Source organism: Asparagus officinalis, chromosome 6, assembly GCF_001876935.1.
Source record: "Asparagus officinalis chromosome 6, Aspof.V1, whole genome shotgun sequence".
In the NCBI taxonomy this organism is placed as follows: domain Eukaryota; kingdom Viridiplantae; phylum Streptophyta; class Magnoliopsida; order Asparagales; family Asparagaceae; genus Asparagus; species Asparagus officinalis.
In genome coordinates, this window is record NC_033799.1 from 75,436,464 (window position 1) to 75,499,580 (window position 63,117).

At 36.3% G+C, this 63,117-nt stretch overlaps 2 protein-coding genes across 6 annotated transcripts; one reads left to right on the forward strand and one right to left on the reverse strand.

Annotated features, from left to right (window-relative positions):
- Positions 20,493 to 28,298, forward strand: LOC109845157 (accelerated cell death 11). Its single transcript, XM_020414373.1, is given in 4 exon segments — positions 20,493 to 20,647; positions 20,649 to 20,822; positions 25,283 to 25,428; positions 27,867 to 28,298. Coding segments are annotated over 4 exon segments (540 nt in total). The 5' UTR covers positions 20,493 to 20,534; the 3' UTR covers positions 27,974 to 28,298.
- Positions 35,550 to 59,869, reverse strand: LOC109844207 (serine/threonine-protein phosphatase 6 regulatory subunit 3-like). 5 transcript variants are annotated; one of them, XM_020413170.1, is made up of 18 exons: positions 59,606 to 59,869; positions 59,422 to 59,525; positions 52,086 to 52,160; positions 51,899 to 51,952; positions 47,874 to 47,933; positions 47,402 to 47,512; positions 46,461 to 46,555; positions 46,117 to 46,319; positions 43,759 to 43,856; positions 43,166 to 43,269; positions 42,921 to 43,086; positions 42,580 to 42,702; positions 41,245 to 41,327; positions 37,841 to 37,967; positions 37,009 to 37,076; positions 36,877 to 36,929; positions 36,438 to 36,773; positions 35,550 to 36,306 (listed from the first exon to the last, which is right to left on the reverse strand). In XM_020413170.1, exons 3-18 carry the CDS (start codon positions 52,155 to 52,157, stop codon positions 35,942 to 35,944), a joined length of 2,118 nt encoding a protein of 705 aa, XP_020268759.1. In that variant the 5' UTR covers positions 52,158 to 52,160; positions 59,422 to 59,525; positions 59,606 to 59,869; the 3' UTR covers positions 35,550 to 35,941. The 5 variants fall into 5 exon arrangements, with proteins under 5 accessions (XP_020268759.1, XP_020268757.1, XP_020268760.1 ...); XM_020413168.1 differs by having other exon boundaries at positions 35,550 to 36,324; XM_020413171.1 differs by having other exon boundaries at positions 35,550 to 36,338.

The following is a 63,117-nucleotide window of genomic DNA, read 5'->3' on the forward strand; positions in this document are numbered from 1 at the left end:
CTAAATATTAATGCTAACTCTAGTGTAATTTTATATGATAAAAACATCAATATAAGCATATAAAAGTATTAAAAAAAGTTCATGAAACTCCATTCTAAAGATTCCTAGTTTCACTCAAAACAATTAAACTATTCTATAAAATATTCTAAAAATATTGTTTTTTTCCTTCTATTTTATTTTTTTATTGAGCTAAGATCAATCATTCTTCACATTTATCTTTTTACTAGACAATTCTAGAATAGTGTCTTCGTCATCTACATCGATTGTGACATCAGGCTGGAGTTGTATTTTTTGTATTGTTATCTTTCCTAGGCTTGTTATTCTTTTGATCTTCTCGTTTAACTTCACAAAGAAGTTGAATGTAATTCTGATGTTCAACACAAACTTCTTGAAATACAGACTTTGATTTTTTTTCCTATTTCAATGAGAGTAATTCTAATTTCATATATATAAACTTATTTGTGTTCCAAATTTATTACTTAAATAAGATTAAGAGCTACCTCTTTTTTATCTACAATAAATTCTTCTGATATGCATCCAATAAGAGTTTCTATTATGTCACTAATTTTACTTTTGTTCTATCCCTATCATTTTTCACAAAGATCTTAACTAAATACATGCATTTTTCATTATCAATTTGCGTTAGATTATAGTATTAATATTTAATTTCTTTAGTATTTGAAGAACAAAGAATAAAATTTATTAATACTTACTAATTTTTTTTATATCTTCCACGGAGAATTCTTTTTTGATTGAGATAAAGTTGTTAAATTATTCTTTAATGAAACTCAGTCAGTGCTTTTTTAATTTATTTTTGTCGCTTTATCATTTGCAATGGAAATGAATTGATTCTTTTGAATGATATCTTTGAACATTCTAATAGTTTTTCCATATGTAATTCATTGTATTATTTTACCTTATAAATATTACTAACATCAGAGGTTAATGTTTCTAAATTATAATAAATCGATGCTAAACTATTATATTATAGTATTTTATTATTTTTATGGATTTAAACATCTATTAATTAAATGTTACTAATGTATTTTTACTGCTCCAACTTATTAGTAAAATTACATGCAATTACTTTGATTTATATGATGACAATAATTTTAAAGCTATCATATATTTTTAAAAAAATTATTCCTTATCTGAATATTTTTAATCAATTCTTACTTTTGTTTACCAGCATCAACTTAGACTACTTTCAGATGCTGAAAATAGATAATGAACTCTACATTGAAAACTATATATGGAAATTTAAATCTAATTAAATCTAATTATGTGCACATATGATTAATCAATGTGTATTGCTATCTTTAAGGATAACCCACTTAAAGTGATTAATCAATTTGAGTTAATGAGTATTTAAATAAATTATGGGGTTATATGTGCAGATACCAGGTTATAATTGTAATTTGATAAGGGGTCAAATTAAAAATGTACAACATCTATATATATGGGGTTATAATTACTAATCTAGGGTTAGCCACTCTCATTCTCTTATCCTCATCTAAAGAGATCCATAAGGGAGAAACCCTAATGTTAGAAGATCATCAAAACCCTAATCAGGTTTTCCTCAATGGATTCAGGTATATGCTTCCGCGCCTTTTGATTCTTATTAATCTCTTTAAATTAATCATGGCTTTAAGGTTTAGATCTCAAATATTAGATCTAACAAGTGGTATCAGAACCACCGTGATTTGTTCTAAGAGATTAAAATTAAAATTAGGGTTCTTTGATCTTAATTTGTGTTTTTAAGAACTATTCACGGATGAACAGTAACGGTTTTGATTTGTTACTGTTTGTATGAACAGTAAATTTTTTTGGTTTGGTTTTTCTTTCAATTTTGGATCTGTAGCACTTATGAACTCTAAAGTTCATTTCTTTTGTGTTTGATTCAATCTTTTGAGGTTTGGATCTGAATGATTGAGTTCGAGGGGGAAAAAATTGTTTTGATCTGTCGTCGTTCACCAAAACTCCTCGCCGTAGTTGTTTCAACGACGGTGGGTTTTTTTCAGATCGAACCCTAAGGGGTGCTCGTTGGCTGCAGCCCAAGTGGCGGCGACGTTTCAGATCTGAACCCTAACGGGTGAAAGAAAAATTAGGGCTTGAGGACTTACCTGTTCTCAGGCGAGCCTCATGCTCGATTCAAATGAGCCTCGTGCTCGATTCAAACGAACCTCACGTTCGTTCTCAAGTTGAACCATGTGTTCATTCTCAAGTTGAACCCTGCGTTCATTCTAAAGTTGAACCTCGCGTTCGTTCTCAGGTGATCACTTTAAGTGGATTATCCTCAGAGCGCTACATAACGCGTTCAATTCATCTTTTTCTAACAAGTTTGTTCATTTTGATAGTGCTTACACCTTATGGAAATTTATTGAAACACATCAAGGGGACTTGGAGGAGATCTGATAAGCTTTGGAGGATCCCACTTCAAGTTCATATGGAGCATCATGCACACGAGCACTAGGCGATAGCCCTAGTGAGGTTTGCGAGTTCGAATCCATTAATGACTTACCTAATGATGAACTTGCTTGTGCTTTCGAAAAATTATTGCATGTCTATAACGAATTGCATAAAGATTTTATCGATTTACAAAGCAAGCATGAAGTTTTAGAATCCGATCATGAGAAGTTAGCTTCCAAATTTGATGTCATTACAAAAGAAAATATTATGCTTAAGGAAAACAATGACATGTTAAGTTTGGAAAATAAAAAATTAACCACATCTACAACTAGCTTATCTCATGAAAAAGATAATGCCACATTAGAAGTAGAGAACATAAAAATTAATAATGCTTCCTTTATAAATGACTATATATGTTATACTTCTAATAAAAATGCATATGTGCCTAATAATGAAGATTTGAATCTCGTGAATAAACGCATTTTATCTTTAGATTCAACTTTAAAAATATGCATTAATAATCATAAGAAGCTTATGGATATGTGTGCCAAGTCTAAGTCAAAATCATCTACTCATTATGCACACATATATAGCAAAGTTTACAAGTGCTCTATTTGTGGCCGTAAAGGCCATTTAGCTAAATTTTGCTATGATGCACACAAATATAAGAATGCTAATATCCTTGTGCATCTCATGTAGCTTCATCATCTTGTACACTTACACATTCAAATGCTCATTCTCACATTGTTCATCATAAAGCATGCTCATGTGTATAGATGTGATCATTGTGATCGTTTTGATCATTTGGCCAAGTTTTGCTTTGATTTGAAAAAGAACTCAAATTTGCCAAATGTTTCTAGTAGACCACATGCTTTTAAATGTGATGTTTGTGGTAGGTTTGGACATCTAGCAAAATTTTATTATGATATGCAAAAAACTTCTAAGTTGCAATATGTTCCAAATAGACCATTATTTAGGAATGTTTCTCATGTGACAAATGGATCTCTTTCATTGCACAAATTACAATCGGAAGGATCATTTGAATGATTATTGATTTGACCGTGTTAGTGCACCAAATATACTCAAACAGGTTCATAACCCTAGGGCTTTGAGCTTAAATGATAGGGGTCATGTCCCTAAACCATTTGGTACCAAGAATACTTGGGTACCAAAACAAATTTGATTTTAAACCAAGAATTTTAATGTTTTTATTTTTATTTTTCTTGGTTTTAAAAATTATGCTTTGAAATTTTTGAATATGAAAACAGTTTTTTCTTTGATTAATTCTTTTGTATTCATGATTTTTGGTTTTGTTTTGATGAGAGGTTTGTGTTTATATAACCCCTCGGGTTTATTAGGTATTTATTCCTAAATCTTGGTTACCGGGTACTAAAAGTCCTTATATGGGTTAGAATAAGCTTAAGAGCTTGATATATTGTAGTCTCTCTTGCATTTTGTCAAAAATTTTGCTTTGATTTGTTCTTTTGAATTCATTATATAAGCACAAATAGATGATTCGAATTTTAAATATGCTTTATAATGTATTCTTTATGTGGTTTGATCAAGTTTTACAAAGAAAATTTTCTTTATTGATTAAACATCATTTTTTGGTCTTAAAATTTGATTTATGATTTCATTTGGTTGATTTGTTTTCATTTGAAAACATTTTGCATGTTTTCATGCTCATTTTCTTTTGATTTCATAAATCTACTCTTATATATGGTTTTTTATGTTCTTTGATATGAGATACTATGTTCATTTTGATATATTTATATGTGTTCTCATTATCTTATTGTATATGAGTTAAATTTAGCATATTTTTTCATTTATGCTTGCTCACATGTTTTTGCCTTAACATTCTATTCATGTATCCTATGAGGAATTTTGATAGGGGGAGCAATCCCTATATATATATATATATATATATATATATATTTGTTATACTCACCTATGCTCATATGTAGGGGGAGCTTTCGCTCTCTTCATTCTTGGTGTTTTCCTCTTTTTGATATTGTCAAAGGGGGAGAAATATTATGAGTATAGCCTTTCTTGTTTATATGCATGATAATTATAATTTACAATATTAATTTCCTTTCATGCATATATTTTTTTGTAAATTGTTTGTCATCATCAAAAAGGGGGAGATTGTTAGTCTTCTTGTTTTGATGATGATTTACAAATAATTTACTTCTAATATTGTTTGTCCAGTGTTTGTGTATTTCTATTTATTGTAGACAAACAACATGTTGGAGGTTGGATGGATTGCGCTTCAACGATCAAATCCAATAAAGGTTGGCGGAATTATGGAGTGAAGCCTATGCAATTTAAATTGAAGATTCAAGTTCTAGCTCCATCCGCAAGTATATCAAGTTGAGCTACATCGAAGATCAATCAAGCTTGAGTATATTTAGTTTAGGTTTTATATTATGTGTGTTAGTACTTTAAGCTCAATCATATATACACACACATATTTGGTTTTTATATATATAGTTATATATATACACAAGTTTTGGTTTATGGACTTAACAATCATTGTATACATATTTTATTAAGTCTATAAAATTATTTCATAGGGTTTCAAAATATTGTTTATATCAAAACATCAAATTTTTTGTATACCATATTTTCATGTTTTGGACACACTTGCAAAATACATGAGTTTTCACAAATGGGAAATTTAATTTGAGAAATTATTTTTCTAACATTTTCAATTTCATGTTTGTAAATGTTTTCCAAAGTTTTATCAATTTTAGAATTAATTTGTTATGATTATTTGAATTTACAAAATCAAGTTTTTAATAAGCTCATGTTCGTGCACATGTTCATGCATGTTTTTGCAAAACAGATACGTTTTCACAATTGAGAAATAATATTTGAAAAATTTCTTTGTTTACATGTTTATCTTCATATATACAAACATTTTCCCAAGTTTTACTAATTTTTGAGTTGTTTTGTTATTTTCAATTGAATTTACAAAACCAAGTTTTTAGCAGTTTTTTTAGAAACTGTATATCTATGTTAAAACATTTATTTCTCTCAATTGGGAAGCGATATTTCATAAATTCTTTCTCTAACATATTCTTATTCATGTCTAGAACATTATCTCAAAATTTTATATTTTTTGGAGTTGGTTTACTATTTTAATTGATTTTACAAAGTCAGATACGTAAAATTCCAGCATTTGTCAAAATCTGGAAAAGTGCGGTCGACCACCACGGTCGACCGTGCTACAGTGTGGTCGACCACCACGGTCGACCGTCAACAGTCAAGAGACCAGTTTTGTAGTTTTTCTTCTCGTGGTCGACCGCCACGATCGATCGCCGATGTTACCGTTGCACAGTAACGGTAACTTGCTGATTTTTGTTTTTAGTGGGTTTTTAGGGTTTTTTGGGTTGTTTTCTTCTACCCTATATATACCTCTTTGTCATAACTATTTTCTACTACTAGAGAGAGTTTTAAACAAGTTTTAAAAGAGATTAAAAGTTTGTTTAGTTTATTTTAAGTTTGGGGTTTTTGTTTACAAAGGAGGAAACTTACGTTGCAAATTGAGGGATTCATCCTCAATCTTCTTCATCCTTTCCTTTGTGTTTATAGAGAAGTTTTTCTAACTCTTTTCTCTAGCAATTTTATTATTAATTTTTATATTCTTATTATTGCTAGTTTGCTAATTGAGTTAGATTTTATTTATACTCTTTGTTTACATACACAACCATTGAGCTTATTGTATTTTCATACTTAGTATAATTTGGGTTGTGGGGAGTTGTAACAATTAAGAGTGAGCTTACATTGTGTTCTCATCTATTGTAGAGAATAAATTTATTGTATTTTTTACATTGTGAATGTTGTAAGGTTTTCGTTGAGCTAGAAAACCGAGTGTGTCGTTGTAAACATTATTCGGGTGAGCGTAGAAAACCCGGTTGTGATAGGAGGTGTAAACGTTATTCGGGTGAGCGTAGAAAACCCGGTTGTGATAGTGGATTTCTCCTCGGGAGTGAGGAGCGGAGATGTAGGACGGAAGGTCCGAACTCCGTGATCATATTATGTGTTTGCATTGTTTATATTGCATATCATAGTTATATCTTTAGTTTAGATTGTTTACCCTTGTGTTAGTTTATATATCCTTGCATATTTCACCATATATCTCATTGCTAGGATATATCCTAATAATCATATTTTATTATAATTTTATACCATCATTATCTATTTTTAATAAATAAATATACCACTAATGATTGTTTTTATTTTTAATTGCAGGTTAATGAAGAATAAATTCCAAAAAATCTCATCTCTCATCAAAAACCCTTGATTTAATGAAGAAATGAAGCAAAAGAGAAATTAAGAAGCCCATTGAAAAATCAAATTGCTAATTTGTCCAAAAGCTCAAAACAAAAGAATCAAGCCATGAATTAATGAAGCTCAAAACGCCAAAGCCCATGAAGCAAAGCCTTATCTCTTGTATGCATTATGAACAATCCAAAATCAAGCCAGAAGCCCATGAAGCAAAAACCCAGAACCAAAACAATGAAACATGAATCATGAAGAAATGAAACAAAGCTCAAAGGAAAATCAAGAAGCCCAATGGAAAATCAATAAGCAAAAGGCCCTAGAATCCAAGCCCAAAAACTTAAAGGCTAAAAACAATTCCTTAGGGCTTAAGTCTTCATCCAAGAGCTCTAATTCATTGTTGTTTACTATAAATAGGGGTAGAGAGTGAGGGGTTAAAGGTGTGAAAATTTTTGTATCTCCTTTTGAAAAGGAGGGCTACTCTTAATTGAGAAGACCTTCCAAATTTATAACTTTTTATTACAATTAATAAAAGAATTTTTTTCACCATTTTAAAATTTTCTTTTCTTCTCTTTGTTGAATGATGAAGATGAAGATGGAGATTAATTTGAATGTTTGTTTTTCTAATTTTTCTTTTATTGCTTATTAGTTTAGATTTATTTTCATGCTTGTAATTAGATTTTATTTTCTTGTTTAATTTATTTTCATGCTTGTAATTAGATTTTATTTTCTTGTTTAAATAGCCAAGATGCTAGAACCCTCTTGTCTTAGATTTATTTCTTGTAATTAGATTTTATTTTCTTGTTTAAATAGCCAAGATGCTAGAACCCTCTTGTCTTAGATTTATTTTATGCTTATAGGTTAGATTTATTTTATGCTTATAGAGTAGATTTATTTTATTATCCTTAATTCTTATAATTTATTTTATAGTTTTTATAATTTATTTTGTAGTTAGATTTTAATTTCTTATACTATTCACCTTGAGGCTAGAACCCTCTTGGGTTTAGTTTTTCTTTTTATTTATTTTTATTTTCTTTGATTCGCCTTTAGGCTAGAACCTTCTAGGAAATCACCATTTTTCTAAGAATTGGATTCAATTCTAGATTGCCCATATCTTTAATTGAATCCGCTATCTTTACTTTCTTGAATTTTATTTTCATTCTTGATTTTTATTTGTTTCTCGATTTTATTCATTCTTCTTTCTTGCCTCATTGATCACATTTATTTTTACTCACATCCACTCTCAAACACATTGATTTACACACTATCACTTTCACTCTCATTATCTCTCCACAATCACACTTATTCTTCACTCCTATTTGTCACGCACACAACATAAGAACCGATTTATATTTTCTCCTACAAAACACCTTTCTCGTGGGATCAATAACTTTTTATACTATAACTTAACACGGTTGTGCACTTGCAATATTTTTGGTACATATTTATGCCGCATCATACCCCTTTGTTCATATTTCATATTCTTGCACATAACTCTTTGTATATCTGTCTTGCAAGAATGGTTCTTTAATAAGTTTTAATTGGCATAAAATCGGATTAGATTAGCATAAGACCCTAATCACCCCCCTCTAGGGTCTAACGGCGTGAAACTCCCCTATAGTTTCCAAGACACATTCCCTATCGCGGAAACTATGAGCAATCTTGTAGTTTCCTAGACACTTTCTTGACCTCGAAAATTACACGCTTCCCCGTCGTTTTGTATTTTTGTGCATTCCTTGTATCGGGTGATCCTCTTTGACTTAGATGATGACGTTTATCATCTTCTCTTTATTTTGAGCTATGTGCAGTAATCTATAGGTAATTTTTGACGCATACAGATACCCTCTCCAAAGTATTTCAGCCTCATTCTTTTATAGAGGAGGCTGAAATACTTTGGATATGATACACCTAGCCTTCAATTCGTTGACTTCTTTGGCTTTCGGTCTATTCTGTATTTTGTCAAATAGCCAAAATTCTTCTGGTGCTGCATTTATCGTTTGATCGTTGTCGAAATCTTGAACTGAGACTGGCGTGTTGATATCTGAATTAGCTCATATCATTGGATCGGCGTTGAACTGATCATCTTTGTCAGGAGTTTTGTATCTGAATTATGATTGAACTCCCCAGAATTATCCTTTGACTTGGAATTTTTTCTGAGCCTTATTTCGGTGAAATTATCGATGCATTGACCGACGTCAGCTTTCATTACAATGCGTTGACTAGCGTTGGTCTTCGTCGTGATGTGAACACAGTTTATGCTCGTACATAACTGAAGTCTACACAGTTTAAGCTCTTAAGGTATTGGAGTGGGGAGGATCAGTTTATACTCGTATACTCATTGGAGTTTTTGGGAATTAGTTTAACTTCATATACTCATTGGAGGTTCAAGGAGAAGTAGTTTATACTCGTATACTCATTGGAGTATGGGAAAAGCCAGCTGAGAATACATCAGAGGCTCTCCACGTTGAGCTCTTTGTGCGAGATTTAATTGTAGGATCAGTTGTAAATGCTGATACGACTACAATTTCAAAGGCTACCCCAGGTGCTCGAGTCACGAGACCAACTGATAAAGCTGGTGCATCAATGACTATTAAAGCTGATTGAAGATGAAGCTTGTACAAACTTTATGAAGAGAAGCTCTCCGAGTTAGAAGAGCGAATCTGTCATCGCAAACTGTTCATTATAGGATTTTTAGCAAACCATTAATCATCAATAGATTTGATAAGCCTTTACCGACTACCGTTTAAGTCGGGCTAGCATGTAGATTATCTAAGTCTGTTCTACATGTAACATTGTGCTAAAAGAATGAACTCTTTTAGACTTAGTGCTATGATGTGAAATACATAGACTTTGTCATTTTTTAAGAGAAAGACTAACCGGCGACGCATGTTAGACATAGACTGATCTCTAATTAGGGATCGATATAAAGTCTCCCATGCATGTGAGGCATGAATTTTGGTGTTGTTAATAACAATCTGGTACGATATCGAATACGTAGACTTTTGTCATTTTCACCGGAAAAGACTACCAGGCAGCATGTGTTAGATGCAGACTTATCTCTAATTAGGGATTAAGATAAAGTCCTCCATGCATGAAGGGTATGGATTTTGGTATTGTTGTGTCTTCTCTTAGGGTAAAGACGAACCCGGTACTGAAGAGGATGAATTGTATATTTGTTTGGTGGAAAATTTGTAGTAAAAAAATTAAAATAAATATATTTGATTTGTATTCTCTCAATCTTGATTATAATTTAAATTCCTGATTACAAAAGAGAAGAGAATTGATCTGAATTCTCCCCTTTGTTTAAGTCTGGGTTCTTCACGGTGGCGATGGAGTACCTCTCTCGAATGCTTGCATCGAGTTTGCTCTCCGTTGACGATCCGAACGTCTTGATTCACTAAAACGATATCCTTTCCTCACAATTTGATGCTGTGGAGAACTTATAAAGCAAGTTTGAAACTCTGAACGAGTTGATAACTCAGAGCGAGTTTAAACTCTTGAAAAAAAGTTGATTTGAACCGAAATATCAGTTAATAAGCCAAGTGAATGCTCCAAGAACTTTGTTGTTGCAGGAAGCTCGAAGATGATCTGCTATAGGAAGCTCGAAGATGATCCAAAGAAGCTGATCTCTAGATCTTCAAGATACCCCAAGATCAAAAGATCCAAAGATCCGAACTCAGTTGAGTTTACTCCTATTTATAGGGGATTAAGGAGTATAACTGCCCCCTTAATTCTCTCCATAATGTGGTGTAATGTAACCGCTGTAGGCGTCTAAAAATACCTATAGGTGTCTGCACACAGCTCGAGACAAAGAGAATGCGATGAATACCATTATCCAAGTCGAAGGGGGTCATCCGAGTCAAAGAAGTTTATCTGACAATGATGAAACGCATGAAGCGAATTGATAAAAGCGCACAAGTCAACAAATTGACGAAACACGCGTAAAGAGGAAAGCAAGTGAACTGAAGGAAATACAAATAACCAAAAGAGTCAAAAAGACATAACAACTGACCAGAAGACTCGCATCGCACCCATGCGAGTCACCAAATGGTGACTCGCACCCACGCGAGTCACCAAATGGTGACTCGCACAGCTCCGAGTCACCAAATGGTGACTCGCATACCTCCGAGTCACCACGACTATATGGGCCTCCCAAACCTCCCAAATGCGGATTTTGATGTTTTTTAAGGATTCCTTCTTTCCAGGACCTCCCTAACTATTTTGAAGTTATCCCTATGTGCGGTTGAGCGGTTATTTACTACAGATGACGTTAAAATACTTAATCTTATCAGAAAATACGACGACAAAAGCCTATAAATAGAAGCCCAAGGTCTTCATTGGAGAGGATCTGAAATCTGAGGGCGAGGTGCTATCCAATTGAACAGTAAACCACGAATTTCAGAGGAGAATTGGCAAATCTTGATGAACTTTTTCATAAAGAAAAAGCCTTCGAAAGATTTGAGATTCTCTCTTGTTCTTTCCTCCGGATCAAATCTTGTTTTGATCTTGAGAAGAGCCACAATCTCGCTTGGTCGTGATTGTCGCTACTGCAATTGTTTCCTTCATAAAATAAGAGCATAATTACACTTGTCAACCGTATCTGATCCGCGGCGGTCCACGTACTAACGCGTCCCCGGCACAGGCAAAGATCCCACACAAAGCAACATGAGATAAACTACTGTTGTGTTTTGTTTTATAAAGTTGTAATCTTTTCTTTTCTTATTGTAAGAAGATCTTATAAAAAGATCAACTCGGACTTGTAATCGATAAACGATGTAACAGGTTTGACGATAATAGAAAATTTAACTTTTAACGAAAACAAACTGGCAATCACAGTGGGAGCCAACAGCTTCACTGTCGAGCTGTCATGTTACAACCAAGGATCCGGATCCCGGTTGATGAAGAAGTCAAGTACGAATTCGACCAACTAAAATTCGAGGAGTATCTGTCGTCCTCCTCCTTCAGGTCCTCCACCCCTCACAAGCGCAAGAAGATCAACGCCCCCGTTGTTGTTGCAATCACTCCTTGTAACGCCCTTCTGGCCTCCAACGAGGCCGGATCTGTAGATCTAGGCTCCTCCTCAATCAAGGAGATAACCGCTGTAGCCGCGCTAATTTTATCAAAGTTGAGTTTACTCCTATTTATAGGGGATTAAGGAGTATAACTGCCCCCTTAATTCTCTCCATAATGTGGTGTAATGTAACCGCTGTAGGCGTCTAAAAATACCTATAGGTGTCTGCACACAGCTCGAGACAAAGAGAATGCGATGAATACCATTATCCAAGTCGAAGGGGGTCATCCGAGTCAAAGAAGTTTATCTGACAATGATGAAACGCATGAAGCGAATTGATAAAAGCGCACAAGTCAACAAATTGACGAAACACGCGTAAAGAGGAAAGCAAGTGAACTGAAGGAAATACAAATAACCAAAAGAGTCAAAAAGACATAACAACTGACCAGAAGACTCGCATCGCACCCATGCGAGTCACCAAATGGTGACTCGCACCCACGCGAGTCACCAAATGGTGACTCGCACAGCTCCGAGTCACCAAATGGTGACTCGCATACCTCCGAGTCACCACGACTATATGGGCCTCCCAAACCTCCCAAATGCGGATTTTGATGTTTTTTAAGGATTCCTTCTTTCCAGGACCTCCCTAACTATTTTGAAGTTATCCCTATGTGCGGTTGAGCGGTTATTTACTACAGATGACGTTAAAATACTTAATCTTATCAGAAAATACGACGACAAAAGCCTATAAATAGAAGCCCAAGGTCTTCATTGGAGAGGATCTGAAATCTGAGGGCGAGGTGCTATCCAATTGAACAGTAAACCACGAATTTCAGAGGAGAATTGGCAAATCTTGATGAACTTTTTCATAAAGAAAAAGCCTTCGAAAGATTTGAGATTCTCTCTTGTTCTTTCCTCCGGATCAAATCTTGTTTTGATCTTGAGAAGAGCCACAATCTCGCTTGGTCGTGATTGTCGCTACTGCAATTGTTTCCTTCATAAAATAAGAGCATAATTACACTTGTCAACCGTATCTGATCCGCGGCGGTCCACGTACTAACGCGTCCCCGGCACAGGCAAAGATCCCACACAAAGCAACATGAGATAAACTACTGTTGTGTTTTGTTTTATAAAGTTGTAATCTTTTCTTTTCTTATTGTAAGAAGATCTTATAAAAAGATCAACTCGGACTTGTAATCGATAAACGATGTAACAGGTTTGACGATAATAGAAAATTTAACTTTTAACGAAAACAAACTGGCAATCACAGTGGGAGCCAACAGCTTCACTGTCGAGCTGTCATGTTACAACCAAGGATCCGGATCCCGGTTGATGAAGAAGTCAAGTACGAATTCGACCAACTAAAATTCGAGGAGTATCTGTCGTCCTCCTCCTTCAGGTCCTCCACCCCTCACAAGCGCAAGAAGATCAACGCCCCCGTTGTTGTTGCAATCACTCCTTGTAACGCCCTTCTGGCCTCCAACGAGGCCGGATCTGTAGATCTAGGCTCCTCCTCAATCAAGGAGATAACCGCTGTAGCCGCGCTAATTTTATCAAAAAGAGCTCGCTAAAGGAAGCGCTAACGCCTCGCGCGCCAATTCGCCAAGGCTTTGAAGCCTGTTGACAGGATCTACTATGAGGCAGATCTGAAACTCATAAGGCACCGAGTGCCCCATCAGCAAACAGATTCCTCTCCTCCAAACCAACAGCGAATGAATGGATCCAAGTCAAACGGACCCGCGCAACCCTCAAGGAGCGCATTCAGAAGCGCCACGCCTTGATTATGCATGCACGGATTCTCGTGCAAAAAGTGCAGAAGTTGAAGCAAGAAGAGGTGATTAAGAAGCCGCCGAAATCATGCCATGTCTGGAAACCAAAGTCCGAAACGACATCGACAAAAAGTCAAATAGCGCCCGGAACTGTCGGAATGCGCGAACCACCATTTGGTGGCTCGGCCAGAACTGACACCAATTGGTGTCTCGGCCCAGGCCGAGCCACCAAGTGGTGGTTCGCGCCTGAACCAAACAGGTTCGGTTCGGTTTGTACCCGGTCCGCCTCCCCTAGTCCCGTTTAAGCTTCCGACAGCCCCTGTTTCTATCCTGATGAATCACACACCTCCAGCAGAGCCCCACAGCAACATGGACTTATCCTGATTCAAGATAAGGATGGTGGATTGCTTGGGTCATTTGCATGAGGATCAAGGCAAAGTTCCGATTAAAGAACGCATGGGCCCATTGACTGAACCCCGAGCAACTCATCAAACTGGGGGTCGCACACGCTCTCGCAACAAGTCAGAGCCTTTCTATAATAGGAAAACTCTTGTAACTAATCGTCTTAGACTACGAGTCAGTGTCCAAGAGCCCATTAAGGTCCCACGCTCATGAATGCGTAGCTCAAAACGTACGACTCTTGAGAGCGCTAACAAGATGTTGAACCCCCAGAAGGAAACATTTTCATCTAACAGTGACGATGTTATACTTGGGAAGTCGTGCCAATACACGATAGGTTGCTGCGGTAATTATGCCGATGAGTTATACTATCGCGCTGGGGGTACGAACAGATCTCGAAAGAGGAGTACCCGAGAGATGGACTTTCATTGTCCGTGTGCAAAACTAATCAGGGCAGTATTATTAGCGTGTAGCTGCCCCAAGACCACTCCACAGAGGGTGTTCGATTTATTTTCGACGCCATTTCGGACTTTGGTTTCCATACTTAGCGTAGCTTTGATGGCTTCTTGATCACCTCTTTTTGCTTCAGCTTCTGTGCTTCTCGCACGAGAATTCGTGCGTGTGCAATAAAGGCGCGACGCTTCTGAATGCGCTCGTTGAGGGTTGAGCGGGTCCGTTTGACTTGGATCCATTCATCCGTCGTTGGTTTGGAGAAGAGGCCGTTTGCTTGCTGTTGAGGGGGTTGGCGTCTTCTGGACTTCAGATCCGCTTTATAGTGAATCCCGTCAACTAGCTCCAAAGCCTTAGCAATTCGACGTGCAAGTCGTTGGCGCTGCCTTTGGCGTGCCCTCTTTGATAGGGTCAACGTACCTTTTGTAATTGACCCCTTGATGGAGGAAGGGTCTAGATCTGTAGATCCAGGATTGTTGGTGGCCGGAGGGACGTTGCAAGGCGAGATTGCAATAGCAACAGGGGCCTTAATTTTCCTGCGATTGCGAGGGGCAGAGGATCTGGACGAGGAGGACGACAAATACTCCTCGAACTTCAGTTGGTCAAATTCGTACGCCATTCGACGGGAATGGTTCGCCCACTCAGCATCTGATCTACTTCAAGTCTCACTTGGGCATGATCTCTGGTAATGATGCATTAATGGTCCGGTCATTCATCGGCACCCTTCACGGGCCCACCTTCGATTGGTACCACCGTCTTAAGCCTGGAAGCATCAACGGCTGGGATGATCTGGAGAACCTGTTCCTCACTCACTTCTTTGATGATGATGCCGAGGTGTCAATCAGAACACTCTTTGATAAGAAATAGGAAGACGACGAGAATATCGACGACTTCGTCAAGCGCTTCTGGAATAAGGCGATGAACTGCCAAACCGACTGGCACGTGCACTCACCGGCCACCTCCAAGTGACCCGTGCACTCGACAACGCGTGTTAGGTGTTGACTTATCCCTAATTAGGCTTCGGGATAAAAGTCTCCAAACTCGGATTCTGGTGTCTTCTTCACTCGGTGAAAGACTAAACCGACAACGCGTGTTAGACGTTGACTTATCCCTACTTAGACTTCGGGATAAAGCTCACCGTGCGTATAAGGCACGGATTATGGTGTTATTAATAATAACCTGCCATAATATTGAATATGTGGGCTTTTATCCTTTTTACGGTCAAGGACTAACCAGCAACGCATGTTAGACGTTGACTTATCCCTACTTAAATTTTGGGATAAAATTCCCTAGATTTGGATTCTGGTATCTTCTTCACTCGGTGAAAGACTAAACCGGTAATGCGTGTTAGGCATTGACTTATCCCTACTTAGAATTCGGGATAAAATTTTCTATGCGTGTGAAGCATGGATTTTAGAGTTGAAAGATGGTGTCTTCTATTGGGGCAAAGACGAACCTAATGCTGGAGAGGAAGAATTTTATATTCTATCTTTAGGTCTTCTTTTGGGGTAAAGACAAACCCAATACGGGAGAGGAAGAATTTTATATTCTATCTCCTAAAGCTAAAGAGAAAGAATTTTATATTCTATCTACAGTTGCCAAAGAAAACTCAAAGTGGGATCTCCACTTTCAGAATCCGAGAAGGTAAAACTAAGAGTATGATCTCCACTCCGAGCATCGAAAAGATTCGGATGATCCTAACTGTCAGAAGGTTTGAACCTAAAGGTGGGTTTCTCGTTTATCGATAGTGAATTATGATTTTAGCTCTAACTGTAGGAAGGTTTAATCAAGTGGGAGGTTTGAGACGACCCTAACTGTAGGAAGGTTTGATCGCTCGATTTGAAAGTGAACCTCTCATTCATGGAAAGAATCGAGAGAAGATTTTGGTTGTGGTCCTAACTGTAGGAAGGTTTGACCAGGTGGGAGGTTTGAAATGATCCTAACTGTAGGAAGGTTTGATCACTCGATTTGAAAATAGATAACTCGGATAACGACGTTCATCGTCTTCTCTCTGTCTCGAGCCGTGTGTGGACACCTATGAGCATTTTAGATGCCTACATATTCAAATCTCATCATGGTAAAAATTTTACTTCTTCGTTTGGGTCACTCTAGAGTCCTCTTGATTGTATTTGCTTCGTCGTTTCACACATTTTGACGTTTCACGTGTGTTCATTCACTTCTTTTTATAGCATCGGATAATCCTCTTTGACTTGGATAATCCTTTCTGACTCGGATAATAGAGTTCATCACCTTCTCTCCGTTTCGAACTACGTGCGAGAACCTATAAGCAAATTTTGACGCCTACAACTACAGATTGACGGTCTCTTCAAAACAAAGAGCAGAAGTCATCCCTACGTTTTAAGATCAAAATACAGATGTCATCTTTGCATTGTCAGCTGCAAACGCAGCTCAAATCTAGCTGCAAACACAGCTCAAACTTGGCCGCAAACGCATCTCATATTTAGCTCCAAATGCTTCAAATGCAGCTCAGATCCAGCTGTCAACACAGCTTATGTTGGGCCACAAACACAGACTCCGAATGCTGTAAACGCAGCTCAGATTTAGTTGCCAATGCAGCTTCCAAACTATTACCAACGCACTTTCTAAAAGCCACCAACGCAGCTTCCAAACCGCTGCAAACGCAGCTTCTAGACGCTGCGTTCGAGCTTCCAGACACTGCATTTGAGCTTTCAAACCACTGCAAATACAGCTTCTAGACACTACGTTCGAGCTTCCAGACGCTGCGTTCGAGCTTTCAAATGTTGTGTTTGAACACAGAATTCATGCCATAACATAATTCTTGCGTTTGACTAGTTCAAACACGAGCTGGATGGTTTCAAAACTATTTCTCACGATCCGAGGGGATCACAACTCCACTCAGGAGTGATTTAAGGGGAAATTACATCTCATAAGCCCCACAAAGGAGTGATTTTAGGGGCGGTTACACCCCTAATCACCTATAAATAGCTGAAAGATCAGCTTAGTTTGGATCTGGGGATCTTTGAGCATTTTCAGATCTAGAGATCAGCAAAGGGCTTCTTCAATCATCCGATCTTGGAGCATTTGGCTGACAAATTTGGAGCATCCTTCGGAGCTGCACTATCAACTCTTCCACAAAGTTATAACTCGCTCAGAGTTTCTTAACTCGTTAAGAGTTTTAAACTTATCACGCAAGTTATCCGCGACATCAATCAAGAGGATTCAACCGTGTTCCACGAGTTTAAACATCAGATCATCAATGAAAAGCAAACTCGACACGAGTATCGAGGGAGGCATCTCATCGACACCAAGAAGAACCTAGTTTTAAACAAAGGGAAGAATCTTCGTCGATCCCTTCTCTCTTTTATAATTCGGGTATCCGATATAAGAAGTGTAATTTCTTTTTCTAAGTTTGTTAGAGAGAAATTGTATTAAGAGAATTATAATTAATTCTTTTCCTAAGCCTATCAGAGAGAATAATACAAATCTAAGTCTTAATTGTCTTTTTTGAATTTTCCCACCAAACATTAACATTATTAAATTCTTGACCAACACTTCTAATAACATTACCATGAAATAGGAATATGAGTACTGGATCTCCCAACTTCAAGTAATGCATTTTGTGAATTGGATGGATTATGTGACGAGGAAGCATGTTTTTCGATAGAGATATGATAGAATTCTTGCATGAGATTAACTTTACGGCATATTAGAACATTAACCCGTTACCTTATTAGACTAGCAACTAGAAATATTACTGAAAATTCTTGTGTAATATTATAGCTCATTATGTCATATTATATAGTCATAATTATTCTTTCATCTTCAAATTAAATAAACATAGATTAATTTTGTGAATATAGAATTTACATTATATAACAAGTTATTACCTTATGTTAATGGTGTTTGCCTCTATACCAAATAATATATCTCGATCTACGTCAACGTGCATCTTAACTATCTTTTTCTTACAATTTAGATGTACATTGAACATTATTAAAACATCGACATCCTCATGGACACATACAAACAATCCTTCTGTATATTGCATCTGTGCCAATATCAAAACTGATGAATGGGTAAGTTCTCTAGTTCCTTTTATGATTGCTGCTTCTGTATATCTTGCTTCTGTGTGTTAATACTTGCCAGTAATCAGATTAACTGGAAAAATATCATGAGTTTCAACTAGTCGTCCAGTCTCAGCCAGGTAAATATATTGAAATCAAAATAAAACTACACAAGATTCTGCTTGAATTTAACTGGTTACTAATTGGTGGCTCTTTATGTATGTTTTTCCTCAGGGAACTCTTCAGAAATAAGGTTTTCGAATCCATATGATAAGTGTATCATTAGCAACATCAAAGACTTCATAAACCCTATGGATTATAGCCTTCATGTAGTCAATGTGCTGTCTTGAAGCTGAGATCCTTGAGCATGTTTTAATGATCGGATGTACATTATTCTCATCATTATTTTTAAGTGATCATTGCTAAACATTCATTATGAGTTCACACGGTTGTTTTATTTAGAGTTATGCGACAGAATGGAAAGAGAGAAATGTTATCCTGATATTGTAATGTTTAATGTTTTGATTTCGGGTCTTTGCAAGCAAAGGAGAGTTAGAGAGGGGATCGAGCTCTTAAAGGTAATGAAGCTTAAAGGATGTTATCCGAACTCTGGAAGTTATCAAGCGCTTGTTTATGGTTTGGTTGAATCGAAAATCTTTGTAGAGGCTAAAGATTTCATGTTTATGATGGTCTCTGAAGGCTTTTGCCCTAGTTTTTTGTCGTATAAATTGGTAATTGAGGGTTTTTACAGTGAGAAGTTTACCAAAAACCCCCTGCAAGTTTACAAAAAATCCCCTAAAAGTTTGCAGAAAACTCTCTGAAAGTTTACAGAAACCCCCCCTACAAGTTTGCTGAAAAACCCCTAAAGTTTGTAGAACCCCCCTGAAAGTTTGCAAGTAGATCCCTAAAACTTACATATATATAAAAACATCATAACTAAATGGGTTATTGGTCACCCATGAACCACCCATTTAGTAAATGTGTGTATGAGAAGTGACCCATTTAGCAAATGCAAAATGGGTTATAAATGGTCAAATTGTTATAAAAGTGCCCACCCATTTATGACCCAACCAAAACACAACCAAAACTACTCATTTGACAACCCTAGTATATGGGACTTCATAAGTCAACTTCATTGGGCTTGGACACAAAGTAATTCTACTTTGCACCTCAGCCACTAAATTACTAAAGGTCTCATTGATGTTCATTGGAATCAAGTGACTGTTTCCTTTAGAAGTCCATTACTGCACAATACAACTCTTCATCCATTACTGAAGTTCATAAAAGACAAAATAAGTGGAACACAAGTTTAATATAAATTTTCTTAATGTATACGATGTAATTCAACATCGACATTAAATATGTAATTCTCTATGTTTCTGCATAATATAATTCAATATCCATCCCTAATTATTTGAAGACAAATATTTTTTTTTATTTTCTATAAAAATGAAAAATAAATGGTTTTTATTTTTGTGTCAAATAAAGAAAGTAACAACTTTTAACTTTTCATAGCACTTTTTAAGAAAGTATAGCACTTTTCTGACGCTCACTATACATGATATATTCAATAAAATCAAAGTTTTTTCATGAGAAAATAGTCTTCTCAACAAAAGAAATGTTTTCTCATGTAAAAAAACGAGTCTTTTCCAACAAATCAAGATATGAAGATGGGATCTCAATCACTTTATGGTTACCTTCAAAGGTCTTCTTTTACTACAAGAAACGAACATAGGAGATCTCAACCATATGTAGAACTAACGTCCTCTATGAGGAGAAATATTAATGAAGGAGAGAGATTCCTAAAGAAGTGGGTTTGATGGAGTGGGAGAGCCATCATTGCCATTAATGTGATGTCCTGTTAGCGGTCTTCAGAAGAAGAGAAAAACGGCAGTGTGGGGTTATTCTTTTTTCAGAAAAATACCATATAAAGATAGAGAGGTGTTATGGATATTGGGTTTAAAACTAAGATATGGGCACATTTGGTTAAAAGAGAAAACCCCCTACGAGAATTGAGGGCCCAATAGAAATTTATGCACAAAAACCCAATAGAGCCAGCGCGTGGGCCCATCCCGACTAGTGCTCTACGAAATGACAAGCCTTCAGCATAATATTGTGGTGACGTGGCCTTAAAAACCAGAACCAACGCATTCCAGCGATCCCTCGATGGCGAGCTCAGGATCCGACAAACCCTTGAAAAAGATCGCCGACGCCTTCGAAGGTCTCGCGGCGACCTCGTCATCCTGATCTCGCCAATCAATCGTTCTCTCCTTTCGATTAGGTCGAGGATCTGACGGGGGCGTCGGCGTCGATCTCGACGCTGCAGTTGCTGGTCGAGGAGGACGTGAGAGGGGATCGAGTTAGGGCAGGGGGGAGCCACTCGAGGAATCTGCTGAGGGTGCTGCGTGGGCTTGACATGGTTAGGGTTCTGTTCGAGCAGATTCTCGTCTCCGAGTATGTTTTCCTGATTTGATCTCCCTGATTGTCTGCAGAATTTTCGTGTTTAGTGTTCAGATTGTTATCTATGAAGGGAGCAGAAACTGAATTAGGATGTTTGCGGGTCTTTATAACGTGGGTTTGTTTTTAGTGTTATGCTTGCTATTGCTAGTTCTAGACAATCTCACTGTAATTGTGATGTGCAAAGACTGATGAGTGTGCTAGTTAGGAGTAATTGTGATGCTAAGATTCTCGTTGAAGGAGCTAGTTGGACTAGTGATTGACTTAAAATAACATAGAGCTAGGCAAAAGAGTATGATATGCACCAATTTGAATTTTGAAATGGGATATAGACTTAAACATATTTGAATGGAGAAGAAGGATTCATGTACCAACCTCAAAGATTTTGGTAAAGGCTTTATTACTGTAGTTATTCTTCCGTCCGCTAATGAATATAAACATGCCCTCTGGCACTCTGCATTATGATGGAGTAATTCTTTTCCCCATTAGGCGATTTGGAAATTTAGTTGCATATTTATTAAACTTAAAGGGATCAAGGAATGATGGATAATTTATCTCTTGATATTGTTGAACCACTTTTCAAATAGTGTGTTTGAATTACAAAATGGCACATGACTGGCATCACCATTTAATTACTGAAAAAAAAAGGTTTGGTTAAGCTTTATGAAGGAAGATGTAGCATACTCACAATAGTACCTTGACAAGTGGTGCATAAAATTAACCATCACGATTATGTGCTACCCAAACAGTTAAAATAAGAGGATATTTTTCCACATACATTGAAGATTTGGGAGATTTGTAATGTTTCTAAAAGCTAGCCTGTGCCCCTGGCCAAGCGGTTATGTATGTTTGATGACACTAAAATTTGTATGATTGAGAAGCATAGGTACTTGTAGTAAATTTAATTTCTTGATCGCGATGTATGTGTAACACTTTGGTTCCAAATGCATGTTTCTATCAATGTTTTTCCGATAAATGTTTTCTTCATATTTTGTCAATTACCTAGATATCCTTACGCATTAGTTGACGGAGGACCTTTACTTTCTTCCATTAGATGATTTGTAATTTATCCGTGGGGGCTTAATCGTAAATAGTGTAGAAGATACATGAAAGATGATTTGTAATTCATCTGTGGGGGCTTAATCATAAATGGTAGGATTTATATACGATTGGAGAGTTGGTCTCTTGATATTGTTGTTGGCATGCCACTTCTAAAACTATAAAGGTTACATATTATACAGTATCTCTTAACTAAGTAAATGTATCCAAAAGGATCAACTGAAAACCCCGCACTTCATTTTGGTAATTTATTAGGTATAACCCTCTATATTCTTGCAAAAATGAGAATTTACAACTTACAAAAAATCTAGTGTCAGTTGTCTTAGTTGCTTCCAAATTCATACTCAGGGAGTTGTTGGACCTACAAGGTCAATTAGTGCTTAGAAGCAGGCAATGTTTTAAATATTAGCCGATAAACCGATATTATCTGCGATTTATCAGTTTTGAGGGCCTTCCGTTATGATAAGTTCGATTCTAAATCGGTCATCATTTTTGGATGTTTATCGCCGATAATGTAGCGATAACGTGAGTTATCGGCTGATATTGTTGGCCAAAAATCGGAATTATCGGCTTTTGGCTTTTGGTTTGAGTTTTGATTTCGAGCAGCAGACACCTATTCAATGCACTTTAAACCCGAACCAACCTGAGTTTCTATCATTGGTTAGTGATCCTAAATATAATTATTTATATTTTGGTATGTTTATATTTCATTAAGTATGATTAGATTACATTTTAGAATATTATATTATGTATATCACCATCCAGTAATGTCACTCCGATAAATATTACTCATCCCCGATATATTCCCCGTTATCTGCTATTCAATATGGATTTTGACATCCCGATAAGTCACTGATAACTGAAATTTAAAACCTTGAAAGCAGGCACCCAATCATTATCATATACGAAAGCTCATATACGCAAAAAATCAACCTTTGCAGAATTCCTCTGATAGTGGAAGCAGTACACTAAAGAGGGAAATTCAGAGAAACTTTGTATTTTTTTTTATTAAAATCTTTTGGCCATCTCTAAATATTCTAGAAAATGAGTGTAAACTGCAATTTTTTTCTTCTGATATCAGTTATGACAGCTATAGTGGTTAGTCATCAATCATCAATGTGATACTTGCTCAACAATATTATGGAAACTAAGCTCATATTAGTTTATCCATAATGTTTTATATCCCAGTGCAGAAGCCCTCTTCAGATGTTCTTTTAAGGAAGTCACATGTAGTCTATTGATTCCTGCTTAAATGTTTGCTTTCAATATGGACAATCCTGAATTATCTAAAACAATAAGAAACTGGAAGCCATTTATGAACTTACATCAATTACAGCATTTTTCATGTATTATTGTCTTTTATTTATTGAAAAATTTCACCCTCGTAAGAGGTTTTTAAAAAAATGCGATATCCATTATCCACTATTTCAGTTAATGGCCTCCATAGTGTTGTGTGTTCCAATAAGTTTCAGGTTTTTCTTTTTGACCTATACATAGTGTATTTTCACCAGTGTTGTAAAACACGCTCTGGGCGGTCGCCTAGGCGCCCGCCTAGGCGGAGGCGGTGCCCAGAGCGTGCAAAAATGTCCTGGGCGGTCGCGATTAGGCGCTACGAGCGCCTAGGCGCCGCCAGGCGCTGATCAGGTCGATTACACGGGCGGCCTCACAAATTTCAAGCCCAAAAAAAATCCCTGGGCGCTCCCCAAGAACCCGAACCAAACCCAAAACCAAACCAAAACCCAAACAAAAAACCCAACCCTAAATCTTCTTTACAGTTTCACCGACGCCGCCAGCAAAAGGAAAAAATCGTTCTTCGATCTCGTGCTGGAGTTCGAGCTCGTCTTCAACTTCGTGCTGGACTTTCGAGCCTCGTCCGACGTCCTCAACCTCGTGCTGGACTTTCGAGCTCGTCCCGACGTCCTCAACTCGTGCTGAAAAAAGAAGCACTACAAAATCATTTCTCGCTCTTTGTAAAAGGTAAGTAAACTGAAGACCATCTCGATTTGAGCTCATATACTTGCTATTTTTGGCTCTTTCTCCAGTTCTCTCTCTCCTTTTGATTCGATTCTTTGGTGGCTGAGATGCCTTTTCTTAGTTTTCAGCCTCTCGAATGATGAGAAATTCGAAGAACCCACTTCGCTACGTCGTTTTTGTTTAGTCCTTCTGATTGAATCACTAAATAATTTTGTGAGGTTTCTTTTGATTTTTGGTGTCTAAAACCCATTTTAGCAACTGGGTATCGGTCAAAATTTATCTGTGGCTTTTTATGGGGTTGCTGCTGTTCTCTGTGAAATGATGGAATTGAACGTTGTTTTTTATTTTTTCATGAACATTTGTTGAGGGTTGGTTGCTTATTGGGGTATTGTGGCGTCTCGATATTCTTCAGTTAATATGATGGTGGTATATGGTAGACATCTTTTGGATTTGGTACTTACTCACCAATTCTTTCTTTTTCTGTGTATGAATTGACCATTTCGAAGGATTGTTGCTGCCTTTGTGAGATTTTTGGCAATTCTTCAGTTAATTTTCTGTATGTTTATAGAGATGATACTGATAGTAATGTTTGATAGTAAGTTTATCGCTGAATGGGTGGTTCATGTTTTTGGTTAGATTTCATTATTCACTTGTGAGGATTTTTTTATTATATGTTCTTCAGTTTAGCAGGCATAGGAAGGAGGATTTTGTTGTTCAAGCTAAAAGAAATTGAGTTGAGCTGCTGAGAAACTAAATATTCATGCTCCTTTACATTTGTCTTGTCATATTCACTCTCTGCATGTTGCTTCAAGCTACAACTTGTACATTACAATAATTGTGTATTCTTGTATCTGAAGTTTTGACGCTGCATGAAACTATTAATATTCAGTGCTCCGCCCTACAATTTGGATTTGCAGCAATAACGAGATGAAGTTACAGTTTCTTGGACCTACAAAATAGAACAATAATTAGTTGCAGTTTTTGAAGTTGCAGCAATAACGAATGAAAGTACAGTTTTTGACCTACAAAAATAAGTTAACAGTAAGGGAAATTACACATGTGAGAGTTTATATATTTCTTGTTTTGAGATTCTGTTTTAAGAATTACAAATTGAAATTGTTTAACTGTATTTATTATTTAAGTTTAATTGTTTAAGTTTAATTTTAAGTTTAATTGTTTGATTGTTTAAGTTTAATTTTAAGTATATATATTTATCTTCAAGTATCATAATTAAAAAAAGAAAAACCGCCCAGAAGAAAAAAACCGCCCAGAAACCGCTTAGGCGCCCGCCTAGGCGCCTAGGCGCCTAAGCGCTGGGCGCCAACTCCGGCGCCCAGGAGCGCCCAGCGTTTAATGTAACATTGATTTTCACATTTATGTTGATGTTTAAGTAGGAACAGGATTAATCTTAATTTCTGATGCAGGGGAAATTCTCTTAGGGATCCAGCATCAGTGGCTTACACAAAGGTCTTTGCACCCTACCATGGTTGGGCTATCAGAAAAGCAGTTAGTGCAGGACTTTTTACCCTTCCTTCAAAGTCACAGCTCTTGAAAAAACTGAATGAAGATGGTATATTCTCTAAACTAAATTCATATGTCACAATATTTATTGCACATTGTTCAGTTCTCATAACCAGTTTGTACTTCCACATAACATCGGAGGAGAATTAACATTCCACGAGGGGAAGTGGTTAGATTTTGTTTTATAATATTTTTTTTAAAAGGAAAGAAGATAAGACTGAAGGCTTCATACCTATTACTATTAGGATTTCACACCCTACAACCACTAACTGAGAATTGCTACTTTCGATCATTAAATCATCATTTGATTATTACCAAGGAAAGGTTGTAGTATTTTAATAGTTAAAACTATCTTAAGCCCTGAAAAAAATATATTTCTAAAAAAATTACTAAATAGAAGATTTGATTTTATTTCAGGTTTACAACGAGATTTGACAAATAAATAAAATAAATGAACTTCTGAAAATTTTTGGAAAAAATAAAAGTATATATATTCTTCCTTAAAAATTGAGAATAACAATTTAGAATCTTAGACAAATTTCAATTTATTCGATTCTGGGTTTGGTTACACTTAGTTGAAGACTATTTGTAAGATTCAAATCTAACTATGGTTTAGGTTTGGACTTTGGGTGAAATTTTAGCTGCTGACTCAGTCTCTCAGTTGGGCTTATGCTCTGGTTTTTGCCTGGACTCTGAATTAGATCTGGTGCTAGCTTTAGTGTGATGTTGGCTAGACCTTGAGTTTAGACGAATTTAAAAAATAATGCCTTCTCAAAATGCATAAACATTGTATGGGGGTCGAGAATCGTGAGATCTCTTTGATGAAGGATGACAACAGTACTGATTTTCCAGAAAGACTTTGTGTCCTCGTGAATATATCCATGAACAAATGCCGCATTATTTTTCAGCCACCGATGTCCACCTTTCTCTTTAAGCCTACATTTCGCTCACAAATATAATTCTACATCTGTCATGGTAAGAAAATGAAATTTACAGCTCTTCTGTCCAGTTTTATATAGATAATCGAAAATTCGAAATCCCAAAAATGAGGTACATTTTCCCACTTGCAAATGTAACTGGATTTTTTTTGTTTTAACTGATGATAGATTTTTCGCCCTGAATACTAAATAGTGGAATAGTTTAGTAGGAGAGGCGACGATTAGAATTGTTTTAATTTGACAAATTTGACAGGAAAAAAGATAGAATCAAAGGCTACATATCGTTGCAGCGGCTTCACCTCAAATTAGATTCCACACCCAAAAATAACCAACCAAAAGTTGTTTTTCATTCAGTAAATCATCATACCCCATGCTTAGAAAGGACGGCTTAGTCTCCTAATAGTTAAAACTAACCAAAAAACTGAAAAAAACCCAATCCTAAAAGTTAGAAATTAAAAGGGTGTCCCTTAAAGCATATAAAAAGATTTGGAAAAATAAAAGATATTCTGTCTAAAGACTGGAGAAATTAAACTAAAGACATCCTGCTTTTCCTAAAACTAAAAAAATTTACTAAAATGGTTCAGAGTCGTAACAAATTTTCGATCTCTAATATATTGAAGGACAAATCTTTGAAATAGACCACTTTTAAAACTTAATTAGCAAAATAGACCGAAAAAATATTTAATTAGCAAAATAGACCATTTTTGTTAAAAGTTGATCTATTTTGCTAATTAAATGTCAAAATTGGTCTATTTCAAAATTTTATCAATTTCAAAACTATTTTGTTCATAAAAAATTATAAACATGATTATATATGTATAAATTGTGAAAAGTTACATTTGATGCCATTATAATTTTCTATTTAATTGTAAAAAGTATGTTTCTGAAAAAAGACTTGGAGTAAATTTAGTTGTGCATTGTTCTTCTACAAAGTGTTGTGTTGTAGTTAACAAATATATAATATAGTAAAATGAATTTTCATTATCATTACTATATTTTGAAATTATAACTATAGTTGAATTTTATGCATGCAAAGGAAGACCAACATTAACTTCAAATTAAGAAATATGATAAAAAAATAAGAGGGTACACCTACAATATAAAAAATTGCCATGACGAGGTGAATATGTAGTTAATAAAACAAGAGGATACATATATATAATAATAAATAGAAAGTATTGTGATTTTTTTCAAATAAGCCAAGAAAACATTTAATTAGAAAAATAAACCAAGAAAATATTTAATTAGCAAAATAGGTCAACTTTGACTAAAAGTTGGTCTATTTTGCTGATTATGTTTTTTTTTGGGTTTATTTTGCTAATTAAGTTTTAGAAGTGGTCTATTTCAAAGATTTGTCCTATATTGAACTGTGCTGGACCTCATGCAATATCCAAGCCAACTTCATACAGACTCTTTGTGCGCTTCCGTTGAGTTGTTGAAAGAATGAATTCAATGAACTTCCCTGAACCTACATCAGTTTTACATGTTTTAAAAGTTAGAATGAAGAACCATACATTTTCTGACCTGACTAGAATTTTAATGCTCGCAGAGGCATCAGCAAAGATTCAGATGCAGAAATATGTAACCTCAGCTGCCCCCGTCATTCACTACGTCGAGGAATTGTTCATCTCAAGAGAATTGGGTATCGATTGGTGAGGAGACTACAGTCATGCTTGCTAATACTGATCTATATGACCTATATTTGCTGCTTCGTGCATTTAAATATCTTGAACGTATCGGAAAGCCGATGCAAACCCAGGTAAAGAAGAAGAGCTTGGATCTTCAAAACATGGCATGCGTGTGTCATGCTCTTTTCCTACAAATTCATATTTTTGTTGTGTTGTGGTGATGTATTTTGGCATTTGACAGTAATATAATTTACAATATTTATCTGTTGATTTGTTAGCAAATTTCTGGCCTGTTCAAACTTTTGATGTATTGTTAACCCAATTCATAGAAACTGATCGACCTCGTTCGTTTCTCTGGTGGGATGGTCTGTTCGTTTGACTCCGATTGCAGGATGTGTTATGTTTGATATAGTTGTCATGTTAATAATAATTTTTTGAATTTATTTGATGTGAATTTACTTGTTGTCTGCGTTCATGTGGATCATGGGACGTAAGGGAACCAAGATGAACATGGATTCTGTTTTTTTTTTTTTTTTTTCGTTTGTTAGTTAATATATGGTAGCTGTTTTTTTTTTTTTTTTTTTTTTTTTCGTTTGTTAGTTAATATATGGTAGCAATGTGTCGATAAATGAGCTACCAAGAGATAGCCATGTGACGAGAGACCCATCTTTGAAGTCATACTAAAAATGTGTAGGAAGCCACGCTTCTATCGCTCGGCAGCTCATTTTGCTAAATTAGTTACAACCATCAAACCCTTAATATATCCACGTACGGTTGATGATGGAAAACAAATTCAAGTGCGGTTGCGACATGGATAGCGGCCTCATTAACTACGTTAAATGCGTGTTTCTTGTTGCTGCAGCACGAGTATGGAAGCAGAAGACCCATCGCAATCCTCGGACGCGAGCATGTCTCGTACACCCGAGCTCTCGGCGGCTCCGCTTCCACTTCCTCGAAGTTCTTTGGTCGAGGCAGCGAGTTCGCTCCCTGTGTCCTCCCCGACGTAGCAGCAGCGTTTGTATCCCCCCTCGATCGACTTGATGCCTTATGCCTCCTCCACACCCCTCAGCAAAACTTCTCGGACCCTAAACTGCTCGATTTATTCATATCTACAACGGCAACTGCCACTCATAACCATCGCTCGAGCTTCTGCTTCCCTCGCCCCCCTCCTCTCCGCCGGCGACAGGGAAATGAATACCTCGACGCTCAACCCATACACCCCGCCTCGTCGCCGGCATCCTCACCGCTATCGCCAATGCTCGCGGTCGTCGGGCCCCCCCAGAACAGGACGCCGATCTCTTGTGCCTGGAATTCTTGAAACGCGAAGCCGGGCCGACGGCCCGATGACGTCGGGGTACGCAAAATCCCGACGGAGCCACGGCAGCTTGATCGCCGGATGTCCGCGTTGTTGGTCGCATGGCGAGAGCCGTATCAAGTCCTTGCGTTGGAAAGGGACGACGATCAACGCGGCGCTCTTCGTTCGCCGCCACGGCGAGCATACGTCGTGTGCATCCTCTCTTGACCGGGCAAGGTGATCGAGTTCTTTCCATTGTTAACGGCTGCGACGCGGACTTTGGCCTTGCTTGGCCTGCTTCGCTAGTCGTAGAAGAGGTTATGGACGCGCGTCCATGTTCGCGCGGGGTCAGATGGAGCCGCCTTCGTTGTGGGCGGAATGAGGCGTGACGCGGCAGCGGCCGTACGAGCTGCTGAGGTGGAGGACGTAGACGCCAAGGAGGGGGCAGTTCCGGTGGCGGGAGAGCGGTCTCGAGCGAGGTTGAGAGAGGGGGACGGCGTCGGTCTGGCTAGGCCAGCGACGATGCGAGCTCGGCGTGGGGTTATTTTTAGGGTTTGGAGAGTGCGCGCGTCGCCGATGGGCGTAGCGCGTGGCGGAGGGGGTGTAGAGGTCGGAAAAGGAGCGGGCTGCGCTATTGCCGGTGCCCAGGATTCTTAGCGAGGAGGAAACAAGCGTGTTAGGCTTTCACTGCCAAAGAGCTGCTCAAAAGGATAATTAGCACAACGCACGTATACATTAATGAGTCTTCGGGTTCTCAACTCAAGTGGAACACTGATTTCTGTTAGGGTTAATTTTCACAGACCCCCCCCCCCCCCCCCCCCGCGGATATGTCTTGGTCCCCATTGCGAAAAGGTCCATCCTACAATTCAGAAGACTCTTTGCATTTTGCTATAAAAGTCTGGATTTTCAGAAAACGTGGTTGGTAAACTCTCTTTGGCCGGAGGCTTTTGTTGGGTGTTTCCAAGTCAAAATTGGGTCTATGGTTCAAATTTTATCAATTTCAAAACTATTTTTTCATAAAAAATTATAAACATCATATTATATGTATAAATTGCTGAAAGTTACATTTGAGCCATTATAATTTTCTATTTATTGCTATAAAGTATGTTTCCTGAAAAAAGACTTGCGAGTTAAATTTAGTTCGTGCATTGTTTTCTACAAAGTGTTTGTGTTGCTAGTAACAAATATATAATATAGCTAAAATGATTTATTATCATTACTTATATTTTGAAATTATAACTTATAGTGAATTTTATGCATTGCAAAGGAAGGGACCCAACATTTACTGTCAAATTAAGAAATATGATAAAAAAATAAGAGTGGGTTACACCTTACAATATAGAAAAATTGCATGACGAAGGTGAATATGTAGTTAATAAAACATGAGGATACATATATATAATAATAAATAGAAAGTATTGTGATTATTTTCAAATAAAGCCAAGAAACATTTAATTAGAAAAATAAACCAAAGAAAATATTTATAATTAGCAAATAGGTCACTTTGACTAACAGTTGGTCTTATTTTGCTGATTATGTTTTTTTTGGTTCTTTTTGCTTTAATTAAGTTTTTAGAAGTGCGTCTATTTTTCAAGAAGATTTGTCCTATATTGAACTGTGCTGGACCTTCATGCAATATCCGAAGCCAACTTCATACAGACTCTTTGTGCCGCTTCTCGTTGACGTTTGTTTGAAGAAATGAATTTCAATGAACTTCCGTGAAGCCTTACATCAGATTTTACATGTTTTAAAAGTAGGAATGAAGAACCATACATTTTCTGACTCTGGACTAGATTTTAATGCTCGCAAGAGATCAGCAAAGATTCAGATGCGCCAGAAATATGTAACCTCAGCTGCCCCCGTCATTACTACGTCGAGGAAGGTGCTTCATCTCAAGAGAATTTGGGTATCGAGTGGTAGGAGACTACAGTCATGCTTGCTAATACTGATCTTTTGACCTTATATTGCTGCTGCTTCGTGCATTTAAATATCTTTGAACGTATCGCGAAAGCGATGCAAACCCAGTTAAAGAAGAAGAGCTTTGATCTTCAAAACATAGGCATGCGTGGTCATGCTCTTTCCTACAAATTCATATTTTTGTTGTGTTGTCGGTGATGGATTTTTGCATTTGACAGTAATATAATTTACATATTTATGTCTGTTGATTTGTTAGGCAAATTTCGGCCTGTTCAAACTTTTTGATGTATTGTTAACCAATTTCATAAAAATACGACCTCGTTCGTTCTCTGGTTGGATGGTCTGTTCGTTTGACTCGATTGCAGAGATGTGTTATGTTTGATATAGTTGTCATGTTATTAATTAATTTTTTGAATTTATTTTTGATTGTGAATTTACTTTGGGTCTGCGGTTCATGTGGATCATGGGACGTAGGGGAACCAAGATGAACATGGATAAAAAGCATTCTGTTTTTTTTTTTTTTTCGTTTTGTTATGTTTAATATATGGTAGCAAATGTTGCGATAAAATTGCAGCTCCAGAGAACTAGCGCATGTGACGAGAGACCCATCTTTTGAAGTCCATACTAAAAATGTGTAGGCAAAGCCACGTTCTATTCGTCGGCAGCTCATTTTGGCTAAATTAGTTCTACAACCATGTCAAACCCTTAAGTATATCCACGATACGGTTGATGATGGAAAACAAATTCAAGTGCGCTTGCGACATGGATAGCAGGGCCCTCCATTAACTACGTTAATGGGGTGTTTCTTGTTGCCTGCAGGCACTATGGAAGCCAGAAGCTACCATTTCGCAATCTCTTCGACGCGAGCATGTCTCGTACACCCGAGCTCTCGGCGGCTCCGCTTCCACTTCCTCGAAGTTCTTTGGTCGAGGCAGCGAGTTCGCTCCCTGTGTCCTCCCCGACGTAGCAGCAGCGTTTGTATCCCCCCTCGATCGACTTGATGCCTTATGCCTCCTCCACACCCCTCAGCAAAACTTCTCGGACCCTAAACTGCTCGATTTATTCATATCTACAACGGCAACTGCCACTCATAACCATCGCTCGAGCTTCTGCTTCCCTCGCCCCCCTCCTCTCCGCCGGCGACAGGGAAATGAATACCTCGACGCTCAACCCATACACCCCGCCTCGTCGCCGGCATCCTCACCGCTATCGCCAATGCTCGCGGTCGTCGGGCCCCCCCAGAACAGGACGCCGATCTCTTGTGCCTGGAATTCTTGAAACGCGAAGCCGGGCCGACGGCCCGATGACGTCGGGGTACGCAAAATCCCGACGGAGCCACGGCAGCTTGATCGCCGGATGTCCGCGTTGTTGGTCGCATGGCGAGAGCCGTATCAAGTCCTTGCGTTGGAAAGGGACGACGATCAACGCGGCGCTCTTCGTTCGCCGCCACGGCGAGCATACGTCGTGTGCATCCTCTCTTGACCGGGCAAGGTGATCGAGTTCTTTCCATTGTTAACGGCTGCGACGCGGACTTTGGCCTTGCTTGGCCTGCTTCGCTAGTCGTAGAAGAGGTTATGGACGCGCGTCCATGTTCGCGCGGGGTCAGATGGAGCCGCCTTCGTTGTGGGCGGAATGAGGCGTGACGCGGCAGCGGCCGTACGAGCTGCTGAGGTGGAGGACGTAGACGCCAAGGAGGGGGCAGTTCCGGTGGCGGGAGAGCGGTCTCGAGCGAGGTTGAGAGAGGGGGACGGCGTCGGTCTGGCTAGGCCAGCGACGATGCGAGCTCGGCGTGGGGTTATTTTTAGGGTTTGGAGAGTGCGCGCGTCGCCGATGGGCGTAGCGCGTGGCGGAGGGGGTGTAGAGGTCGGAAAAGGAGCGGGCTGCGCTATTGCCGGTGCCCAGGATTCTTAGCGAGGAGGAAACAAGCGTGTTAGGCTTTCACTGCCAAAGAGCTGCTCAAAAGGATAATTAGCACAACGCACGTATACATTAATGAGTCTTCGGGTTCTCAACTCAAGTGGAACACTGATTTCTGTTAGGGTTAATTTTCACAGACCCCCCCCCCCCCCCCCCCCGCGGATATGTCTTGGTCCCCATTGCGAAAAGGTCCATCCTACAATTCAGAAGACTCTTTGCATTTTGCTATAAAAGTCTGGATTTTCAGAAAACGTGGTTGGTAAACTCTCTTTGGCCGGAGGCTTTTGTTGGGTGTTTCCAAACGTCCAGGTTATCCGAAAAGGTTTTTGCGAGAGTTCTGGGGGCTAATTCAACCTTAAGGAAAACATACGAATCGCATCAAAATCAAGCTAAGCAACATTGCGAGCGGGGACGGTGTCTTGAACCTAAACGAACAAGGGGGTGCGGCTCCGATGATGTGTCTTTCGAGAATTTAATGTTTCGAAAAACTTAATTAACTCTCCAAGCCGTTTGAAAGTTGCAGCAGTATGTCGTGAAGTATCGTCGACGATTCCCGAAAGTTCATGATCTAGCTCCTCATGGAAACACCGAGGCTTATTCATCGGAAACTCCCGCAGTACATGTAGCGGGAGCCACCGTCCCCACCAGCTTCATTAGGTAACCCACACCCAAACCGCCTCATCACCACCTCACCTCCTCCACGACCTGAACAGTCTCCCACGTTCGAGCTCACCCGCAAGACGGCGAACACTAGCATTCATCAACGCCCCTCCCCGCCAGCAGCTGCCCCTTTCGACCAGAGCCGCCCGCAGGCGGGGGCCGTTCGGGGACGCCAGGGCCCATTCACGAACGGCCCGGAAGTTGGCGAAGACGCGCCGACTTGAGGGTCTGCTGATCACGCCCATGGCGACCATCTTCCGCAAGATCTCAAGAATGCGTGCTGTCTCCTTGCGATTTTTTCCCGCCCTTTATCGGGGTCCGCCTGACGATGGAGGACACCCAGGGGCGAAGAGGAGTGACCACGCGGCAGCGGGCGGCGAGGGACTCACCAGGAACCAGACGGCCTTGCTCAGCTGCATGCGTACTGGCGGAGTACTTGGTTGACGAAGAATGAGGCCGCATGAAGAGGAAGCCGAAGAGGCTCGTGGACCATGGAGGAGGAGAGGGCGAGGCGGCGAGCTCGGAGTTGAGGAGGTGCGGAGCCGGCGAGGACGGTCGCGGACGACGGGGAAGAGGTGAGGAGCAGGGAGGCGGACGTGTGAAGACGAGGAAGCGGCCCTTGCGGTGCGATGCTGTGAGCGTGATGGAGGTGCCTGAGGAGGAGGCAGGAGGAGCGAAGCGAGAGGAAAGGAGGAGGAAGCTCGAGAAGCGATGACCCACTTGTGGTAGCGGCGGCGGTGGTGGCGGGACTGCAGGAGGGCCCGGCGGGTCCGATCTTCACGCCCACGATGAAGGAGGTAGAAGTATGAGCCGAAGGCCGCCACCCGGTGCGGATCACGGCGAAGTCGCTCGTCGGGGTACAGCGAAGTCCGGTTCAGCCGGCCGTTGTTGGGCTTCTCCGGGGAGCCGGTCCGTGTAGCTTATGGCGGCGATCCCCGGCCCAGACGCTCCGGGCTAGGAGGAGAATGCCAGCCTGCAGGGAATGCATTATATTGCAGGCACACGAACACGAACACCGAACAAATTAGGTTCCCTCACTCCAGGGGTTTTTGTTCTAATTTACTCTATATTTTACCCCTCTCTTTTGTCCGAATACGTGTACGTACGTCAGAAACTTTTATATACATACATACATAAATACACGATTTTACTACGTACGTACGTACCAAGACGTCGCAGACGATTCTGGGCTGCTTGAGGGGCCGGAGGAGGAAATGTAGGGCCCGAGTAACGAAAATGATGGAGGTTATCTGCAGCATGAGGACAGGGAAAGCGAAAGAGGAAGATCTCTCGCCGGCGAAGTAACCGAAGGAATAAACCCTGAACTCGGAGGTTCCGTTGGGGACGCACCTCTGGTCGCGGCTGTCGAATCGGGAGGTCGAAGACGTCGCCTCGGGTGGACTTCGGACCCGCCATTGTTGCAGATAGAGAGATAGAGAGAGAGAGAGAGAGAGAGAGAGAGAGAGAGAGAACAAGAAATGAGTTTTTGCAATATATGACGATTTTTCTTGGAATCGGATTCCGACCGGTGATCATGGACGGCCTAGAAATGTACACACGCACACTTACTATTAATATCTTGTGGTTTTTGACGCACCAACATGCAACCATCAAGCAAAAAGAACCTAATCTTGGGAAGTCTTCGTCCACATCGCTTTTTATGAACAAATTTAATCATGCTACGAGCTAAAAGATGGGAACCCGTCTGGGATCTACCTGATGATCACCGACTGAAAAAAAAATATTTATTTGAATGGAGGCATTATTTTATTTAAAGGCCGTGCAATGACATTACAAGAAAAATGCCAGATATAATAAAAAAAAAGCAGCTGGTCAACCCGGATCACTAGGATAGTGATCAACTCAAAAGCATTCCTTGATGCTAAAAGAACATAATACCGAGTGGCTTTCTGCAAAATTCAGTCATCTGCTGCATTAAATTCAAGCTCAATTGTGCAGCTCAAACGCTCAACAGGTTAAGTGCGTTCTAACTTTAATCGGCGCCAGAAATGTACAAGTATGGTGATTTTGATAGGATTTCCAATAAACGACGAAAAAACTCAACCCTTGAATTTCCGTTACAAATTCAATTTCTGCAGCATTGACGACCATCAATGGAGCTAAAGAATGCATTAGCCTCATAAACTACAAATCCCTCATTGTGTTGACCCGAAGGTCGCATGAGGTCATTGAATACCAGGCTGCAAGTTACCCGCCTTGACCCCGTGATGAATTCTGCTCATGCTTTTGATCCTCTGATGAAACAGCCTGCTTCGCTAGAATATCATCATCTTCATCAGCTGAAGGAGTTGCAGCGGGACTAGTTGTGATCTCAGCACATGAATTTTCGCTATTGACACAAGCATCTTCTTTAAAATCTTCTCCTCTTGCTTCAATTGTATCATCTGTATTCGTTGCGTCTTCATTTGCTGGAGAAGCAATTGGATCTGAATCAGGTAAATCATCTGAATCAGAAATGCCACCAATTGACTCGGTTGGCTCATCGCTGCAATTAAGTAGACTTGACGGTCTTGTATCTTCTGCATTGTCCACAGTAGAACGTCCTGGCTCCTCTGTGTCAATGTCAGAACCTTGCATAAATATTCTTAAGCTGATTATATTGATATTTTTCACCAACTATCACTTCTTGAAAATCTGAATTTGATGCTGGAAATGAAAAAAATAATAGCAGAATGATCCTCACCAGTGGTATCAGTGGTGATCTCTATGGCTTCCTCGGATGGACCAGCATGTATATCCCCAGTTTTAGGTGCAGGAAAAAATTTCAAATCAAAAGTGATAGCATGTTCTTTACAATCTTCTTCATTTGCTTTGATCATATTGCCGGTATTCAGCCCATCCTCATCTGCTGAAGAAGCATCTGAATCAGGTAATTCATTTGAATCAGAGATGTCTTCATTCGACTCAGTTAGCTCCTCATTGCGAGTAAGTAGACTCAATGGTGTTGTATCCTCTGATCCTTTCATAGGACCATTGTCCACAGTAGAAGTTCCCAGTTCTTCTGCATCGCTCTCAGAACCTTGCATAGATATCCTTCAGTAGATTATATTGCTATTTTCACCAGATATGAACTTTTGCATTTGATGCTGGAAATGAAAGATAAAGAGCCAAGAGATCCTTACCAACTCTACCTTCTTCATGAGAAAACCAACCTGCATTTGTGGAGAGAGAGACACTGTAAGAAAATAGATCGTCAAATGGTCAGTGATGCTTCAAAATTTGTGATTATTCAAACGTTAAAGTTCAGAAATTACTTCTCTGGATCCTCAGCAGTATGATCAGATGATGTAACTTCCGCAAATCTATTGTCAGAGTCCATATCCTGCAAATGAAATCTGCAATCAGATAGAGACAATGTATCTAGAGGAACATTGAATGCTGAAATTGCAAATTCTATTTCAAGTGAGACATAAAGAATGGAACGGTAAGAACTTGTTGATTAATTTTATCTTAGAATTCTTCCCTGAAAATTAACTATCTCAGGCGTCAAGTTATATAACTAGTATCAACCAATAGCAGCATGGTTCATTGGAGAAAATAACATATAATTGTATAGAACACATATAAGTCAGTTCACCAAATTAGTTTTGAAGAATGATATAACCTCTTTGCAAAGAGAATATGCAACAGCAGAAGTAATGCTCATTGCGAAGGGAAATGTGAAATGCAGAGCTCGACCATTTTGCCAGGAAGTTGACTCTTTAACATGTTGAGTGACAGACAACAAGATATATGAAAGCATCTTTTCGTGAAGAAGGATTTTCCACCTTAAAAGTAGATTAGAAAGGGAGAAAGTAAAATTTTATTTTAAAAAATTCAATAATTGGCAGGTCTTTCGACCTGTTTGTTCAATGGAAACCATATAAAAATGACGTACAGAGATCAAACAACACTGCAAATGTGCCACATAAGAATATCAGTTAACTTTAAGGCAAACAGTTGAACAAATTATGATACCTACTATCACCAATGACCAACCATACTAGTATAGGAGCAGTAATGATGATGATGATAGCAACTTGATAACTTAGATGTCAACTAACAAGAAGAGTGAGTCAAAATATCATCTTGAAGGTTAGTCACAACCTCTTCAGTACCCTCATAGCTAATTGCTTCATTAAAATTGTTCGAGAGTGCGGCTACATCATCGTCCCTATCTCCGACGCTTTCATTGCCAAAATCCCTAAGCTGGTCCATCAGAGCATTAGGTCGTCTACAAAAATGAAGAACAGTGGCTTTCTTATACCAAATGTACAATAAAAAACATATTCAAAACATGGATTTATAAGACACTAGTTGTAAACAATACAGTATAGAGAAGGTAAATTTGCAACCAGTAAACGAAAAAGAACTTCAGTTGTTCCTAGAAAGTAATCATAGATATTGGTTTTAACGGAAGCAACTTAAGATGGCCTTTCACTTATAAACTACATGCTGAATGACCCCATTTTCCAAGATTCTATGCATCCGTTCTCATTGAAGAGACATAAACAAATGTAAACGCAATCATACTTACACGGGGTGGGAGGGAGAGAAATTCTTCAGAAAGAAATTGATTCTAGGTCTACCTTGTTTAAATCCAATAAATGGTAAATACAATCACTGATTGGCTTGATAGGAAGAGAGAAAAATTGTGATTGGCAAGAAGAGTTGAGCTAGATTTATGGTTTAACACTAGCTCACTCATCCAAAAAAAATGTTTATACATATACTATCCTTTTGGGAGAGATTTTGGAGTTGCAATCATCCAAAAGATGGAATTAGCCAAACTCTTGATGGGACAGGAGAGCTGATCTTATAATTTCTTAAAATGCAGAGCTCTTTACGCAAAGAAGATCAGGATATGGTTCATCTGAGAAGAACTTGCTATAGACCCTTCTCATTCAAACCCTTCTCATTCAAATGCAATAAATGGTATATTCAATTGAAAATCCACTGCAATCAAATTACAATAAAATAAATGGTAAACCCAATTGAAGATTCCATTCTACTCATAGTGATACACATAATTATATTTCCCTAAATCAAACGATTAACAAATCTTTAATTTCTTCCCCATGCATTAAGTTAACAGAAAATGAACATTGTAAAATAGTGAGATATTTAGATTGATAGTGTGAAATGACTTTTTTAAAAAATTTACTTATTAAGGGATTTTATGTATTTGTGTCACATATGAACCATAGACCTAACCAACTAGCTAGTTCCTGGTGTCCCTTCTCAAGCTAAACCGCTAAATATTTTCCTTTTAGGCCAACTCAATTTGATGTAAACCAACTTGAACAGTCTAAATCTTCAGTTCAAACTAACATTAAATGTGGATATGAAGAATTCTGTCTGTTTCTATATGTGAATGTAAATTTAATCAGTATCAATTGCCCAAGCAGGAAAATTCCACCTACCGTGTATAAAACTCAATTTTGCCCAATTATTTATTTTCATTGTCCCCAAAATAGTGTAAAAGTGCTAAATTAGTTATGACACCCACACATCAATGTGATATGATAAAAAATACTTTTCATTATTGTGAAGTGTTGATCTTTTGGCTAACATGAAAGGGCTGTTTGGTTAGATGGAAATGGAGTTACAGGAGTAAGTAGAGCATCTGGATTTGTAAATGCATTGTTTGGTTTGCAACTTTGTAATTAGGAAAGGTAAATGGACTAGCATTTTGTAGGAAAACTTGCAGCAAATGTACGAACATTTTTTTGGGGGGGGTGGGGGTGGGGGTACTTGCACGACAAAAAAAGAAATAAAAAAATAATTCCACCTCACCAAAAGAATATTTTTAATTCCAAAGAGAAATTCCTATGGCTAAAACAATAATTGGAGATGTCCAAACAACAAATTTGAAGTTAATTTTCGGCAATAAATGTTGCATGCAACATTTATTTCTACAACATTTGCTACAATTTATTTTTGCAGCGAACCCAAACAGCCCCAAAGATGCAGGTGAAAAGTGTTCGAGTTTGTCTCTAAATAGTTTAAGTGGAAAGTACTTAGGGTTAGCTTGGATAGATCCAATCCTAATACATTTGGTCTTAGGTTGCATTTTCCAAATGGATTTAGAAATTGACTAAAATCTTAAGAATTTCAATCCAATAGCTAACTCAAATCTTTTGGGCTGGAAAAGAGGTGTCAACCACTTTTTTGCTTATCCATATTTTCTTTATTTACTACAAAACTACTTTCTTGTATAAATTAATGAGTTCGAACTGACTTAAACTAGCAGCCTATGTAGCACGGACACGGATCCGACACGGCCATCCGACACGCCGACACGAGGCAAATCCTAAAAAATACATAGGATACGTGTGTTCGACACGTGTGTCCGACACAGACACGATACGACACGGCACGGCTTCATGTTATGCGTGTCCGTGCTTCATAGCTAGCAGCTAAATGAGCAGTTTTATGAACAGAAGCTCAATACTTAGGAAAGCAAGTGCAATGCAACAGATTCTCTATCCAAAGTTAAATGCAATGAATTTCAGCTAAATGAATGAAACAGGCCAAGATATTTAAAAAATGTATAAATAGCCCTTATTATGTATACAGACACGTATCACTACGTCCAAAAAATCTATTTGGAAAGTTGACGGAGTAATGACAAAACTTAAACGGATGCTACTGTTTACCTCAGTGTTTTCAACGGCGCGCGCCGAAGTGCGCCTCATGCGCCTTATGATGTGGGGCAGTGGCGAAGTACCCCACTTTTGATGCAGCAGCGCCTTTTGCGCCTCGCATACATCCTTACTTTGTGTAGGGTGCAGCTAGTACATATCCTCATATAGTTTTATTTGTTAACATTTCAATCGAGTCTTAATACTTGATATTCCACATCCCAAAATGCAAAATAAATCCATCAGGCCTTTTTAGTAGCCTTCAATTGAGGATCATTACCAATCCTTTGCTTGGATATTAGCCTCGATTTAACATTTGATTTGAAAATTTATGAATTTTGCTACTATGTTGGGTGTTAGTATTAGAAACTAAGGCATTATATTGTGATTTTGTAGTAAGATATTATTTATCATGATATTTTTCATGTGAATTCTAAAAAATTTTGTAGTAAGATATTATTTATCATGATATTTTTCATGTGAATTCTAAAAACATGTTCTTTCGCGCTTGATTATATATTTTGTTTATCATGATATTTTTCATGTGAATTCTAAAAACATGTTCTTTCGCGCTTGATTATATATTTTGAAAAATTATGTGGGCGGCGTACGCCTCGCATTACTCGGGAGCGCACATCGCATTGTGCCTTGCGCATGTGAGCGTAAAGATGCTTTGAGCCCCGCATTGCACCTCGCACATTGATAACACTGGTTTACCTGACAATGACATGCATCACAGACCAAACCTCAAAGGACACTCATATTTTGGAGAATCATGGACTATCACAAATTGAATAGGGATGGACACATAATCTAACTTCACATTGATCTAGAAATGAGTGTTTTTAGAAAAGGCATAAAACCTACCCACAAGCCCATTGGCAGACATTTTCAGTGGCGTTTCGTTTTAGGAGAATATTTGAACACCAAAAAACCCATTCTTTATTTTCCTGCAGAATGAATACACTGATTTTATATGTCAATGAAAGTTTAAAGAAAAATCACATAATATCTGCAAGAAATAGAAGTAGAAAAAATTATTGTCCATCAAAATTAAAACCAAAGGGAAACAAGCGTGATACGATCAATAGAAGAGAATTATAAAAAATGGATAATAATTCAGAATTCTTATTGTTAAAAGAATCATGTGATTCAAAATGCCCCCAATAACGGATTGAAAAGATTGGTTTCAAATGATCCTCATTACTAGTTGTCTCACAAAGCTTCCTAAGACTCCCACTCCCACTGTTTACCCAATTCTTTGTGTCAAGCAAATCAATTACAATAATCAAAACTTGCCTAAAATAGCAAAATATAAGCTGGGTATTGACTTAAACATAATTACGTGTGCCTATATTTTGGGTCCTAAATTGGCAGACAATCATGATCAAGAATCAAATCAATAGTTTTTGTTAATAGGTATTAGGTAATATGGTATTTATTTATTGTACTAGGAAGCAGCCAAGGGATATAATAGGAAATGTTAATAGTCAGTTCATTTATTTTTTAGATTTATTTTAGTAATGGAGACACAGATAGTTAGAACATAAAAGTATGGCATAGAGGGATATAGTTAGAGCTTTTCAGGTAGAATGGACTTGTGTATTGTCATCCAGCTGGACAAAAGAAACACCAAAAGTAAATGAAGAAGGGAGAAGAAAGGATAAATCAGCAATCACAAGGTTAATTTATATAACCTCTTACATCGTGTGTAATTCTAATATGTGAAGATGACCGAGGTTCCAGTACTCAAGATATGTGGAAATTCGGCTAAAAGAAGGCATCTGAACTAAATAATAATTATAAACATTGCTATGGGACAGGAAGAGTCATTAGCATCGATTTTCTGTGACCATGAATGGACCATGAATGGAATTGATAAGCATGGACAAACCTACCCACTTTTCTATTGCAGTCTCTTTAACCATGACATAATCAATTCCTTGTAAAATGTAGATGATCATAGGAAAAGGTCTCAAAATATTATTTAAGGAATTCACCCAAGGAAAAGGACATATATCAGAAACCATGTGAGAATAATAATTGAAGTCTAAGTAATTAAGCATTTTAACAATTCCAGGTTTCAGAGATACTGGATTAACTGAAGAATGTGAGGCAATATCATCAACATTTAATCACTAAAGAACTGATAGTTGTAAATTTCTAATTTTCTTCAGAATATATATTTATGTGGACGCTAACCTGCAGGTGTGTTTGTATTATGCTGCTACTGTTTGCCGATCGAAGAAGCTTGTTAGCAATCCGTGTCATATGTCCAAAAATTCCTATTCTTGGAGGCAATCTTCCCCGTGTAGATATGGTTGGCTGCAAATAAATGAACACAACATAAAAAACAATACCAACCAGTTTGAGGCGGCATGTGTATCGTACAAGTGAAAGAAACATGCAACCATGTACACACAACTGTATCTGGTGCATGACAATGTCATCTTTGTATATATGGGTACAGAGGGGCAGAATATGGACATTTGTGGAAGAGAGGCATGAATAGAAGCTTACAATTACTTGTAAATAACAGTTACCTTACTGCAATCAGCTGACAGTAAGGGCTGCTTTTCAGCATCAAGAATTTTATTGACAATATCGCAGTCCAAGAGAAGGTGCTGAATAAGAATATCACTCTTACTCTCTAAGCATAGCGCTATGATGTTTTCCACAGTGCGATGCAAAATGTTATTGAAAGGATATCTGCAATCGTCATGGAAGCAGAGATCAAGCTTCAATAATTTCATCAAAATAATTTAGTTAAACGAAACAGGCAACTTACTCAAAAAACATATTTAGGATATGTTTGATAGCTCCTCGTTCAACAAGTTGCCTTTCAGCAGCTTCACTACCAATCGTCAATAGAACAGAAATAAACTCCACAATCTGAAATGATGAATGTGGAGTTGCAATTATCATAGAGAAACTATACATAATGCTTCACTCCAGAAATAAACACGACAATCTGAAATGATGAATGTGGAGTTGCAATTATCATAAACTATACATAATGCTTCACTCCAGAAATTACAGTATACATACTGGAGAGAAATGTTCTATAAATTGAAAAGTGCAGTGACCAATATTTTTCTTTCCAGAAATAAAAAAACACCAACGTAACAGAAGAATAGATATGAAGATACATATGAAACATGGTGCTGGATCAAGACGTATAGAATCCAGAACTCAGTATAACAACCTAAAAATTCTGAAGAATCTTTCCAAAATTAATATGTAAATATATGCAAACCACGAAACATTTGATACTGGTCATGGATTTCTGTTCAAACAGAAAGGTATGCTCATATGTATATCACTAAGAGGGAACCTGATTATAGTTGAACAGTTGCAGATAATTTACTATGAATATGATACCTTGAGACGATGTCTTCCAAAAGGCGGCTTCAAGTATCCGTACGTGGTAGGAAAAAAAATTGCAGCAGAAGATACATCTAATAGTTTCAATAGATCACCTGAAAGATGCAAAAACCAACCACATGACATGCTTATTACTTAAAACAAACATAAGACACCCTTTGGAAATGACATCGATAACAATTTTAAGTTTGCAATTAACACTAGAAAAAGTGCCAGCATGGAACTAGTTAACACTACTTCTCTGTATATAAACAATGATGACATCAATAGAAATGGCTGCAATGGCATGCCTGACCAACATTCTTTCATAACCATCTGATCCGTGATAGCTTAAATTCATAGTAGACTGAGATCTCCTTAGCTCCAACATTCTTTCATAACCATCTGATCCGTGATAGCTTAAATTCATAGTAGACTGAGATCTCCTTAGCTAATTTATTGGGTGAAAACTAGATATATAAAAGGAAAGAAAAGAAGAAGTATGAATCACCATTCTCTCTACAGCTTTCTTAAACCCCATAATGAAATACAGGAATATAGTCACAGCACACTTAGTTTCATGTAATATGACGTCACTGTACATATTCAGGAAGCAAGTTTTGGCATCTCCTAAAAGCTTTGTGCAGAGAAAGTAGCTCATTCCATCTTTGCTGCCTAAATTGCATGATCTGATACATCTAGAAAGCATAATCTATTTGTATGTCTTCTCACTTCAAGCAGACTTGTAAGTAGCTGTATATAATGCCTTCAACATTCTAACCTCTACATGTAACCCTAGCAAACTTTTCCATTGATGATGGTAGAAAATATGGAAAGCAACTACAGCAAATTTGAAAAAGTGATACTGAAGGAAGGTTAAGGAGGAGGGGGAAGAAGCGCAGAAGAATAGTATCTAGAGGTTCCAAATTTGCTAGACAAACAACGGTTTGACTTAATGCTCTAGGAATAGCAAGACACAATGGTCAGCTAAGTAAATGAGGTTGATCCTGGCCTCTCATGCCCTGACCATGTCCTTAGGATCACCATATAGGCAACAACAAGATGCCTTTCAATGCTAAGATTGATTCAGATCTTTGGCATTTCAGTTCACGTTGTTTGGTTCAGAATAATTTTATAACTTTATCATACTTGATAGCAAAAAAAAAATGTGGGGCTGAACCTACAGCAGATGCATAAGCTATGCTACCATGTGATCGTGTTTTAACTTAACAGTTAGATAAATAAAGCAAAGCACGATCCTGTGGAATCATGCTCGTTACAAAGCAGCTAATACAGTGAAAGCCCACAACCTTATCTCATCAACTACATGTAATTAAAATAAAACAATGAGCAAACAAAAACGAGCTACACATGGACATGCACGCACAAGCGCGCATGATAAGTTGTAGCATTTATTCAAGTTCTTTGTGTGGTGCCAACCGTCATCTTCATGATCCCTTTGTGGCTTTTAATCTCTGTAGTAAAATTTTATGATATAGCATAAGATATGGTTGTAAATTCCACAAGAGAAAAATGATAAGTTTATTCTACTTATGTTACTCAGGTTACAGGTAAAACTTGAAAGATACAAAAACAACTATTAAGTCACAATAGTTTGGTAAAATGCATAAAAATTAACCAAATATACGGGCTCAGATTGTGCTTCACAAATTTGAAGGCATTTTTAAGCACCTAGATTGAGCTTAGCCACAATAGCCAGTATCTTATCAATAAGTATGAAAAACCTACTATGTGTGCTTGCGCATAATAGTTAAGACACATAAATAAAGCATTCTAAAATAAAGGATGCTTGAGCACACCAAAGTACTTAAATACTCAATTTTGAATACTTATGAGAAACTAATTCTAGAGCCCCATTGACAACCAAAATATGAGAAAATAATTCAAAAACCTCATAGACAAATAAAGTCTCCGTAAGTCGAACATAATATCAAAAACTACTCTTAAATTCCACAAAATGTTATTTCTACGTAAGTATTCTGATCTTGAAGTGTGTTGTAAAACAGTAGTTAAGAATCTTTTTCCAGTTTTTATTTTTCTCAATAGGTAACTAGAAGGATATAGTTAACATACTAGACAGCAGTACCAAGAAAGGATTTAAAGTGTCCTTCATAAAGATCAGCACCTTCAAAATAGTGATACAGAATAGAAATCATAAAGTTTAACTGCAGCTAAAGAAAAATAGTCAACCAAAGCCACAAAACTCCATGCCTTTCAAATACAAATATTTACTGTCTTCTGTTGGCGGTTTTAAACTCTGTTGGCATAGTGGCAAATCAAGGTATTATGACAGAACGAATAATATGTGCCTTGGAGATGAGTAAAAAACTAAACATTGCATAGAAAGCTATCTACCTAAGCTCTCCAGCATCCTGTCAACAGTTTCTGGATCAGCAACAACCAAAGATCCATGAGTTAATTGGCTCCGGAATAAGTTATATGAAGCTGAAACTAGTCTCTTAGGATCCAGTAAAGATATGCATATAGACAACGAGTGAACTAGAACAGACTTCGGTCTGGAATCTTCCAATGCATGATGAAATAATCTTCCCATGAAACTGCAAGCATACAGGATGTAAAACAGGAAAGCAAAGTATTAAATTAGAAACTTAACAAAAAGATAAAGACACCTAAAAAAGAAGAAGAATTTACGAACAGTGAGTGTTTTCACAATTGATGAATAGAACATTAATAGTGACCTCGAACTGCAAATTTTAGCAGCAAGTCCAGGAGGAGCATATTGAATTACAGCACAAAGCACTTCAGCTGCATTTGCATGCACTTGAGGAGAATCCTGTGTAGATATTGTAGAATACAATAACCAAAGAATCATTGTTGAAAAAAATGTGTCACATAACTCATTATTTCACATTATGTAACTTAAAAACTTTAAGCATTAAAAAACATTTAAAACACCTCAATCACATCTTAACTCTACATTGTTAAATTTAGTGTGTACTATTTTTATATAACACACACTATCTCAATATAACCTCTGTTACTCCAGTATCACTTATGTCATATCAGTATAACTTATGGTAGAGACCTGAAAGCATTTTCTTCTTTTGCTCCGTTTAAAACTTAATAGTTCAATAATTACTTTTGGAATGTGTGTTAAGCTTTTATGAATTTTTTCAATGTAATGTTATGCTAGCAGTTGTGAAGAATGTAGTGAATGTGGGACTCTGAATAAGACTATAAGAGATGGGAATTTGCGAAAGATATTAGAAGTTTATTATGGTACTTGTTAGTAAATTAGAAAATCTTGTATTAAATTTTATATTTTTATAAAAAACTTTAAATTTATATTTGAAATCATGCTCCTATTTATTAAAATTGTTGGTGTTTTTGTATTTGTTAAAAATATAACATAACAAGTAACCTATGTTACGAGTTACACCATATTCTCTTTAACCTAACGAAAGGCAGATTGCGAAGGACAATTAGATGCTTCCCATGTACACAATCTAATTCTTATAATGGGCATAATATGATTGATGTTTATATATCAATTTTACCTTGCATTTTTTGAAATATTTCTCCCCCACTATGACACAAAAACCAACTATTTTTTAGAAGGAAAGGGCCTTAAATAAAAGGAAAAGGTTAATCATGACAAGTTTTCATCATCACTACTTACAGATGAGCTGAATTTATCTACAATCATTTCAAGTACATTTGTGTCCTTTAACCACTGCATTTCATCAACATAATTTGCATTTTCATCAGCACCAATCAACCGAATCAGCGCCTGCTTAGAAGCCAATATCGGGATATATTAGTTCATGTTTAGGCTTTATGTAAAAGAAAGAAATTAAGTGAAAACAGAAGCATCTGTAAAGGGTAAATGATAAAATTATGAACATGTGTAGAAAAGCAGGAATACTTTAGGTTAAGAAAACAAAGGATATGAAAAATGGCACATGCGACAACAGCATTTGCAAGTTTTAATAGCTAATGCATAGAAATAATTTCCAACAGCAGGCAAGCACATTACATAAAAATGCACAGAAATAAGAAATATTGTTCCAACAGCATGCAGAAACATACCACACTAGATGGTTACCGTAACTGTAACTGAAATACAAGCATAAACCTCCAAGAAGACTGACCTCCATAATAGATGTGATGCCAATCAGATCAACCAGCTGCCGAAGAATTTCTTGATGATCCTATGTGAAAACAAGAAGGAATATAAAAATACGAAAGGAATCTATCTGATCCAAAAAAGGAAGCAGCCACAAAGTATGAATAATTTCTTAATGATTCTATGTGGAAACAGGAAGGAATATTAAAATAAGAAAGGGAAAATTGTCTAATCCCAAAAAAAGGAAGCAGATGCAAATTTTGATACAATTAAAACCATAAAAATTTTAGAAAAGTACACTAAAATGTTTTTCTAGAGAGAGAGGATCGCAGAATCAGTGTAAAATAGAGAAAATGACCGTTCTGGTATAAGGTGGCATCTGCCACAGGCACCTCTATAGAATACTTTTATAGATAATGCTCAGGAATTTGATCACTTGGAACATAATGGTTGGCTAATGAAAGTTTCTGTCCTATTACTTCATGTAACTAATAACCATAAAACAATGAGCAACACCCCCCACCCCAACCCACCTCCAACTTCCCCATCCCCCGAAAAAAAAGAGAATAGAATAGAAAAGAATATCCACCTTCAAAAATTGTCATCCTTTCACAAATGATGATGGCTTTAGAGTGACTAGTGAGCACTAACTTCAAAACAAAATTATTTCTCAGGCAACCATGATTCTGATGATATATCCATGTAAAATCATCAAAGAGTATGTTTGCAACCATGTTTCATGGAAGTCTGCAAAGTACTACAAATACTTGCATTGCCAATGAATGTGTAAACATTTCTTAATGTCATCCATGATGCATTCCTGATCTTGTTCATAACATTGTAAGCTGGAATATTGTCAAGCTTCTTGAGTCCACGATATAGTATCAAAGTATAGCAAAATTTCAAACCAAATACATAAAGGTTGATTATCCTTCCACTGATATTCCGCTCATTAAGAATAAAATTGGAGATCAACAAGTTTAGCATGATGGAAATGGAAAAATACCACAATGGTACTAATTGATGTTGGATTCTTCCAGATGACATATCTATACTACGTCTCTAGACTTAAGCTAAAAAAATTTAAAGAATCCATTATATACTTGACCTTCGCCTAAATATTCTTAAAGTACTAGAATTTTTCTCTCTTCTTTCTCAACATCTCCCTCCCTCATTAATCCAACCGAAGAGAAGGCAATGAGGCAGTGGCAAAACAAATCAAGAACAAAGCAGCATCAGTAGCTTCCTGTGTGCAAAATCTTGGTTCAAGAATATTATTCATATATCCCACATCAGCAGATAGCAGTTTCTGACAGATCCACTCAGGTAGACTTTTGATTCTTACAGTTTTTCCCATCTATTTACAAAAAATGGCCATTTACTGACCAAGATTTCAGATCTATGACTCTGATGTATTTGATTCATATGCAGGCATAACAAAGTGTGACCAGAACATAACAACCTCCTTATCTCTTCTTTGCTCAATTCTGGCTGTGTCCAAATGTGCCTCAGATACAGAAGCTCACATTATATATCCATGTTATCAGGAGTCTCAAGACTCTTCCACAATAGATATTTACAGAAAACAAACATGGATTAATCAGCCAATTGTTCCTCTCATGTAAAAAACTTCCACTATTAGCCAAAATTCTAACCAAAAATTTAAGTGTAAGGTATCCATTTCAAACCAAAATCCATCAAGCTTTAGCTTGTATTGCATTATCCACGTACATAAAGAGATCTAAAAGTTTATTCTTCCACCATTCTGTTTCATATGCTTGCTTTATTGGTAGTATTACTTCATTTGAAATCCAGGTCACGAGAAGTCCAATAAGTTTGACGGTCACGCCAGATAGGGCTTGACATTTTGAAATGATTTCTTCAATAAGCACAAGAAGTAATGATTCAGGATTACACTATTAGGCCATAGAGACTATGTAAAGAGCAAAAGGACAGTAAGCAAGTTGTATGCCGAAAATCAACATCCCTTTAATCCAAACTGCAACCATCCCTTGGTCCTAGAAGGGAAGATTTAACGACAGAATCTGGAATATTGAGAAAGAAAATGTCATTACTTCTTTCCACTACTAGCTTCACCTTTTCTACCATGCACAAAAGCATGTTACTAGAACCTATGAAATCACTGTTGATTATTGGATAAAACAAAGAAAGTTTAGGGCAGAATAACTAGAAACCATTGCTAATAAAGCAATATCTTAGAAAATGCTAGATCAGAACCACATCTTTTATATGGCCATATCCTAATAATAATGATAAGGAATATATTTTTCCTAAAATCTGTAGCTCTGCAGTAGCTTATCTTTAAAAAAAATTAATAATAATAATAATAATAGATCCCTCGTGCAAACCTTGGCAAGCAATGAACAAAAAGTAACTAGTTAGGATGCAGTACTAGACATTTGGTGACGAATTCATGCCTAGGATAAGATCTGTTGGACGTTATTTTACAAAGACCAAAACAAACAAATGCATCATTAAGAAGTTTGGGATCTATATTTGTTCAGAAGTCCCTTCTCTTTGCAGCAGAATTTCATTTAGCAATCCATGGGAGACAAACAAATAGGAGTCAACTGGATATCGTAAAATGATATCTGAAACAATTATTTATAGATTTATGTCCTCTTAATTCTAATAACATTTATCCTTGGGTTTAGCTACATGTCATGTCATAACAGTACAGCAGTAACCTGTGCCCTATCACTTTGCGGCAAGCACAAAGTGCAGGTCCCCTACCAGTGTTCATGCCTGCTTGCAAGCAGACCCTAGCACACCGTGCATGGGTTCAGCCAATGCGGCAGGTCAGGCTAAGGCAGAGGCATCAGGAAGTAGTGATTTCCCCCATTTCAACCTTTGGGTTAAATACAATAAACTGGCCCAATGAACTCCAGGCCTGATCTACCTACAGTACAAAAAATTTTGTCCCACTGTCTGCACTGGAGCTGCAAACACTTTTAAAGCTAAGTGTTGGAGGGGGAAAACTTTGTAAAAAAAAACCCTCTTGTTCCGAGGATGTTAGAAGACAAAATTCCTCTTACCCAAGTATATTCGGGTCATTAGGTAAAACCACTGTTATAAATAGCAGTAAATAGCCCCACAATAGCGACGCTAATAGCGTTAGTGATCCCTTCCCGCGACGCTATCGCCCGCTACGCTATCGCGCAATAGCGGTAACATATTGCAGAATATGTATGTTCACAAAAACGGCCAATAGTGTGTCATAACGATAAATAATGAGCGATTGCATTCGAAATTTGCTTTTTGACTGCTATTTAAAAGCGGTTTGAGAGTTATTTTTTTAAAATTAAACTCAACCATTGATCATTGCATTCCACCGTCTCTTATGATTTTCAGCATACTCCCGCCACCTCTCATAGCCTCTGGCACCTACCTTTATACTTCCTCTCACCTCCTTCACCGTGAGCTCCTCTTAGAGCAGTCCTGTCACCGCTAAGCTCTTCTTCTCGAAGACGACGACGTTTGACTCCTCCAGTCATCTCCGGTATTACGTGATGGTTACATGTCTATTTCATGTTTAGGATTTCTTTAAATCATCCAACATGTACTTTTAAATTTCTTAGATTTTTCTTTAATTTTTCTTTTTTTAGTATTTATACATATCTAAATTAGACCACTATTTGACTTTGCGCTTTTTACTGTTATTTTGTCGCAATAGCCCGGAATAGCCTTAGCGATGTCTCACCGCTACGCGACGCTATCCACTATCGATAACCTTGGATAAAACCAACACTGCTTCTTACTTGACCTAATCCTGTTTCTAACTCAAGCACCAATCTCCCTGACCAAGCTCGCTATTTTTCCAGGACTTGCTCTTAGGAAACAGTCCAGCCAATTTTCAGTCTATGTCATGAATAAACCTTATCAAGCACCTCGAGCAGATATTGTATTGTTAATAGCTAAAAAAATACTTGTGATGCCAAAGCTTAAACATCATTAGTTACAAGTTCAAAGCAACAACAAAAAATTATAAGTTAACACTTCAAGTATATTTTAGAGATCTGCAGAAAAAACCTGAATATAATTCATAAGTGCAGCTGTCTTCCGTAATGCTAAGCACATAACAACCTACAGCAAGTAGACAATAAAATAGGTGCATTGTTAGAATCAAATAATTTGCCAAGAAACCTTTTTAATATTTGACACTTTGCTCGATCCTTAGCAAATTAGGGACATATGAGAAAGAAAGAAAGCAAAATACCTTGCTAAAGTATCCAGCCAACAAGGTATTATGTTGATGATCCGGTTCCAAGAAGGAGAAAAGTATGTCCATCAACTGTTGACAGTGCAAGATAGCACAAGCAGATACAAACAGCTCAATTAAGTGAAGTCTATTCATGCAAACCAATAACTGAGGCTGTATAATCTGGACACTATAGAAACTCATATGCTCTTAAGAGATGAGACGCAGGTGTGAGAGCCTGCTACTGCTGGAGAAGAAGTACAGAACGACACAGGATCACAAAGAAAATTGCGAATTTTAAAGAGAAATGAAGTACTGGTGAAGGCGTATATCTTAGAGGTAAAACGCAGAGTTGAGGCATGTTTGTAGAGGCTGAATCTCCTTGAGGCGTTTTAGAGGGGCTAGAAAAGACGAAAGCAGGAAGTTGAAGCTGCAAGAGCATAGTTATCAGGACTGAAAGGAACGCAAAAAAGCTAAGGTACCGTAGTGAGCTGTTTTAAGAGATGAACTAAAACTGGCGTTGTTAGATCATGATAAACCAGAGTTCTGACACTTGTTTTAGGCTCCCAAAGCGCACAAAGATTGGAAAAACCGTTTTAAAGGAGAGATGAACTCTGCGATTAATAAGGCTGAAAAAAAAATAGAAAGAAGGCAGAGTTGGAAAAGGAGAAAAAGAAGGAGAAAGGTAAAAAGAAGGAAAGGGGGAAAAGGAAAAAGGAGGGCAAAAGGGAAAAGAAGAACCGTAAAACTACAGTAGACGTATTATAGTGAATGTTAAAAATAAAATGACAAAAAAAGAAAGGAAACACTATCAGCGTTTTGAGGTTATAAAAAGGTACGGGCTGGTTCCAACCATGTGGTTTTTAATGACACTTCTATGTAGCATAACCGAGACGAATAATACTGGGTCTAGTCAATTTATAACACATAAAGAACAGAAAGAGTAAGGTTACTTACCTCCTTGTCCTGGGCTTCGACTAAGGGCTGAAGGCTATAAACAATCAGACTTCTAAAGTACCAAACATTGCTCTTTCGCACAGGCAATAACGGGAAAAATCTGAAATATTAACGATCCGGCATTTGCAGACGGCCTTCAGACATATTTTACGAAGAATAGTCATAACTTTCAAATCCGTAAGTCAGTAATTGGACAAATTATAGTATGAAATCACTCTGACGAGACAGGTGGCCATCAGACGAGGACCAAGCTAAGCTTTGTTCGCTCCTCTGTTTCGCCACATTCCTTACGGTTTGCGAGAGATATCTGCGTCTAATCATGAAGAGACCGTCAATTGTAGTCTCTTTTGCTAGACGCTTCGCGCAAGCAGATCGTCCTTCATTGTAATCTTCGTCTTGAGCTCCATTACAAAATTACAGCAAGCAGTCGAGAGATATGAGTAAAAACTCACAAGATATTGTTGAACATTGACACGGGGGTGTTCCAGAAGGAATTAAGCTGCTTTGACACTCAGTTTTGTCGTGAAAAAGAAAGAGAGAGATGAATCTCTGTTATTCCTAATGAGAAAATCTATCTCTTCAGCATCTCATTTGTAGCCTCTACGTGAAGGAACTTCTCCTTACATATCAAATATTAACTGAAGCCCTTAATTGCTCTGCGAATTGTGACGCTCTCTACTTCGCGCAGAACTTGAGAACTATCTGAATACAAATATCGGGACAGCTTAAAGTTGTAGTAGGAAACTTCTCTTTGTGCGACTTATTATCTAAAAGGTGTATTGTCTAGTCCTGCACCCTGGGAGGGTCTAAACTATGTTTGGCATAATCGTTGAGGTTATAAGACAGCCTACATCTAAATGAACTTCTTAGGTGATCGCCTCACAGTCTACAACATCTCAGCTTAAGCCTTACTCAGGATTGACTAAATAGAATATTAACTTATAAGATGTACCTAGACAAATAACAGCAGCATGTATCTCATTATGGAAAAGAAAAATCAAATTCATACGATCCAATGCCTTATCTAGATGAGAAAACGTGTATTGTTATTAATTTATTCCATAATGGATTTATTGTGTGAACTGTATTTGCATATATAGAGATCTACTATTACTCTGAAGAGTTTACATAAAATTTTAGATCGTTTGAGGTGTATGATATTGATTATCAAGGTCTGATTGGCAAATTCGTTCAAATAAAATGCTAAACTATCATTTTAAGACACTCGATCGTGAGTCTTCACATTTTGTGAGAAGAATTTGATTATGGGCAAATAAAACGCGTCACGGCTCAAGTTATAGAATTTGACCATAAGCAATTTTATCTCTATATAGGCAAAAAGAGGACCCTAAAACGACTCTTTGTAGAAGCAGCCACGCGGCCCCTATATCCAACAAGTTGACGCGGACATCCCAAGGTGGGGCAGGGGTGGCTGGTTGGTTTACAAAAGAATCAGATTGATCCCCAACCCAATTTTGTAAGGGTTGCCAAACACATCTAAAGACTTAACAGAGAACAACTTTGACATGTTTACAACAGCTTCTTTTAATGAAGATGGCAAAACTGGAAACTACTAATGAGTGGTTCATTATACCAAATTACCATCAAGGTCCGTGATTGAGATTTGTTTGCATTGATTTTTAATGGATGCTTTCACGGCTTTTAATTGGCTTGACATTGAGGCCTTGCTCAATAGCAAACAGGTAATTTGAGTTATCTAGAATTCTCGGGTATGAGAGTCATCCTGGTTATGGCCTATTCTGGTTATGGCCTTTGTACACAACAAAAAGGTTGGTGTCTCATAAACTTATTTAACAGGGATGAGGTTTCTTTTTCCTTAAAATAAAAAAGAACAAGAACAAGTTCATACTTCATAAGTTAAAGTTCTGTAAACCTAGATTTTTCAGCTTCTTTCAACCACAAAAGTAGAAATAACTTATGTGCTCCACTTTCTCTCATAGAATCAATTCTCATGTAATATAGAGCTATAACCAAGTTTTTAATCTATTATCACTGTTTCCCTCACTTGTTAATGGTTATTTCCCAAACTTTTTTCTCTTGCATGTCTCTGATAGTCCAATTGTTCAAAAGTTCTCCAGCAAACTTTTTAATGTTAAATCTGTCTTTATAGGCAGTTAAAAGGTTAAAGTATGTAATGCCTTGGTTATGTAAAAAGACTTTCCAAGAAGCAAGTGGAATGTGGGTCTTCGAAGGACTTATCTAAGCGAAAAGCAACAACCAAAAACCCTATGATGCTTCTTCAAGTTATAACGGCACACATGGCAAGCCTCAAAATTTTTGAGGTGCAAAATTTTACGAATGACAATGGAACTGAAAAGATTGTAGTTAGCACCAATACCAACTAATTGCCAATTTTCAGTTGACTTTAATCATGTCATTTTCATTCAGGCAATCTTCCCAAGCCAGCTTTATACCCATCCTCATTTTATCCAGAAGTGTCGGGGAGCTAAAGTTTTTGCCCGACATTATACGTACTCCTAGGTAAAGCAATCTAGCTACTTATAAAGAAAAAACTGAGCTAACTTCTACCTAGTACTACTATAAGGTACTACTATAAGGATACCAAAAACATAAATAAAACAAGGTACTAATGTCACATCCACAAGGCAGATATAAAATCAATGGAAGACAAATATTGCATCTGTTTTTTGAATGCCAAACAGGCTCGATTCGTGCACGCAGCTGGGCAAGCACAAAAAGATACAAAGTCCATGCTCTTGTGTCCCCATTTGACACCAACTTCACGAGCCAAACAATTTTTTAAAGTTATCTTGAAACTTGAAACTGAACAAATCTGAATTCGAATAATATCTAATATTCAAAATTCATCAAGTGCATTGTCAAAATACTGACTTAGCATAGTAGATAAAAGAAGTGAATTTGGCTCCTTCTGGAAGATTTGTCAGATCTCTCATTCAAATCCAACTAGTCAAAGAGAATTACCACTTCAGTCAAGGGTCAACTTGACGTACATCATTTAGTGTGTTTAAATGATTTCAAGCTTTCTCACCTATCCACTACAAGCCCAAAATAGTTAGTAAGTATAACAACTTGCTTAGAGAGAATGTTTGAGGATCCTAATTGGGAAATATCCCTTTCATCGGGAATCCTATTCATTAGGATATAATCCCTTAAAAATCCATTGTAGTGTTTCACATCATAGATCTAAAAAACTTTGTTATTTTGGACTGTTCGTTCTTAAGGATACATGAAACATTAGCAATAAAACCTAAAGTTGTTTGATTTTCTGTTTTAGGACACTCTAATGTAGATCATATTGACGGAGTGGGTCTTCAATGTGATTTGTTAATTATTAGACCGAAGGAGCAAGTTTTAGACCAAAGGAGCAAGTTTAATCCAAAAACCTTTTTTCTTTCTTTTTTTTTTCTTTTCTTTTTAACATTGAAACACCTATTTAGTAATTTCGAACTGCAGTATAAGGTAATAATCTTAGTAATATTTTAATAGGGGAATAACGGCACTTCTGTGTAAATGCATAAATCTGGATAATAACAAATTCAACAAGATCAACTACTAAAATACAAATTAGAAGAATTATACTAGGGCCTACATTCCTATGTGTGATACTAGCAGAGCTAATATTACACTTTATTCACTCCACTGCTAAAAGAAAAAGACTCTAAATATGAATACATTTTGATGATAATTATCCAAAGATTCCAAACACATGTATAAATGCAAACAAGGAGATTCTGCATTAAAAACCCCCCATCAAGTGGTTAACCGGACGTTGCCTAACCACTAACTTTGTCCTGTTTTTCGAAGCTTACGTGCACCATGGTTGAGATTTGGATTGGATGATTTCTAATCTCGAAAAAAAAGAAAACAAGCAGCTAAGGCGCACCTACTGAAATAGCCTGAAAGCCTAGATTCAATGTTTATGACTTAAACAATCATGCTTCATATTTGTTTCTTTCCAAATGTATTACTACCCTTATCCCTCTTTACTTACAAAATGAACTTTCCTGCAGTGATATTTCTTACCAAATCATCTTAGAGTAGCTTAAAGGGTGTTTGGCTATGTGGTTTCATTTTGTACGTTCCTGCAATTAGCTAACTTCATATACCAACCAAGGTCTCCATGGCTCCTGTTCACTTCTAGTAAACAGTAGGTTACTGAACCTAAAAATATATATCAGTAACAGTTTTTTTAAAATCTAGTTGATTTGGATTTTCCTTAACTTCAAAAATTCCAAGAAAAAGAGAACTAATCTCCTCCTCTTCTCCTTCTCATAAAAAAACCTAATATTTTTCCTTCTTATCCTCATTATCAACAAACTTCTAATCCTCAATATCTAATTTGCTAGAACCCCAATTTTGTATCGAAAAAGATCACTTAGTGAAACTATAGTTAGAATTGCAGCTACAGTTAACAAACCATTCTGCAAACCTTTACCTAAAACTAAAAAGTGAATACGGTAAATAAATAATTACTAAGAAATACACAAAACTTTGTATCCTAATAAGACACTGAGTAACCCTATGAGCTATCAATCCCAACCTTCCAACGCTACAACCTTTTGCTATTGTAACTTTGATGCATACACCTTCAAGGTGAAAATGGTACATTTCAATTTTTGCTTTCTTACAACTAGAATGCATAATTAGCATTAGGACCATACAGAGCGGCTGATCATTTATTCATTTTCTAATATGTTATCATTGCTTTTTTGTAGTTTAAGCTACCAACAGAAGCCTCTAATTGGCTTGAGAAGCTTGAGGCTTCACCTGCGGTCAGCTTGGTAATAAAAAGCTTATTCAGACTTGTGCATTAACATAAATGAACAAGCCTAACAAAAACCTAAGCCTGATAAAATAAATGAACTACCTTGAGTTTAGGATAAAATAAATGAACTACCTTGAGCTAGCTAAGCTCCGCTTGCCACTTACTCAAGTTCGGCTAACTAATGGGTTGGATAGGTGGCTCAACTCATCAAAGACTCGATAATCTAGGATTGAGATTTTTTTTTAACTCATAAGGTGCGTCTTCGATTGGTCTTTAGTTTGATATCTTAGTAGGATTACAAGTGTTAATACAGTGATATTTCTTTTTCTAAAAAGAAGAAAAGTTTCCTAGTCTTCTCCTCGAAATAGAAGACATGTTTTTGCAGTGCATCCTCCCTCTCTTTCTCATTTATCACCACAAGGACTCCGACCTTTTCTTCTTCTTTTGTTGCCAATATTACTGCCTTCACATAATTAGAGAACAAATATAAGATTAATTATTTAGGAATTATTTGGATCGGCATATAGAAAATTTTATCCATCAAGAATAAGAAATTTCTATGGTTGAGGATCAAATTTTTATTATTCTTAGGTTCTTAGGAAATTTACTAAAATTTACTACTAAGTGCTATCATGTCATTAAATTATCACAAGTTTAATACTAAAGATCTAATAATTTTATTATTTTTGTTTGCATTCTTACTGTTGATTCGCTTTGTAAAATATTTGATCAAATTGTAGGCTCTTATCTTAATAGACGAGATTAAATAACTAATTCATTTTGAATTAGGATTTACGATATCACTATTTCTCTTTATAAACATATGGAAAGGAATAGAGAAAAGAATGGCTAAACGTAAAAATAGAGGCAATCTCCACCTTCCTCAGATTTGTGTTAGATAAGTTAATCGTGAGGTGATATGCGGTCACTTCCTGCTTGTCAAACGGTGTGGTTGCCCTCCGACCATTGATCAAAATGAGCATGGCAATCCTTCAAGCAAGATCTGTATTGGTAATCTCTAAACTATTGTTATAATTACTAGAAGCATGTTAGAGTTTCTTATTTCCATTGTGTATTCTTTATGTAGCATATCAGCCTATTGCAATTGCAAGAGGGCGACACCGGTAGCAACACTAGCATTGCGGTGTTCACTCGAGACTAGTCTAGTGCAAAGCTAAAGGGGTGAGCTAGGATTGCAAGTGTTCAACCGCAACTGTTGTTTGACCAGGGCTAGATTAGTGCAAAGCCAGCCTCACTCTTGTTTCCTTTCAAATTGGAGGGATTTTCTCAAATCTCACTTTCTAGTTCATTTTGCATCTTCTCTCCTCACCTCACTTTACTCTACTACACCTTGCCCACTAAAAACTCCTTACCAATAAGTACTTTTAATTTTGTCCCTTGGGTGACTCTACCTCCCTCCTACCAAACCAAGCCTAAAGGCTAGCTTTTAAGGGTGAGTTCTCGTCTCTTAATTTGAACAATATTACAAATGTATTTTAAAAAAAATTTGACAGCCTAAAGCTCGTTGAGTGCGAATGGCTAGCAAGAAGATGAACTTAACATACTCTAACAAGAATTAAAATTCAAAAAAAAAAACTATATCAGAGATACAAAAGAGCCGAGAATTACTAGCTAATGAGCCGAGAATTTCGAGCTTTTAACTCGTCAACTATTTCCTCCTCATCAAGAAGCTCTTCCAATGTAAAGTTCCCCTTGTCCAGAATAATATCCACCTAAAAATTCAACAAACAGCCCAGACTTCAACAAATCAAAATATCAATCGAATCAAAAGTGATGAGATCGAGCTGCTTACAGGCGAGGCCGCGATCAATCCGGTCATGCGCCAGAACTTCATCCTGCAGCTCCTGCTCCTGCTCGTAATTCTTCATCCAGTAACCTAATCCCCAGGATCTAGGGTTCCGTCGATTGATGAAATGCGAATAAATCAGCAGAAAAGCTTCCGGATCTAGGTTCGGCCAACATCGATTTCCTTCTTCTTTTTCCTTTTTCTTTTATTTATTATTTGGGAGAGAAATAAAATGCGCCTTTTGGGTTCCCGCATACTTGCGTTGCTTACGAGGAGTTCCGAGTTTTGACCGCGTGGTGGGTTCGATGAGTTTTTTTGAGACTGTGGATATATTTGCAATTTGAACCCTGTCTTTTCCTTTTTTTTTTATCCTAACCTCGTGCAATTATGGTAAGAATAACCGTTCGGTGAAAGTTAGAATAACCATGCAATTACGAGTTTCGAGGCTCCGTTTGGATATCAGGGTGTTTTATTTATTTCCATTGTGTTTTTGCTAACAACAAAACACCATGTGTTTGAAAACTATTGTGTTTTTTGAGCTAAATCCTCCTCAAACCAAGAACACAACACTTATAAACACTTTTTAGGTATTAGCTATCCGTTAAGATTTGTCTTTAAGTGTAAATTAAAAATGAATGCAAGTCAAACTGGATAGAGTTGAGTGTTAGATTTAGTAGCGAAGGCGATCCAAATTGGTTTACCATTGTGTAGAATATCGATATCAGTATTATGGTAGTATAGGTTTTCTTTTTTTTTTCTTCGTAGATAATGATACGAGAATGCTCTTCACAAAATTGAATGAGAAAAGTCACGAAGAAAAATATGCCAAATCTGAACAAGTAGAAGGATTGCTTCCATCTTCTAAGATAAGGTTGATGATCAATTTTCAAAGGAGATCCAATTTTCCTTATTCATGCTCCTTTATTGAAAGAATAATCTAAGAAATTTAAGTGTTACAACATATCTTTTAATCCACGGTTGATAATCAGTTTCGAACGTGCCATGATAAAATAAAACTACAGGTTTAGCTTCGTTTGGATATCATGGTGTTTTTTTTATTGTGTTTTTATAAAAAAAAAACACCATGGTGTTGTGTTTTTCCCTTAAAATATTTTCAAAACACCATGTTAAGTATTTTTGGTCAACACTAGTTTGACCCATTATAACATTAGTATTAAACATATTATTAATAAATTATATATTAATTATAATAAAATATATTGTAAATAAAATGTTATAATATTTAGTTTACATTATTATAGTATTATAAGTATCAAATGTAATGTAATATAATATTGTATAATGTATTATAATATTATATTATACTTTAATAAGTTATATTATATTATAATTATTATTACATTATAATTATTACATATTATTTTCAAATAATTATATATTTAATTATTTTGGTGTATCAATTTGTTATTGTTGTATATTATATTAATATTATCATAATAATGTTATTTTATTATTAATATAATATTACTATTATTAATATAATATAATATTATACTATTATTCATATAATATAATATTATTACTAATGTTAATTTATTTATTACTAGTATGTAATTAATAAATTAATATATAATATAATATAATATTATATTATATTATAATTATTACATATTATTTTTAATAATTATATATTTAATTATTTTGGTATATCAATTGTGTTATTATTGTATATTATCATTATTATTTTTATAATATTATTATTTATTAATAATATAATATTATTACTATTATTCATTTAATATAATATTATTAATAATGTTAATATGTTTATTACTAGTATGTAATTAATAAATTTAATATATTATAAAATTATTATATTATATATATATATTATAGTTTTTTAATATGTTAGATTTTATTAATAGTACTTTAATAAATATATTATATTTATGATATAAATATATATTATTATATTATGAATATTATTTTACATTAACATTTGTTTAACAATAATTATTTGTATAATAATTTTTTATCTTTATAATAAATATATATTTATTACATACTATATTAATATTTTATATATTATAATATATTTACAATACAATATGTTTTTATAATATTATTATTATATTGTTTATTATTATTAAATATGTTACTATTATATAATATTTTATAGTTATTAAATTATTAATATTTATTTATTAAAAGTTAATAAAATTATAGTCGATATACTATTGTATAGTATATTATTATATCATTATTATATTATTATTTATTATTAAAAACTTTTATTAGTTTATTTATATTTTATTATTATTTTTTATTATATAATATATTATTAACATATTAAATATTGGTATTTAATATGTTGTTATATTATTATATAATATATTTTATTTATTATATTTTGATATTATTTAATAAATATTACTAATATATTAAATTAACTATAATATAGTATAGTATAGTATAATATAATAAGCATGTTGATAATAACTCTATATTAATTATATTTAATATATTATATTAGATATTATATTAAGACATTCTCAAACTCAAAACCAAAACACCAAACTTAAGGCTTTGTTTGGATACCATGGTGTTTTCCTTGTTGTGTTTTTATAAAATAATATCATGATGCTGTATTTTTTCCTTAAAATATTTTCAAAACACCATGTTAAGTGTTCTTTGTCAACACTAGTTTGACCCATTATAACATAGTATTAAGCATATTATATATTAATTACAATAAAATATATTATAAATAAAATGTTATACTATTTAGTTTACATTATTATAGTATTATAAGTATTAAATGTAATACAATATAATATTGTATAATGTATTATAATATTATATTGTACTTTAATGATTTATATTATATTATAATTATTACATATTATTTTTAAATAATTATATATTTATTTATTGGTATATTAATTTGTTATTGTTGTATATTATATTAATATTTCTATAATAATGTTAATTTATTCTAAATATAATATTTTAGTATTAATCATATAATATAATATTATACTATTATTCATATAATATAATATTATTAATAATGTTAATATTTTGTTCTTACTAGTATGTTATTAATAAATTAATAATATTTTATAATATTATGTTATTACTAGTATGTTATTAATATATTATAAATATTTTAATATTATTTAATATATTATAGTTTTAATATGTTAGAGTTTATTAATAGTACTTTAATAATATATTAGTATTTATGATATTAATAAATATTATTATATTATGAATATATTATTTTTACATTAACATTTGTTAGAAATAAATTATTTTATTATTAAAATTTATTTTACTTTATAATAAATTATATTATTTATTACATAATATATTAATATTTTATATATTATATTGCATTTACTATACAATATGTTATTATAATATTATTATTATATTATTTTGTTATCATTAAATATGTTACTATTATATAATACTTTATAATTAATAATTTATTACAATTTATTTATTAAAAAGTTAATAATATTATAGCGATTATACTATTGTATAGTATATTA

Excerpts from the sequence above, each read along its gene's own strand:
- LOC109844207 (XM_020413168.1), bottom strand. The coding sequence starts at position 52,157 with ATGGACATACTTTTCTCCTTCTTGGAACCGGATCATCAACATAATACC. Across the intron at positions 37,077-37,840 it reads GCTATGAGGGTACTGAAGAG|GATATGGACTCTGACAATAG; the intron begins GTTGTGACTAAC and ends TTTCATTTGCAG. Across the intron at positions 36,774-36,876 it reads TCATGAAGAAGGTAGAGTTG|GTTCTGAGAGCGATGCAGAA; the intron begins GTAAGGATCTCT and ends TATCTATGCAAG.